General features: G+C 48.5%; 10 protein-coding genes across 10 annotated transcripts in view; 6 read left to right on the forward strand and 4 right to left on the reverse strand.

Moving 5' to 3' along the window:
• Positions 1-7,411: 7,411 nt before the first annotated feature.
• PtA15_18A416 (uncharacterized protein) lies at positions 7,412-8,125 on the forward strand (the record flags this gene model as incomplete). Its single annotated transcript, XM_053164952.1, has 5 exons — positions 7,412-7,563; positions 7,636-7,717; positions 7,788-7,840; positions 7,909-7,966; positions 8,051-8,125. 5 exons carry the CDS (start codon positions 7,412-7,414, stop codon positions 8,123-8,125), a joined length of 420 nt encoding a protein of 139 aa, XP_053028911.1.
• Positions 8,126-9,131: 1,006 nt separating this feature from the next.
• On the reverse strand, positions 9,132-9,848 carry PtA15_18A417 (uncharacterized protein; the record flags this gene model as incomplete). Its single annotated transcript, XM_053164953.1, has 4 exons — positions 9,132-9,167; positions 9,259-9,355; positions 9,445-9,534; positions 9,628-9,848. The coding sequence occupies 4 exons, from the start codon at positions 9,846-9,848 to the stop codon at positions 9,132-9,134; spliced, it is 444 nt and encodes a 147-aa protein (XP_053028912.1).
• A 1,150-nt stretch (positions 9,849-10,998) lies between these two features.
• PtA15_18A418 (uncharacterized protein) lies at positions 10,999-13,605 on the reverse strand (the record flags this gene model as incomplete). Its single annotated transcript, XM_053164954.1, has 18 exons — positions 10,999-11,246; positions 11,323-11,363; positions 11,427-11,462; positions 11,546-11,614; positions 11,694-11,719; positions 11,783-11,885; positions 11,964-12,035; positions 12,099-12,114; positions 12,206-12,292; positions 12,358-12,365; positions 12,440-12,487; positions 12,560-12,574; positions 12,653-12,696; positions 12,791-12,833; positions 12,909-12,928; positions 12,999-13,081; positions 13,149-13,183; positions 13,250-13,605. 18 exons carry the CDS (start codon positions 13,603-13,605, stop codon positions 10,999-11,001), a joined length of 1,350 nt encoding a protein of 449 aa, XP_053028913.1.
• Positions 13,606-20,859: 7,254 nt separating this feature from the next.
• On the forward strand, positions 20,860-21,434 carry PtA15_18A419 (uncharacterized protein; the record flags this gene model as incomplete). The annotated part of the gene is made up of 2 exons (XM_053164955.1): positions 20,860-21,231; positions 21,300-21,434. 2 exons carry the CDS (start codon positions 20,860-20,862, stop codon positions 21,432-21,434), a joined length of 507 nt encoding a protein of 168 aa, XP_053028914.1.
• Positions 21,435-29,420: 7,986 nt separating this feature from the next.
• On the reverse strand, positions 29,421-30,883 carry PtA15_18A420 (uncharacterized protein; the record flags this gene model as incomplete). Its single annotated transcript, XM_053164957.1, has 4 exons — positions 29,421-29,615; positions 29,691-29,861; positions 30,237-30,775; positions 30,847-30,883. The coding sequence occupies 4 exons, from the start codon at positions 30,881-30,883 to the stop codon at positions 29,421-29,423; spliced, it is 942 nt and encodes a 313-aa protein (XP_053028915.1).
• Positions 30,884-31,138: 255 nt separating this feature from the next.
• PtA15_18A421 (uncharacterized protein) lies at positions 31,139-32,284 on the forward strand (the record flags this gene model as incomplete). The annotated part of the gene is made up of 6 exons (XM_053164958.1): positions 31,139-31,426; positions 31,481-31,597; positions 31,666-31,782; positions 31,847-31,957; positions 32,054-32,131; positions 32,207-32,284. 6 exons carry the CDS (start codon positions 31,139-31,141, stop codon positions 32,282-32,284), a joined length of 789 nt encoding a protein of 262 aa, XP_053028916.1.
• Positions 32,285-42,309: 10,025 nt separating this feature from the next.
• On the reverse strand, positions 42,310-43,661 carry PtA15_18A422 (uncharacterized protein; the record flags this gene model as incomplete). The annotated part of the gene is made up of 5 exons (XM_053164959.1): positions 42,310-42,461; positions 42,569-42,723; positions 42,784-42,913; positions 43,188-43,256; positions 43,352-43,661. 5 exons carry the CDS (start codon positions 43,659-43,661, stop codon positions 42,310-42,312), a joined length of 816 nt encoding a protein of 271 aa, XP_053028917.1.
• A 6,697-nt stretch (positions 43,662-50,358) lies between these two features.
• Positions 50,359-52,137, forward strand: PtA15_18A423 (uncharacterized protein; the record flags this gene model as incomplete). The annotated part of the gene is made up of 9 exons (XM_053164960.1): positions 50,359-50,587; positions 50,639-50,856; positions 50,925-51,089; positions 51,160-51,179; positions 51,246-51,264; positions 51,326-51,469; positions 51,534-51,614; positions 51,685-51,905; positions 51,966-52,137. 9 exons carry the CDS (start codon positions 50,359-50,361, stop codon positions 52,135-52,137), a joined length of 1,269 nt encoding a protein of 422 aa, XP_053028918.1.
• A 1,236-nt stretch (positions 52,138-53,373) lies between these two features.
• PtA15_18A424 (uncharacterized protein) lies at positions 53,374-55,946 on the forward strand (the record flags this gene model as incomplete). Its single annotated transcript, XM_053164961.1, has 15 exons — positions 53,374-53,558; positions 53,614-54,018; positions 54,086-54,162; positions 54,242-54,356; positions 54,416-54,647; positions 54,715-54,773; positions 54,834-54,879; positions 54,956-54,975; positions 55,035-55,057; positions 55,127-55,207; positions 55,284-55,345; positions 55,405-55,495; positions 55,563-55,717; positions 55,779-55,789; positions 55,850-55,946. 15 exons carry the CDS (start codon positions 53,374-53,376, stop codon positions 55,944-55,946), a joined length of 1,659 nt encoding a protein of 552 aa, XP_053028919.1.
• Positions 55,947-68,514: 12,568 nt separating this feature from the next.
• The window catches only part of PtA15_18A425 (uncharacterized protein), a gene marked incomplete at both ends in the record, with an annotated part of 3,594 nt that continues 2,667 nt past the window's right edge, over positions 68,515-69,441 (forward strand). Inside the window, 5 exons of the mRNA XM_053164962.1 lie at positions 68,515-68,618; positions 68,697-68,731; positions 68,801-68,907; positions 69,001-69,144; positions 69,241-69,355. Coding sequence (XP_053028920.1) covers positions 68,515-68,618; positions 68,697-68,731; positions 68,801-68,907; positions 69,001-69,144; positions 69,241-69,355 — 505 coding nt within the window. The remainder of the gene's footprint in view (positions 68,619-68,696; positions 68,732-68,800; positions 68,908-69,000; positions 69,145-69,240; positions 69,356-69,441) is intronic.

Below are 69,441 nucleotides of genomic sequence, written 5' to 3' on the forward strand. Positions count from 1 at the left end.
ACAGGTTATGAGCCCAGCCCTATAGACAGCTGCGTACCTGGGATGAGCCTCTGGGAGGATTAGTGGGCTCTGTCACTGGTGTAGGTGTACAGGGGGTGTGTATAGGTAGTATATGTTGGTACACCTCACACCTGTGGATATAGCTCAACGGTAGAGCAACCCAGCATGCATCAGGGAGATGCGGGTTTGATTCCCCCTGTCTGCACTATTCCTTTTACTCGCTCTACACATTGGAGGTAGGGATGGAATTTGGAACCCAGGTACCCGCAGGGAATAGCACGGTGGTATTTGACTTGTTTTCTTAATGGGCCCCTCAAATACTGATTCATCAAATATTTGAGTATTTGGAGATGTTCAACAGAAAAACTTGGGTCAGCCTAAAGGCACCCCAAAAATTTACTTCAAAGGGGTGCTGCTGAAATGTACCCCAAACCACTTGGGGTGTACTTTTGCGCACCCCTGTGAAGATGGGGTACGGCACCTCATACCCCAGGTAATTTGGGGTGAGCCACGGGGTAACCCAAAACCAGTGAAATCTGTGGTGTACACAGCCACAACACCCCATCATACTGGGGTTCAAACCCCCAGTACTCCAATATGTCACCCTGTGAAAGGGGTGAGCCACTCAACACCCCAGATGTATCTGGGGTGCCGCACCCACCCGCCCGACTACACATCGACAGTCATCGAGGGGAGTGGCACCCCTCGATGACCATCACAGACCGGTCATAAAGGGTGCTACTCCCCTCGATGACCAGCACAATTGTTCATCGAGGGGAGCTACTCCCCTCGATGCCAGCACAATTGTTCATTGAGGGTAGTAGCACCTCCCCTCGATGACCAACACAGACCAGTCATTGAGGGGGGTGCTACTCTGCTTGATGACCGGCACAGATTGGTCCTCGAGAAGAATAGCACCTCCCATCGATGACCGGCACAGATCGGTCATCGAGGGGATTAGCACCCCTCGATGACCAACACAGACCGGTCATTGATGGTGCTGCTCCCCTCGATGACCGGCACAATCATTCATTGAGGGGAGTAGCACCTCCCCTCGATAACCAACACAGACCGGTCATGAAGGGGGGTACTACTCTCCCCTCGAAGACCAATCTGTGCCGGCCATCGTGGGGAGGTGCTACTCCCCTCGATGAATGATTGTGCCGGACATCGAGGGGAGCAGCACCCCCCTCGATGACCGGTCTGTGTTGGTCATCGAGGGGAGTAGCTCCCCTCAATGAACGATTGTGCTGGTTATTGAGGGGAGTAGCACCCTCGATGACCGGTCTGTGTTGGTCATCGAGGGGTGCTACTCCCCTCGATGACTGATTGTGCCGGTCATCAGGGGAGTAGCACCCTTGATGACCGGTCTCTGTTGGTCATCAAGGGGAGTAGCACCCTTGATGACCGGTCTGTAATGGTCATCGAGGGGTGCTACTCCCCTCGATGACTGATTGTGCCGGTCATCAGGGGAGTAGCACCCTTGATGACCGGTCTCTGTTGGTCATCAAGGGGAGTAGCACCCTTGATGACCGGTCTGTAATGGTCATCGAGGGGTGCTACTCCCCTCAATGACCGATGTGTGCAGGTCTAACAAGTCGGGCGGGTGGGTGGGGGAGTAACTCCCCTCGATGGGGTGCGCGACTGATGTACACCATTTCACTTGGTGTACATTAAATTTCACCCCAAAAATTGAAGCAGTCTGGGGGTTTCAACACCCTCACCCCAATGTTTTTGGGGTAAGCAGGTCTGCACACCAATAAATTGGGGTACTCCAGAAGTGCACCCCAGTAATATTGGGGTGCACATGTGGGTACACCAAAATTTTGGTGTACATGAAGTAAATTTTTGGGGTGCCTTTAGGCTGACCCAAAAACTTCCAAAATACTTGAAAAACACCAAAAAATTGCATTTTTGTGTGTTTTTGACTTATTTTGGCCCATTTCTTGGCCATATAATTTTGAGGGGGTCATCCGTCAACAATATCATGGTCATGTTGCCAAAAGCGCTTATAATATTGCCATAGGCATATCTCATAATGGCAGACGCACTATTCAGAGTGCCGGATGCACTTTTGATAGTGGCGGACACACTTTTGATAGTGGTGGACACACTTTTCATAGTGGCAGAAGCACTTTTTAGAGTGGCAGACACACTTTTCAGAGTGGAAGACGCACTTTTCAGAGTAGCAGACGCACTTTCCAAAGTGGCGGACGCACGTTTCATAGTGGCAGACGCACTTTTTGTAGTGGCGGAGGCACTTTTCAAAGTGCCAGAGGCAGATATTTTTTTGTGTTGCACCAAAGGGACTGGTAGAGGGCCTGTTCAAACTCATCTGGGGCATTTGGGCCCCAGAGAAGCTTGAATTGGCACTCTTCCCTCCCCTTTGAGCCATCATTCAAAAAAATTCAAATATTCAAGCTTAAATTTGCCCAGGCATTATTTGACTCAAATAGAATTTGAATACAAATACTCGATTTGATTTGATTTGATTTGATGTGCTATGCCCTACCGTACCCGCCATGGCTACGTGTAACAGGTGAATCTGTGACCATAAGGGTGGTAACATGTGAGCCTGAGTCTCAATAGTGACAGCAGGACACAAGAAATGGGGGGGCAATAGTTGGATTTCTTGGGATAAAGAAAATACAACTATAAGAAAAAAAAAGAGAGAGAGAGAGAGAAACAGAACAGGATCAAGATAAGGAGATATACTAGGTTATTCTAGTGGGAATGCACGTCCACTGGCAATGCTAACTCTTCCAAAGAGTGCTGCTAATCTGTGCTAGAAAGTGCTACAGCTTCCTCTCAGGAGGGTATCTGGATTAGATAAGTTTAATCCAGCCACAATTTTTTAGCTTCCTTCTGGATAGTCAAGTTTCTTAAAGGGAAACCTGAGGGATAGCCCTGTAACCTAGATTTGAGGCAAAGGCCAAATGATAAGAAGGGACAGCCCTGTGATCAAGATTGAGGCAAAGGCCAGTAGATTTGGAGGGACAGCCCTGTGATCAAGAAGAAGACAAAACCAGCAGAAAGAGCAGATCAAGCAAGACACAGAGTTGTACCTCTGAGATAAACAAGTTTCAGTGAAAGAGGTTACTTACTGTCAATATCCTAGGCGCCTGTGACGGTAGGTATACTGGGAGTGTTGTAAACTCTTTGGTGGTGATCCTGGGGTTATCTGGGTGGTGGTTCTGGTGTGCTGGAGTCTGTAGATCCGCCTCAGGCAAGGTGGATCCTGACTACAAAAATTTTCACAGTTTGCTTATGTAATTTACATATGTACATGTGGTTTGGCGCGCCTGGTAGCGCTGACACGTCACAACTGCGCAAGCGCGCCACAACTCAATAACTCAGGGAAGGAGTATAGTTAAAAGGAATTGATAAGTTGTAACTAGGGTTCAAATTGCATGAGGAAACAGAATATGAAGTCAAACCAAGGTTATCTCTTAAGATGAAAAAGATATAAAGTAATTTATATGTAACAAAGGTAGAACAGGCAGCTTTTAGGTCAGCTGTGATGACTCTAAGGCTGACATAACACCTGGGTGGGTGCCAGGGGTACCAAGATATTGATGGTACTTGTTCTCAAAAGGGGTGCCCACTAATTGTAGTCCTCCTGTTTGTGCTACCTTTTTCAGGTCTTCCAAGGAGAAGTTCTCAAACAGTCATCCACAAAGGAGGTGGCATTCAACCCAGTTACATATGTCCCAATTTATTCTGCCTCACATGCTAATCTGTGTTTGTCTGAAGCAACTCTCTTTGGGGAACCACAAAGCCTCTTATCTCCATGCACAAGCCATTGCTTAGTGTGTGCCCATCCACAAGGGCCAAGTACATGATAGTTGAAGGATAACAGCCAGCTGAGATTTGGTTTAAACCCAACCAATTCCCCTGAACGCAGTGACAAATAGGGGGCTCAGGGCAGGTGTGGGCAGGCTGTACCTGGGTAACCAGATCTTTTCTTGCAAACACCAGGCACCTGACTTCACCTGTTACTGCCTTGTGGGTACCAGGAGCCTGTTGCACCTGCCAGGCAGTACCAGGTACCCTAAAGCAGGTAAACCAACACCATCCCTAGTTAAAATTCTGTAACAACTGGTTTAAAATCTTGTAAAATCTGGGTTGAACTTCTGTAACCACAGGTTTAAGCTTCTGTAAAAATTGGTTTAAACTTGTGTAAAACCAGGGTTTGCAATGTGTAATAACTATTTAACAAGAATTTTTTGATCAGAGCAATGTGGGCATATTGCCTTGCTTTAATTTGGGGTGGTGTTTGGAACGAAATTCTCCAAAAATCAAACGCACCACAGGATAATATTTGAATCAAATTGTTTGATTCTATTAATCTAGCTATTCATAATGAATAGATTTTCATATTTTTCAATCTCTGCTAGTGCATCTGAAATTTCCAATTTGGTAGGTCCAAATTTTTTCTCACCCATCATTTTTTCTGAAGATCCCTCCCACAGGATGAAATTTTTGTGAAAAAAGAATTTTGAAAGACTTGGGTCATTCCCGGACCTCCTTTTTATAGATTTGGTATCTACTTGAAGGCTGGGATGATTTCTTATAAAATCAAACATAGCCTGGTATTTGAAATTGCCTCTCTTGTGTTTTAGATGAATCTTTCCATTTTTAACCCGATTTCTCTTGATCCATTGTCTGACAACAGATCTTGAGGTAAGATACCAAAGAGAAGAACCTTTCTCCAAGCCTCTAGATATTTCAATATCTGGTGAAGTGAAATGCTTCATCCTTCTTATGTAAGCATTTTTTATTCCCTTTGATGGTAGAGAATCTTCAGTTTTTTGCCAAAGATCTTTCAGGAAATTTAAGACCCTAATCACATCTTCCTTGTTCAATATTTCATCAGTACGCTCTCCAAATAAGTAAATGTAATTGATTATGAGGAAAGATGAGATTCTGGTCACATTTGCAACAAATTCTAGTATTTGATTACATTTATTTTTAAGTTTAGTTGCATCAGAATCTTTGTATTCTTCACTTGATATTCTTGAGATCAGCCACATTTCAAGTCTATTTCTGAATGCCATCATGATTGCATTTGTATAGATAGAATATTCATTCAAATCAAGATTTTGGATTGACAAATGCAACATGATTTTCCCATTTGTTCGCCTTTCAACTCGTGAACTAGCATGATCTCCACTGAAATGACCAATGTGAGAATTTTTTATCAGGAAATCTTTCACATCTTTTATTGGTATCCAGAACATTTTTTTTGGCTGCAAGTCTGAATCAACACTGGATTCACCCAAAACATTAATTGATTTATCTTGATAGTATTCAGACAATTGTTTGGAATAATTCAAATGTTCCAAGTTGGAAAATCTGGCCATTGAAAGATTGCTGGGTTCTTTGTCTTTATTGTAATAATTCTCAGCTTGGAATGAGTTTATTCTTTCTACTCCCTCCTGTGTCCCAAACACCTGATCATGGCACATATTATCCCTCATGATCTCAAATCTATCCTCTCTGAAACATTTCTTGGGGGCGGACTCAGTTTGCTGTGGTGAATATTCAATCTCTTTCTGTGTTGATATAAGCTCATTCAATGTGTGCTTTGATTGTAGAGTTAATTGATGGCATTTAAAGATTTGGAGCTCATGAGAGAAATATTGAGTAGGAAGTTGGGGTTCCTGGCCAAGAGCTAGTGCAGGCAATTTTTGTGTATTAAAATCATTTTGATTACAAAATATCTGATTGGGAGGAGCCTCATATGTTTCTTCTTGATGAAGATTTTCAAACCTGAATGATTCTAGAGGTGAATTTGAAAGTTGATTCAGAGACAGATCTGGCTTAGACAAATCTAAAGGCTTGCTCGCAGTATAATCTAAATATAAGGGCTCATTGAAATAACCATTTATTGCTATCATTTGTGTTTGATTGAGAATGATGAAATAATATGGTGCCAAAATTGAAGTCTTCAAGTTTCCCATGATCAATCATAAATCACACAAGTGAAAGAAGAGATCGGATGTTCGCCAAATGGGCCTCACACTGCTTTATTGTCCATCCAGTGCCTGGTCTCAATGGCACTGGGGTTTATGTGCTGATGCAATAAATGCAGCAGTTGGAGCTCAGTCGCTGCGGTCAGGAGCGATTGTGGAGGCAAGGCAACTTTCTGTGTTGTGCTGCTCAGCGAGCTTAACAAGCCCTCTGAGGGCCCCGCAGAGTCTCTGTCTCAAAGAGATCGCAGGCTCGCGCAAGGGCACCTGCCCGCCCCTCAAAGGAGGGAGTGATTAAGTTCGGCTACTCAGGGGCTACAGAGCCAGGTGATGCTCGGTAGTCCCGACTCCCAGTCATCGAGGGTTTCAAGTTTTCAACGACTGATGCTGAACCGGTTCATCGCGCAATCTATCGCTGTCTCTTAAATGACCGGTGCTGTAGCGGCCATCGAAGAGATGGCGACTTGTACCCTTGACGGCTAGTTTCAACAGTGCCAGTCATCGAGGAAGAAGCCTTGATGACTGGTTGTCAGGACTTCTCTCCTCGCTAGGACAAACTGTATCGCACTCGATCGATCAACATGTATGTATGTACCAGCCATTAGAGAGGAAAGCGCTGGAAAGCGCCAACAAGGGGTGATCCTCAATGGCTGGTACATACATACTGTACATGCCGTCATCGCGATTTTCTCCTCGATGGCCGGGACTGTACCAGCCATCGAAGTGAAACTCTCAAAGTCCGTTGAACTGGTACTGGTACATGTTATATTTGCTTCAAGCCCTTTCAAGCCATCTTGACAGGTTTAATAAATTACATAACATTTATTCAACCTGCCAGGAAACTTCAGATGTTTGAGAATGATTGGGTTTTGTTGGGGGCTACACCGAAACATGTGTAAGGAGATGAGTCACGAATGACATCCGGATTTCCTGTCTGCATGTACACAAGGTGTTAAAAATGCAAAGGCGCAATCCCCACCAATGCATTTCAGATGCTCAAGCCAGATCGTCTTGATAACTTCGGCTCGCTGTACGAGGGACGCTTGGTGCCAGCGAAGCAATACGTCATAAATAAGCACATTACCAGGCACGACAAATTGAGGCGCTTGCTTGACGAGTCGCTGGCCGGCCGGCCGGCCGGGTGCCTGCCAGCCGGAATTGAGATGCGAGAGGAAGGGGTCCGAACGATTGGAAGGAAACATATTTATCTTGTATTTCTGGTGGCTGAATTTGGCAGTGCTGCGGTGCAGCAGTGCAGCAGTTTGCAGTGGTTGAAGTCGAGGGAGTCGGGAAAAGATGGATTCCGGAAGGGCAAGCTTTCTCGGAATGACTGCATATAAAGAGTCAAGGTCTCCCCATCTGGATAACTCATCCATCTCGCCGACTCTCATCCCAATCCCATCCTATCTCATTCGTCAGACACTTGAAATAACGCCAACATGAACTTCTCCCTCTATGCTCTACTCTGCCTGGCCGCTGCAATGGCCATTGTCCAAGCGTACCATCCACGAGACCCTAAGCCACTACCCCCCACCGACGTCGCCTGTGGGCTGTTACCAGAAAAGCTAATCACCAGAGAAGACTGCCAAAAGTCAGTACCTCCTCTTGAGAATCATGGATCAAAATTTAATCACAACCTCACCAATCTATCTATTTTTTGCAGGGCCTTGCGCCAGTTCACACAGGAACAGGGCGCCATTACCTGGGAACGGGACGACCATTACCGATCTTGCGGAACCTGCACGGTACGCGGCCCAAGGATTATACTCCATGTTTTCATTCACACTGACCATTAGTTCTGGCTTCCCCCAATAGCTTTCCATCAGTCAACCCAGTATAAACAAACCCACCGAGACCCATCACGTCGCGTGAGTTATTCTTAGGCTCGGCCCGGGGTCAGTTAGGACTTTCACTTATTGGATGTGTTGTTTGACAGCAACTACGAATATGCGTTTGTTGCGATGGACCAAAGCATCGAGCGGTGCCACGGCGCAGTAAGTCGAAGTCGCTCGTCCGCATATAAGCTGGATGCCATCAAACTTCTTACCTGCTACCTTATTTTTTTGCGTAAAACCCAGTCGAGCAACGCGACCACCGGGCGCGTTACGGTGTCATTGTCCGCTGGTAACGGGCAAGTATGCAAGGACAACTAGCGGGAAAGCCGGTATAACTCGTCTTTTCAGGAAGGGCCGAGGCTTTTGTCGCGCGGTCGACCCAAACTCAATCGTCCGACAACTTGATCCACAGACATTGTCACGTTTCCTTTGAATGTTTTGAATGTTCCCTTAAGAAAATACCTTCCAGTCATATTGTTGAAAACCCCTCGTATTGAGGATGAAATCAGTTATATCCGGAAAGGTGCACATTAAGTGTAGGGGATCTTGTCCAGGTTGAGGAAGACGGGTTGTAGGATGCTTCAGACCATCTACTTAAAAGTGTCTACCGTGTCTACATGGTGCTGGCAAGTTCAAAACTGAGAATATGTAGCACAGCTACATACATCTCAGGGGAAGGTTTCTGTCGCGGTTCGAAAGACTTGTATTGCTTAAAAGGTAAGGGTCCATTATGTGAGCCAATAGGATTAAGACGAAGGGCCCCGTAAGACCTTTGCGCACCCGCCAGGTGAGCCTCTTCACAGCACCACATGCGGTGGAAACCGCCTGGTAGCACTGAATCCGGCTCTGGTAGTCTCTTCCTCAGCTAGAGTGCCCCGATCTGAGACACAATCGCGTAACCGTTCGACTGAGAAAAGTTTGGGCATTACGTGAATACGAAATTATGATGTACAAAAATTGTAAATTGTTTCTTCCTCTTGAAGAGCTTGGTTCCATGCAATCAGCCGATGGTCTATGGGGGCAACGACGGTGCAAAACCCTATACAGGTTCATGCGATGTGAGAATGAAGAGGAATTCCCAACCAAGAACAACGCAACTGGAATGTAGATAACCGTCGCTCGAGATCAGCTGAGAAGAGTTTGAAAGCACATGAGACCAAGATGTTAAGAGCCAAGTATGAACGCGCTCAATTTGATATAGCAGATATATATGTAGATATCTATATGAATACAACATTCTTGAAAATCTGGACACAGGAAGAAAAAGATATCGGAGACACGCGTGATTCAGCTTTAGCTGGCAATCGCTCGACGATGTCGAGTTTTAGTGGGTGTTTGTCGCGGCATCTTTGCCCGATTCCTAATGAAAAAGAAGGTTTTGTATTGATAGAAAGCGTCAGCGGAGACCTGTCGGGGGTCGATGAGAAAAGGAGTAAGAAATATAAACTTACGGGAGCATCAGTTGCAGTCGATGTGGGTTCGTGATCATCAAGAAACGAGTTGGATGTGGTGTTTAGATTGGATTTTCCGAAAACGATCGGCTTGACCCTAAGATGCAGACCAGATATGCATCGGTATGTTATTATGAAGTTGTGCTGGTGATGCTGGATAACCAGATGGAGAAAAGACAAGCTTACTTGGAGTTTGCCCAACGTTTGCCCTTCTGAGAGCTCAATTTTTGAGTGCAAGGGGAGACAAGAGCATCGGAGGGAGAATAGAAGGACGTGCTGAATGAAGCGACCAGTCAAAAACCCGGGCCGTCAGTACGGGAGCCCAGCAGTAGACCATTGAGGATTCTCAAGTATTACAGGACAACTGACCCAGTGGCAGCCATTTTCTTGGCCAGGAGAGCCTTGCCGTTCATCACCGTGGTTCCGTGAGGGATGTTTTCGACATTGTGAGGCACTTCGACGTGGGCCATTTCCTCGGGATGATGAAGCGGCTCGACGTTCAACGTGGGGATCGAGCCGGCACTGGCTGGTGGGGCTGGGGCCTGACCGTCATCTTGCGATTTGGCGATCTGCGGGGATTGGTCTGACATCGCAGGAGGTGAAAGGGCGGTAGCTGAGGATGGACGGTGAGGGTGATGAGGTGAAGTTGTTCGTTGGTCAGAGCAAGTCTTGGTATCGGTGGATAAAGTAGCTGCGTCTAGAACTGATCCGAGACGTGTGGAGAGAGTTCTGGGAAGGTCTTTGAATATGTAAAGACCGCGTCGGGCGCGAACACAACGGTGACGTGATACGCGACTGTGGTGTCAACTGGCAGGAGGGTCCACCGTTCGACCTCCACACTGCGCAGGGTAGGACACCCCCACGGCCTGCCTGGTCCTCTCTAGCTTCAACCCTCTTCAACCTCGATGTCTGAAGTCAGACGGAGTACGACCCTCGCTTTCCCCCGATGCAATTATTTTGTTTCCTCAAGTTATACGCTGGACGCTAAAGCAGGCTTGGCGAGTCAAGAACTCAAACTGGGCCCCCATCAATTTACGCCTGAGAGCTTCTCAGGAGCTCCTCTGAAGGCCTCTCGTATCAAACAGCATAAAAGAAATCAAGCCAGACTCTCAAGACGTCTCAGCATACAACGGAATACCACAAAGCTGGTTCTCATCAGATTCCTCAGATCTATTGTGATTCCAGGAATGCTTTGACAGATTTTTGAGCTGTGAACTCAAAATCATGGAATCCTGACATTTGAGTTCAGGTTTTCACCCTTCCTGCTGGGCAACCATAAGGGGCTGACATGCCAAGTTTGCAGCTGTGTTGGTCAGAAAACCAAAATTTTACCGGTGCTGTGGCTCAAAGGCCATAACTTTAGCCCACTGAAAATATACATAATGTCCGGATAGCTAGCATGTGGGGCCATGGGGTTACGAAGCCAAGCTTCATTTTTCATGACGAGCAGCTGTCTCAAGCGCGGGCAAGGCCCAGAGGCCGCCAGACAGATTCTCAGACACAAGTCATGCTGTGACGGTTAGTTCAAGGATGCAGATAATCGAGGATCAGAGACACTAGACATTCAACCAATGATTACATGAACGATTAGAGGTAGATGAAAAGACAGATCAATCGTAGTTGATTAGGTAGAGTAGAAAACAAAGTCCGACAAAAGGGAGGACCGCTAGATAAGACAACGGGTTACATGGGAGCTCGAAAGCATCTGTACACTATTGATCACACAGGAGAGTCGTGCTTTTAGCCGCGGGTCAAGTTTGTGTACCGGTGAGAAGTGGTTCTTGCGCTGCCAGTGATGCTGACTTCGTCCACGTGAGTGGGGTGGCGGCGTCCGGTAGGGAACTCCACTCGGGCGGGTCTCTGCCGCTCGAACTTGGTCAAGTTAGTTTGCTCAGGATCCTTGATGGGCGTGACGTCTCTGAACTTCTTCACGAGACCGCGGATGTCTTTGGGCTGGTGGAGAGCACAGTCCGGGACTTTCTCGGTGGCTGTGGTTCGGGACATGCACAGTCAGATCCGGTGGCTTGAGAAGTATCGTCGGAGGGGGTCTGACGGCGGACTTACCGATGAAGAAGTCGTAGATGAAGCAGCCCAAAATGGCACCACTAGAAGAAATATGGTGTTAAGTAAGCAGCTGATTAGTTTGAAGGAGATTGATTCGTTCTCACAATACTGGTCCAAGGATGGCCACAGAAAACCAATAACTGGAAAGAGGTCTACCGATTAGTCGTCTGATCTGTGTCTAAATGGATGTAGGGGATGAAAACGGAAGAAAAGTGGACCGCACCTCGAACGAACGGACCATACTCCACCGCCATAGCCAGCAAGCCAAGTGACGATTCTGGGGCCCAAGTCTCTAGAGCACGTGGAACCTGATCAGCAACCCAAGTCTTTCAATCCGCATGTGGACCCTGAGATCTGAAATGTCCACAAACCGTGCTGGGTTCAAGGAGAATGAAGTCTGGGACCAAGTTCAATGATCAGTGAGAGTTCCTGACACTACGGAGCAAGATGGAAAACTTGCCTGCATTCCTAAGGTGGAAGCCAAACCAAACACCACCCAGAAAACGACGAAAGGTGCCATGTTTTTAGGGGGGCTGGTGTTGCCTTCGTCGCCTGTGGCTACGCTGGATCGCCACAATCACATGTTGGGTGCCGAAGCAGTCAGTGTAGTTCTGCGGCGGATTGGAGTGCCCGTAACTTACACGAAAATCATCAAGATCGCAGTCATCAACACTTCGTTGTAGAAGCAGAGATAGTTGGAGGCGTAAGGTAATCTGTGTGGTTGGGAGAAAGGTAAGCACAGCGGGACAGTTCCCGGGCCGCCGAGCTAGTGAGACGCATCACTCAACGGATCTGTGAGCCAACCAGACGAGCAGAAATTGAGCTTGTGAAGCTTGAACTGCAGGTGATCCGAGAAGTGGGATAGAAAAAGTGTGACACGCACTTGTGAAGAACAAGCCCCCCGTCTTCTCGATCGTCCTGATCCCGGCGCCGCCTTCATAAAGACTGATGGCGCTCGAGTAGTTCCAGTCTAGAGTCGAAACACGCCCACACTTAATGCACGCAAGAAAGCCTTTGTGCCAAACTGATGCTTACACGTGAATCTGTGGAGACAAGGCAGCTGTGTCAGCACTGCTACGCGTGATGGATGGGATAAGTGGAGAGCGAAATCGCGTACGCTGCGCCAGTTACCGCTCCGCTGAATTGGGCGAGCCAATAAACGGGCCTGCGAAGGAGAAGCAGCCAGGTTATGTGACGGTTTTCGCGCGCTCAGGCGTGCTATTTGAGGGTCACGCACACTTTGTACCAAGGGCTGGAAAGAGGAATGCGCGTTGGCATTAATATGTTGCGGTGGATGTGTGGAGCGGCCGATGAGAGTGTGTCGACTTACAAGCGTCTGAAGATAGCCAGGGAGAGGGTGATGGCCGGGTTGATCTGTGTTTCCGAACGACGCGGGTTGGATGGTGGGAGAAGCTCATCCGGGGGTCAGGACGCTGGGCTTGTCTTGGCACGAAGACGGCAAACTCACGTGGCCGCCGCTGATTCCAGCAGACACGAACACGCCCAACATTCTGCAGAGAGAGAGAGACGCATGGTGGTGAGCGGGACGACTGCAGGGGCTCGCGCGGGCTGAACGCTGGGCTCACACAGCGAGGGCCCATCCGAGCTGCGTGTGTGGGGAGGGAGGGCGATGAGCAACTGGAGCGGAGATTTGCGTCGGGGGGAGGGGCACTCACCGCCACACAAATGTACGAGCCGGCGGGCGCGCTGGAGACAAGCGGCGAGTTGCTCAGCGCCACCTGGTTGTTCGCCGCCGTGCCTGCGTTCCGGGCACCCACAGTCAGTCGGGGCGAGCGGTCGCAAATGAGCCGCAGGCGCGTACTCACCGAAGAGGGCCAGGATGGCGGTGCCGAAGAATTCGCTGCAGGAGGAGGGCGCGGTGGATCAGCACTTTGATTGTGAGAGGAGACGAAGCGGGCCGACTGACGCCCAGAACACGCGCGTGGCTCTTTTGAACCTGACGACGACGGAGGGGGCGGGCTCCTTAGGAGCGGGGGGGTCGGCTTGGACGCTGAAGGTGGGGGGGAGGTTGCGGTGGGGCGGGAGCTGACGCTGGAGGTCGATGTCGGGGAGGGCGGAGTCGTAGGGCAGCTGGTAGTCGATGTCGGGCAGCCGGGGCGGCTTGCGGGGGGAGTCCTGGGACAGCAGCTCGTCGTGCTCGTGCGGCCCGAGCTTGTCCTCGGGCGTGGGGTCGTGCGGGGTGTTGAGGACGACGGACTGGCCGGACGAGCTGCCCTGCGAGGAGGCCCGGCTGCGCGGGCGGCTGTAGGTCGGCGCCATCATGCTGGCGTCCACTGGCGTTGGAGGCTTGTAAACTATTCGCGAAGCGCGCTCGGAACACGCGCGCGTCGAGGCTCAGGGAAGCGAGGCGGGGGGGAGTGGATGGGGGTGGGGGATGCTGGGTGTTCTGCGGTACGGAGCCGGGAGGGCAGTGCGGTGGAGATGGGTGCAGGCGTGGTGGCCGGCCGAACTGGCTTTTATAGGCTGATCTGGCTCCTGTAGACACTAAACTCCACACGAAAACCGACGAAAAGCATGCGTTCATGAGATTGTTGGAGGCAGGCTGACGCTGCAGCATCATCCGAGCGTGACAGCTGCCCACTGCCGCCCGACTTGACCCGAAAGGATTGCTGATTTTCGCCCGCTTTCTACTGCCCAACGTCTGCATCATCTGCCGGGAAGTGGAGGCTGTGCCAGCATCCCCGGCCACGGAATATCAAATCTTCTGTACACTGACTTTCAGCGGCCTGGTGTTGCAAGCTGCGCATGTGTATTGGTAACCAATGCAGATCCCTGCTGACAGCTCGAGGATTCAGTCGCAGCCATGGGCTCGCTCTGTGGGCCATAACATCCCCGTGGACGAGTGGGATGGAGGCCGGATGGGGCTCTCTTGCATATTGCCCCGCTGGAGAAGGGCGTCTGCCAAGCCCGCCCGAACGCAGCCCCCGCGACACCGCGCCAACTGTCTGCCGTGCTGTCAAATACGTGATGGTGCAGCAGCGGTTGAAAGGGCCGGACTCTGCAGTCGTCAAGGCCAGAACCAGCCAAAACCGACGCGTGTCGGCGGCACTCAACAACCGCCAAGCCCACGCTGCATGAGGGCAGTTATCAAATGGACCCCGATAGCGAAGGGCTAGGGCCGGCCCTGCAGGCTCCACTGCGCTGTAAAGAACACGCCACACTTTTATGGCTTTTTGGACGTAACTAAATAATATTTTTGAGAAGATAACCTAAAATAACAAAGTAGGTCTCTTGAGGAAAAAGAAAAACAAGGCTGATTCATTGCTGTATTTAAAAGGAAGGTGAAATATTTAATGAAAGAATTTCTACTAATCATAACTCTGTATTGGTAAGACAACCATTTATGGTGTTCAAAGTTGGTTTGCGTAATTTTATGCATGCATAAATCAAAAAATCATAAAATTGTTTTTGCAGGGGACATGACTGTCTGATTATGTAATACAAAACTAGAGGCCAAGGTGGCTGCACCACTGCAGGGCACCAGCACATCTGTCAGCCATTGGCTAGTCCAGACAGTGCCAACGCTGACACGACAGAAGACGGGTGCGCGCCAAATGCCATTCCGGGCACAACACGCACCACAGATGATGCGTGCGCGCATAAGCACAAATAAGCTGGGGATTCAACCAGATTGGCTAGGTGATTCTCACCAGTTGTTGTGCTCAAGTGAGCACAAACACACAAATGTTCTATGTGTGGATTGTGATCAAACAAGAAGACCGTGAGGACATGAAGTTTACACGTGTCCAGTTTCCTAGGCTATAAAGACCTGGGACCTCCAAGCAAAAGGAGGTTCCTCAGATTATTATAGAGATTACCAAGCCCACCATCCTTGTCCAACAAACAACTGGGGCTTTTATCTTATAGATCTCATTTCATTTATTTTCCCCTTTCATCTTTATCACTCCTCAAGACATCCCAACTCAACCTTTTGCTCTGCCTCTTCTTCTCCTTTCCTTGCCAATACGGCCTACTTGCTACCTTTGCCTTTTGCTCCGCCTCTTCCTCTCCTTTCCTTGCCAATACGGCCTACTTGCTAACTTTAAGGTACGCTTGAGTCCCTTTTAAAAATATCCTCAGTAGATTCAGGTACGACTCTAAGCTTTACCAGCCCCTCTCACAAGAGGCGCAGCTTTCCTCCTCCCGCACCCCAGTCAAGTCAAGTGTGTTTTCCTCTTCAGGAACTCACCCTTGTTCTGTTTGCATTCAGGGCGTCACCACTTCAGAGACACGCCCTGACAACATCTGTCAGCCTTAGAGTCAATTCAGCTGACCTAAAGTCTGCCTTTTTCTACTTTTTACATATGAATTACTTCATATCTTTTTCATCTTAAGAGATAACCTTGTTTTGACTTCATATTCTGTTTCCTCATGCAATTTTAACCCTAGTTATAACTTACCAATTCTTTGTAACTCTACTCCTTCCCTGAGTTATTGAGTTGTAGCGCGCCTGCGCAGTTGTGATGTGTCAGCGCTACCAGGCGCGCCAAACCACATGTACATATGTAAATTACATAAGAAAACTGTGAAAATTTTCGTAGTCAGGATCCCCCTTGCCTGAGGCAGATCTACAGACTTGAGCACACCAGAACCACACCCCAGATAACCCCAGGATCACCACCAAAGAGATTACCATGCTCCCAGTATACCTACCATCACAGGCGCCTAGGATATTGAAAGTAAGTAACCTCTTTCACTGAACCTTGTTTATCTCAGAGGTACAACTCTGTGTCTGCTTGATCTGCTCTTCTTTGCTGGCCTTTGCCTTATCCTTGATCACAGGGCTGTCCCTGCTTAACAGTATTCTTTTTCTGTGGTTTTTGCAAGAAACAAACCACATAGGTTTCCCTTTAAAGAACCTTGACTATCCAGAAGGAAGCTAAAAAATTGTGGCTGGATTAAACTTGTCTAATCTAGAAGCCCTCCACGTTTCTTTGGTGAGAGGAGGCTGTAGCACTCTCTAGCACATCTTGGCAGCACTCTTCTGAAGAGGTAGCATTGCAAGTGGACGTGCATTCCCACCAGAATAACTTTGAATATCTGCTTATCTTGAATCTGCTCAGTTTCTCTCTCTATTTCTCTCTCTCTCTTTATATATTTGTATATATTGTTTATCCAAAGAAATCCAAATATTCCCCCCTTTTCTCTTGTGTCCTGCTGTCACTATAGACACTCAGGCTCACAACATCACCCTCTTGTAAGCCCCACCCCTCCTGATCTCAAACCCCAAGGTAGCCCCCTCCCCACCCACTATCTTTCTCAAGCACTAATTCCCTTACCACAAATCTCATTGGCAACATCTGAGTACCCAATTTCTGAAGGATAGTACTTTTGCAACTTGGGTGAGAGCAAACCATTGCAGTTTTTCTGATAGCACCTGTCAATTGCAGAGTTTTCATTTAAGTCAAGAGTGACCATAACTATGACAATACATAAACAGAACAGGTTCATTTGCATTTTCCCCATAGGTATAGTAATGCCAACACCAACTTAACGAATGTCAAAGTAGACATGGGTACCGGTTGAACCGCTGGCAACAGTGAAACAGATACTATACAATACAGTATCTTCAGATACTTGTGTATTGTATCTGTTGAAAAATACAAAATTGTGAATACAAATGTATTGTATCTGCCTGAAGATACAATTAGGGTGTTCAAAGTTGACTTGCATAAAATCATAACACCATAAAATCATAAAATTCTAAGTTGAAAAAAATATGTTGCACCCAAGCACTCAAATTAAAGCAACATTTCTAGAATGGTATATATGAAATCATCACTTGAAAGTTTTATAATTTTATGATTTTATGCATTGAAAATTTTATGATTTCAACTTTGAACACCCTTAATACCATAGTATTGAATCAATAAATTATTAAAACTTGATTTTCTTGTTTTTTGCCACTGTGGACTGTATACAGAAAAACTCTCAAAAAACATAAAAATACAGTATCTTGTATTGGGTTGTATTTGCAACAAGATACCAAAGTTTGAATACATTTGTATAGTATTGGTCTTTGAATACAATACAAATAAATAGTATTGGGTGCAAAACAGATATCAATACAGGCAGATACAGATACATGTATTGTATTTGTTTCACCGTTGCCGCCGGTACCCGGGTGTTTTTTCCACAAAACTGGCACCCGGCACCGCCTGGCGGGTACCAGCAGGACATAAGCCGGGTACCACGGGTAACACCAGGGCTTTTTTTCCATACTGCTCCACACACTTACAATTTTTTATACTTTGCTAACTATTTATATACTATTCTCATATAATTTGAACTTATCTACTTTCATATTATGGCAGGCATACATATCAAAAAAATAAATCAAGCAATTTTTTTTTGTGTTAGGCATAGATCAATCCTAACTTAACTAAGGAGATATAGATTTTTACAAAGTGCCTTTTACAGGGTACAAGGCCCTGTAGAATTTCTACATTGTAAAAGTAAAGAATAGACCGGTTTATGTGTAGTCTTAGAAAGCGGCCTCCAGATTTGTCACCTTGCAAAGGGGGGCCTTGCAAAAAGTAAATTGTAATAAACTACCGTCATTGTTCCATGCACAGTATTATGCGGCAGAGTTTACAAGGTAAACTCCCGGACACCCTAAATATCTCAATTGGGAGTGTGACATTGAAATTTACTATGATACAGGCAAATATTTGTTCAGAGGGCTTGCAATAATACAGATTCTGCCTCTCTTCATTAAAAATACAAGCATGCTGCAATTTGCACTGTACATCTCTGCTTCACAGTTCTAGATGTGTATCAACAAGATGACCATGTGTCTTGGTCGGAGCCATCAATCTCCACCTGTCTTGATCCATTTGATCCATCCTCCAAAAACATAAGGACTGTGTCCTTGCCCCCAGCCCACTTCCCCTCATCCGGACCCCATTCTGTCCGGCTATTCCAATGACCTCTTCCAAGTTAGACCCCAACCCCCCAGGGTCAAACCCATCAGACATAGCACTTTCAAAACCGTCAAGCATAGTTACAAACCCTCCGAGCACAGTCATCAAATGGGAGCTGCCATTAGATTTTGAATCTTTCCATACCTTCATAGATCATGGATGCACTCTTGACCGTGAAAACTACCCAATATACCCCAACGGTGCCACAATCTTTGTCAAATCAGCCGATCAGACTGTTGTTAATTTTGGATCCGTCAGATTTACTAAGACCACCGGAGTGGAGAAGCAAGCAAAAGGCACCTGGAAAATCCAGCGGGTCTATTGCCTTGGTGCCCTGGTCTGCAATATGGACACCTGTCAGTGGGTAGGCTCCCCCCCAACTGCAAGAGGAGGCATCCAAGATTACCTTGAAACATAAGTTTTTCCATGCTGTCTTTTATTTAAATATACTCTTCATTTTCCATTTCTGACGCCATTCATTGTTTTGGATTAATCCAGTACCCCGAAGTGCCCTGGAGCTGCTGGCAGATGACCTGGGACAGTCACGTGGGTTGCTTGCGAAGGGACAGCCACTCGCTTCAACTTCCATATGGAACATCTGGCTGGGCGCAGCTCCAAAATTGAGGTCTGCACGATCATCCATGGCCTGAATCCAAAAAACCCAAACCTTGCACGTGCAGATCTCAAAGCTGAGATTGTCAAGAACCCAACCAAAGGTGCTTTCAAGTTAAAGGTTGGGACCCTTGTTTTTTGATCAATAAGCGTTTTTCAAACATTAATTTGTGCCTTTTTTGGTTTAAGATGGGACAACCCGATTGTCTTGATGATCCTCTCACCAGTGTGACCGATATTCATGGGTCTCTGGTGAACGCTGACCGATTGTGATACTACCGGTGTCTTATGCTGCGAGAGCTCAACTTTGTTCCGGACAAGTTGGGCGCGGGTGTTGGTGACAAGTTTTTGATGGACATGTTCCAGTGGAACAAGTCAGTCTCTTCTAATCTGGCTTCAGGTTATATTTCATGTTTTATTGTGACCTTCACTTACTTGTCACATTGTTTTATTTGATTAGGCATGGGCTGCTTATAATTTTGTGTGGATTTCAAAGCGACTGCGAGAATTTCTCCTTTCAAACCAAGTGGATGGCCAATCAATTGTTGGCCCAAGATGAAAATAACAATGTCTATCAGGGTGGCCTAATATCTGATGTGATGTACAGATTTTTCAAGAATGGATATCTACTCACACTTCAAGAATAATTAAATTTCCCAAAAAAAATACTCAAATTTTGAGGTTGGGAAAATCATTGAAAAAAAAAACACTCTGTACTGAAACAAATGCAAACTGAGCGTGCTCAGCCAAAAAAATAAAAATGTGTCAGACTGAGTAAATAACAATGGGGCACATTTTTGGGGTGATTTGTTGGATGGGCCTGCACAAGGCCCGCATGGGCCCCTAACAGGCCCGTTGGGCCCATTGAAAAAGTAGTATTTGTTTGGAATTCCGATGCTCTGCTAAAATGTGAAATGGGTCAAACTGAATAAAAAAAATGGGGGTACATTTTTGGGGAGATTTTTTGGACGGGCCTGAATGAGGCCCACATGGCCCCCACAAAGCCCACTGGGCCCATTGAAAGAGTAGCCTTGGTTAAGAAAGCATATGCTCAAGTATTTCATCACAGAGTATTTCACATATGATTTCACACACAGCTCAGCTCTAGGATACTTTGCATAGGATATTGAATACCTCATATTGAATTCCTTTGTTTCTTTTATTTCCTTCCTTTTATTCCACCCAACCACAAGTTGGCCACTGTTTTGATATTGCATACATATGAAACTCGTGTAACCCCCTAGAAGTTAGACCCCTTCTCAGTTTACTATATAAGTAGGCCTCTGCCTGAAAGTTGTTTTCTCCCGCATGCCATCTGGCTCCCATCATCCATCTACACCACGGCTCCACTTGTAAAAGGTGGCCGACGTCAAATTGCCCCCGACATCAGATTCAGGTCGGCCCGGCTGAGCTGACGTCTAACTTTTCAGCAGGTCGGCCCGACCTGTCCGACGAAGCCAAATAGACGCCGGACTGCCCTTCCCGACAGGAAAGGCAGCCTGAACGTGCCGATGCCCCGGTCAGCATGGTCGGCTCGCCGCATGGATCAAGCCGACAGTCCCGACGGCTAGGGCAGGAGAGTTGGCTCGTCCGAGAGGTCGTCAGACGGTCGGACTTTTAAGTAAAAATGCCAACCTGTCTGACAAGGTCAGACCGACCTGTCCGACAAAGCCAAATAGACGCCAGACTGCCCTTCCCGGCAGGAAGGGCAGCCCGACCGTGCCGATGCCCCGGTCAGAATGGTCGGCTCGCCGCATGGATCAAGCCGACAGTCCCGACGGCTAGGGCAGGAGCGCCTGGTTAATGACTCCGCCGACTCATCCGACCTGGTATTTAGCGGCAGCCAGGCTGAGGCCCCTCACCACCCGTGACAGCCCGATGCACACTCCCAGATGTCCAAACCAGTTCATCCCATGAATCAATTCTCACCAAGTCGAAATTTGACTCAAGGCCAACCAACTGGGCATCCAGTACGCCCACAATGCACACTCAAACCACAAGCACACCCAATCGACAATCACCGCTGGGCTTTCCCGGCAACACATTCGAACGACCCTTTGTCGTCAATGGCCCGCCGGGCTTTCCCGCCAACACATTTGAACGACCCTTTGTCATCGACGGGCCGCCAGGCTTCCCCGGCAACACATTAAAGCGACCCTTCGTTATCGACGGGCCGCCAGGCTTCCCCGGCAACACATTAGAGCAACCGTATGTTATCGACCAAATCCATATCTACTGTACGGACGCTGCCTTTCCCAGCAGCCCGGCCGAAGTCAAAGTCGGGGAGGTCAATGCTCCGCAGAACGACTTGGGGCACCAAAATGTTTCCCAGCCGCAAATCCAACACAGCCGAGTAAGTCTGAATCACAAATCACCTTCATATTAATATTAACATACATTTTTTGTATTTTACACCATCAGAACGACTTTGTGGTCTATCATCGAATGACTAGCTTGCCCGCAAATTCCATACACGTTCAAGTTTATCATGAGCCATCTGAGTCTAACAACACCAAAAAAGAAGAAAGTACCGCTCCATCTGCGCAAAATTTGTAATTAAATCAGGAAGGTTGGATTTAATGAACGAAGAGCTGTGGGATCTAAGAGACCAGCAGCGAATCTGTGAGCTGCACACGAACAACTACGACACGGTATCGTGGTGGAGGCACACCTAAGAGACCAGCAGCGAATCTGTGAGCTGCACACGAACAACTACGACACGGTATCGTGGTGGAGGCACACCTGCGGAGACCGGAAGTGGAAGTGAGTTGCGAGTGATGAGAAACAGAGATGAATCTTGAGAAATGAACAACGACAAGCATACAAACCTAAGAGACCAGCAGCGAATCTGTGAGCTGCACACGAACAACTACGACACGGTATCGTGGTGGAGGCACACCTGATAGTGAGAGACAGTGAGGTGAGAAGAAATGAACACTGGAATGAGAGGAGATGACTATGGGGCATACCTGCGGAGACCGGAAGTGGAAGTGAGTTGCGAGTGATGAGAAACAGAGATGAATAAGGTACAACGTGGGAATAACGATGAAACTATATACATCTAGACTAGGTTTCTACTATCACTAACTCCGCAGCACAATACTCCGGCGGCCGCAATGCCATGCGCCTCAATACCCCCCCTCTCTCATTGCCGGTGGATCTTGAGGTCGGCGATGATCTTCAGATGCTTCTGTCGTCCCAGTGCCTTCGTGCACATGTCAGCCTTCATTTTTTGAGTTGATATGTAGTTGATGTGAATGAGGCCCGTGTCGTGAACTTCGCGAAGCCAATGGTACACTATGTCGATATGCTTTGAGCGTTGTTGGAAAATCGGATTGGTTGCTAGTGCGATAGCGCTTTGATTGTCAACAAATATTCCAAACTGTTTGCCGGGTTTGATTGATAAACTTGTGAATAGATACTTTAGCCAAACAGATTCTTGAACTCCCTCGAAGAGAGCACGGTACTCCGCTTCCGTGGTTGATGTTGAGACAGTTTGTTGTTTCTTCGAACGCCAGGACAGAAGATTTCCGCCCAACAGAGTGACATAACCCGAATAGGATCGCCTGTCATCCGTGCAATTTGCAAAGTCGGCGTCCGTGTAAACCGAGATGTCGTTGAGATCGCTGGTGCCTTCGAGTAGAATTCCATGCGATTTTGTACCTGCGAGGTACCTGAGCAGGTGCTGCACTGCCTTCCAGTGCGTTATCCCAGGCTTCTCGAGGTGTTGTGAAAGTTGCGAGACTGTGAAAGAAATATCAGGTCGTGTTGAGACCGAGAGGTAGTTGAGGAGGCCGAGTGCTTCCCGATAGTTGATCTTCAGTTGGAGGAAGGATTGATGCTCTTCCTCTGAGCATTTCACGAGTCTCGTGTTCTGCACCATGGGCGTCGACGTTGTCCGACAGTCTGTGAAGCCATAATTTTCGAGAATTGACTGCGTGTAACTTTCTTGACTTAGTAGCATGCTTGAGCTTGACGGTCTTGACAATTTGATTCCAAGAATGTGCTTTGCCTCGCCAAGATCTTCCATCCGGAACTTTGCTGAGATGAGTGTTTTGAATCTATCAACGTCATGACTAATGATTATCATGTCGTCAACATACACATGCACAAAGCACTCCCATCCTTCCACCGACGAAGTGAAAAGACATGGATCGGCTGGACACGCTTTGAAGTCGATGGAGTCGAAAAACTTCTTAAGTTCCGCGTACCATACCCGCGGCGCTTGCTTTAGCCCGTAAATGGCTTTATGTAACTTCAGACAGTAACCTTTCGGCACGTCCAAGCCTGGAGGAGGACGAAGATACACCGATTCTTTCAATTTGCCGTTTAAGAAGGCGTTTTTCGCGTCCATTTGATGGATGGCGTAGCCTCGAGATAGACCAACAATCAGAGCTGCCCTGAGACTAGTCGAACGTCCCGTCGGTGCATAGGTAAAACCGTAACCGTCCTTCTGTTGTGATCCTTGGGCGCAAAGCCTAGCTTTGAATTTCACGACGATTCCTTCTGAATTTCTCTTTTTTCTGAAGACCCATACTGTTCCCAACAGTTGCTCGTCGCCGGGCATAATCTCTATCGACCAGACTTTGAGGTCTTTCATGGCCGCTAACTCGGATTCAACTGCCTGCGTCCACGAGGAGGCGTCCGAGGATAGCATCGCTTCTCGGTGAGTTTTCGGGATATCCGAAGCAGATAACGCCATGGCCAGATTAGCCCTTCTCTTTGTATGAAGGATGTGGGAGGGGTCTATGTTCGAGCTTATGTTCTTTGGGGCTATGTTGGAAGTGAGTAGAATGTCATAACCAGGCCGAGGTGGAGCAGTCGAAGATGCAGTTGGTGGCTCTGTTGGAACCGGTGGTGGCGGAGGGATTGCTGGAGCGGGAGGTTCGGTTTGAACTTGAGAGTCCGAGGTCTCTGAGTTGTTGAAGAATGTGTTCACGTCGATGGTTGATGAATCCGGATCGAGTTCATCTTCAACAGATCGCCAGTTCAAGACTTCCTGCCCTAGTTCTTCACGCGTCGAGGAATCTGCCGGTTCTGATGTGAAAATTTCGTCGAATTGGCTAGGTGTGAGTGGGTCGAAATGGCTTGACGGGTCAGCTGGGGAGAATGTGGAGACTCCTGGAAACTCTGTCACGTCAAAGGTTACGTCGTGACAGCGCTCCACTTTCCCCCCTGGAAGGAGGACGCGCCAGTTATGCGTCCCCAGCTGGTACCCTACGAGCAGCCCTTTCTTTGCCGTGTCTCCGAACTTTCCATCGCGCAGCTGCTTTGGAATGTTCACATAGGCTTGACATCCGAACGGCTTCAGGCGAGTGACGTTGAATGGTGACCCGAACCACAAGTTGTGGGGGGTGTCCCATTTGAGCTTCCGCATTGGAGTGATATTCTCCAGAAGTACTGCCGTAGAAACCGCCTCGCCCCAGTATTCGGAAGGCAGATTAGCTTGCTTTAACATACAGCGAGCCTTTTCAGAAGTTGAGCGATTGCCGCGTTCAGCAACCGAGTTTTGTTGAGGCGTGTATGGAGCGGTGACTTGAACTGTGACGCCTTTATTCCTCAAGAATTCCAAGAACTCATTGGAATTAAATTCCCCTCCCCCATCGAAGATGACTGTCTTGATGTTTGCAGAGTGATGGTTGGTTACTTCATTGTAATATTGCTTAAAGAAAGAGAATGTTTCTGATTTCTTGGATAACAAATATACATGACGATATCTAGTGAAGTAATCGGTAATCTTGAAGTAATATTCTTTGCCACCAAACGATCTAGGATTGATTCGACCGCTGAGGTCCATGAAGACGTACTCTAGCGGTCGAGTAGCTTCAGGAAGTGAACCGGGAAAAGGAAGACGATGAGACTTAGATAAGGAACAAGCTTCGCAGTGAAATTTTTCGGCGCGTATTCCTGGAAACAGCTTCTTCAGAGCCTTGAGGTTTGGGTGTCCTGCTGCCCTGTGTAGCGATTGAATGTCAGAACAGCGATCTTGGTTGGCGAATTTAGCGACAGACTGACCTTGAGAGCCAGAGCCGAGCTTGATGTTGCACACGCCACCAATAATCGCCGCTGACAAGATCACTGAATTGTTTCGGACTAGATCAAACGTCTTAGGGCTTGTCCTCTTCACGTCACAGCCTCGCTCGAAGAGCCTGCCGAAGCTGATGAGAGTGCCGGCTAGATCGGGAACGTGAAGTGCCTTGAGTTTTAGCTCAGTGCCGTCGTTGGCAATGATGGTAACAAATCCTTCACCAATTGAATTGAGGGTGTTCCCGTCGGCTAGAGAGATCGAGGTAGATCTTGAGTGGTAATCTTTGAAGCGAGATCGGTCGGCGAACATGTGATGGCTGGCGCCACTGTCGAGAAAACAGACATCGGAGGATTTGACAGCGGAAAGAGCTTGCCTGATGCAAAGCAAGCCACTGCTGGTGGTGCTAATCGATGATGTGTCGTCGACTTCTTCGGTTGGGGTAGAAGTTGCGGCCTTGGCTGTCGGCTTCTTCTTCTTGAGTTGTCTGCACTTAGATGCCGGGTGCTTGGTATCCAGATTGTGGACCCCAGGTGAACACGTCGGCCAGTTGTTTGACTGTGCCGCCGCTAGAGCCGACTCCTGTTTGATCACGGGAGTAGAGATATTAGAGACTTGGTCCCTGCGTTTGCCTTCGAGCAAGTCTCTTAGAATGTCGATAGTAAGAGGTCGCTTGGTGAGGAGTATATCGCGAACATTGAGAGACGAAGGTACCCGTGAGAGAAGAAATTCAGCCATCCAGGTCTCGTGGAGGGTGAACTTCTCTGGAGCTTTGATTATCTCGACGCCGACTGCTGCGATGTTGCTGAGGTGTGTGTTAAGATCGAAGAGAAAAGCCGCGACGTCTTCACCCTTGAATTTGATCGAAAAGAACTCTTGAACCACTTTTGCTTGGTTTTCACCAGTCTTGGCTTCGAAGTGGTTCTCGATCAGAATCCAAATCGCACGAGGGTTGTTTTCGTTCTCGGGTTTGACGAACTGGGTGCGGTATTTTTGTCCTAGATAGAGTGAAATGATACCGGCAGCTTTTCCCATCTCCTTGTTGTGGGTTGACAGTTCGGTAGCGTCGGTGGGAGGTGTGACAGTGGCGTCGATGTACATTTTAAGTCCTTGGACTTGAAGGTAGCCTTTCATCTGACCTTTCCATGTCGAAAAGGGGATGTTGTCCAACGATTGGAGAACGCTTTTGTGTTCGGCCATGGTAGTTGACTTGTTCGGTATTTTCGTCTTTAGATCCAGTTACGCTCCTGGGCTCATAACCTAATGAACGAAGAGCTGTGGGATCTAAGAGACCAGCAGCGAATCTGTGAGCTGCACACGAACAACTACGACACGGTATCGTGGTGGAGGCACACCTAAGAGACCAGCAGCGAATCTGTGAGCTGCACACGAACAACTACGACACGGTATCGTGGTGGAGGCACACCTGCGGAGACCGGAAGTGGAAGTGAGTTGCGAGTGATGAGAAACAGAGATGAATCTTGAGAAATGAACAACGACAAGCATACAAACCTAAGAGACCAGCAGCGAATCTGTGAGCTGCACACGAACAACTACGACACGGTATCGTGGTGGAGGCACACCTGATAGTGAGAGACAGTGAGGTGAGAAGAAATGAACACTGGAATGAGAGGAGATGACTATGGGGCATACCTGCGGAGACCGGAAGTGGAAGTGAGTTGCGAGTGATGAGAAACAGAGATGAATAAGGTACAACGTGGGAATAACGATGAAACTATATACATCTAGACTAGGTTTCTACTATCACTAACTCCGCAGCACAATACTCCGGCGGCCGCAATGCCATGCGCCTCAATAGGATTGACTTGGGAGTCCGAAGTCCTGGAGGGGATAATAGTTTTTCCTTTCTTCTTGTTGGCTTTCCATCTATTTAAGCCTTCATGCAACACATCTATCCACTCGAGTGGTTCAGGACGTTTAAACGAGAGGCCGGCCGTTCTTTGATGTGAATCAATAGCATGTAAAGAGCAGGAGTTTAAGATGAAATTTATATCGTCTTTGTGTGTCACTTCAAGTGCCTTGACCAGGCTATCCTGCCTCTCCACCCTCATGACTCGTGTCTTTGTAAGCTTGCAATTGCCATCATGGCAATTATGTTGCAGGTTTAAAGAACTTACCACTTCCTATGGATGGTGGGGAAGATTGGTAGGTGTGATTAGTAACAAATAAAACCAAGAAAAGTAATGAATCGTATACATACCTCAGCATTCAGAAACAGACATTGTGGAGTAACTGTGAACTCTGTCATTCGATACCACTCATTCAACGTCTTTGACTTCTTGAGTATACTAGCGTGAAGAATGTAGCGGGGTCGATGCAAAGGCTTGGAAACACTCCAGATAGAGCGTATGCGACCAACGGTTTCATTGTTTGAGTCTGATTCTGGACTTGAAGGGAGATGAAACTGTTCTTCACATCAAATATTTCAGCAACGTAAATTTAAAGGTTTCTTATGTAAGTAGACGAAAAACGTACCAAGATGAAAGAATTCTTCTTGAGTGTTTCTTTATCATTGAGATTTAACTCGGAGAATTGACAGATATTATGGTTACAATAATGAATCTTCAGGTCACTCGGAACCGGCAGTAAATCGATTTTCAAGACAGCTTCTTTCTTTATTGAGGGATAAGATTGATTTGGATACGAGATGGAATGGTTATAGCCAAAGGCGCTTTGAATATCAGCATTTTTGGTGAAAAGATCTGTTATCTTGGACAACGCTTTTGTGAATTTTTTTAGCATCCGATCATAAAATATACTACCAGAGAACATGCAACGAAATGAGTGATAGCTGCTAAAGGTAATAGCGATATCTCGACCGGGACTTTGGCGATTTGAGTGGATTGAAGCGTTATGCAAAATACCATTATAACTTTCAAACTTTTCGGTAGCAACAAGAGGAGGAGGTCCATAGTATATAATAGACTTGGGAAGATGGAGTAACATGTGGAACTTTGGTTTATTGATCCACTGAGCCGAGGATTTGATAATATGATATACGAAAATGTTGATTCAGATCTTCAACTCGATTAGGTATTCATCCATATTTGCAATGTGGGTTTGGTATATGAGTGGAGCTAGATGGCAAAGAGCGTGCCAGATATTTTGCTTTGGGGTGTCCATAAATTGAAAGAATAAGAAGGGAGCCGCTTGGACAATGACTTTGAAATCTTTACCAATCAAACTTGAGGAGTATCTGACAAGACCGGTGGGTTTGATCAAAGGAACGTTTAACAAATCGGTGTTGAACGATCGCCACAAGCCAACAAGTTCGTCTTTTTCTGGAGGTTTGAGGCTATTCATAAAATCGCGGAAAACATATTTGACCATACCAAGCGAGAAGACATGAAGGATTTCCACGGGAGTATGTTTTGTTCCATCAAATCCTGGCAGAATAATTCAGAATCAGTTTTATTTCAAAAAACAAAAAAGAAAAAAGAAAACAACCAAAATGATTTGAAACAAGATGATTTATTAAGACCTTCAAGTTCCCAGTATGGGTTGAATAAATCCTTTGGATCATTCTTCTCCAGATCGGCTATGTGTTGTGGAATGTTTAGCTTCAGGTGAGGTGGAATTGGCTCCTTCTTCTTCTTGAGTTTGTTCCTGAGTTTTTTAGATTGATAAATTTTGGAGGCGAAGTGGCGATTAAGTTGATCTCGAACGCCTAATTGAACCAAAAGTGCATCTGATTTCTTTTCGCTCCTTTTCTCCTTGGCCAATGTCCAGATTTTTTTAGAATCTTCAATCATTTGAGGCCAATACCGATGCTTATTCACGCACTTGTTGAATAAATTCAAGAACATAATCAGCCGAGGTTTTATAAATCAAATGCAGGGAGAAATGTTACAAACTTGTGTTCCATGTGAACTCATTTGCAAGAACTCGGTTAAGTATTTCATAGTGACTTTCTCAGATAGACTCGGGGCCGATAGCACACAGAATCGACAAGGATTGAGAGCTGCTGAAGGCACTGGAGTACTTGTAATCTCTGCATGCATTGGAGAGTCTGCAAGGAAGGAGAAAACCGGGGTCATGACCAAGACCTCCTCCTCAAGACTAACATCATAGGCATCGTATCCGTTTCTGCACATATTACTACAAAAAAATATATCAGCAGAAGTTAAAACCAATCAAAAATTCTAGAATAGCATACTTCATCTCCGGGACAATCAACTGCCCCATTTCCAGAGCACCGGCAGTGTTTGATGTGCACAGGAAGTGACAGTTGAATTCTTGGTTTGAGATTGCAGGGGGGAGACCGGACAAGGTGAAATAATAGGAAACATGTTTGTTCCATTGCTTTGACACATTCCCCGATGTATCATCGCAGTACAAGCTAATTGGGGTGTGTCGGATGATCCTCTTGTGCGCTTCGGTCCGCCATGGATTTGGAAGTTTTATCGAGGTGACTTGACCGCAGTTGAATTCTAGGGTTGGTTGTGAAAAAAAATAAAATCAACATTGAAAGAAGCTGTATAATTCAAATTCAAACATTACAAACCTTCAATATGATTTCCGCAAACTTCATCCAACTTTTTTCCATTCTTAGTCCTTATTTCCGAGTACGTCAGAGTAAAGTCGTCCACCGCCAAAGTTAATAAGTTTGGGTCTTCAAACAAAATGTCCGATGGGATCTCGAGGACTAGGCTGTCATTTGTGCTATTCGAAGAAATTGTCGGCTTGAAGCACTTCGAAAAAAACCTATCATCTAGCTTAAAAATAAATATGGGGATAAGAATACCCAGCAGTCCTTTGACTTTTACCGGTTCAAAAATGTAGTAGTGCTTGTCATTTGAGGGACACATTTGAACCCGCTGAGTGCGCGATAAGCCTTCTAGCCACCTCCTAGATTGTGATAACTTGAAAATATTCTTCCCTTTTGCATTGATGGGGAAGAAGTCTAAATGGGGAATAACTAAAGGATTGGATAGTTCCTGCAAGGGTTCAAAAATGCACGAGTCACAAATCAATAGAAACATTTTACATGAATAAAATCCACTTACATTTGCAACTATGTTCTTGGCAGAGAGAGAAAAACAGGTCTTGCCTGTGCTTGCATCCTTTTGAGCTATAGGATAATTACCAGCATTGCGGATTGTCTTCCGCTGTCTTCGCAAGGCCTCGTATCCAGGAAGCTTGACATCACATAGGATGAGGAGGACCTTCTGTATGTGGTTGTAGATCGAGCGCGAGATTATTTTGTGTAGGAAACCTACAATCAAGGATCCAGCAAGGTACTTTTGAAATTCCAGAAACAAACAAACAATCTATCAAACTTGCACCGGATGCAACACAAGTATTGGGCTTACAAGATTATCCCAAAAAGGATACCAAGGTGAGTGCTCTCCTTTTTTTTCTTGTTCCTTTTCAGCCGTCTTCTCCTTCTGCTCTGCATCTTTGGAGCGCTGATTATCGGCTTTTTCTGGTAGCAAATCGGTCCAATCCAACTTGCGTTCATCCTCAGAGTCCCAATAGTCCTCGTCGGGGGATGGCTTGTCAAACGTGTCCAATGGAGGCCGGGTGTTCTCGACTGGATTTGTGTCAGTTTCCATCGGCCTGTTGTTCTCATTATCTATGACATAGGTTTGATCCAAAAAGATGTTGTCAAACTCCTGATTAAGGTCTTCTCCATCCAGATCTGTGTATGTATTTGCATTGTTTGGCGTCAAACCCGTTTGGCCAGCCATTGGTAAACGAGGATGTTGTTCCTGCTCGCGTAATTCAGCGGCCACAACACGTTCTTGGTGGGTATTCAGCCTGGAATGTTTCAACTTATTTTTTAGGAGCCTACTTCCACAGGGCATGCAATGGTAACGCTTTCCTTCCGGGGTTTCGAATTCCTTGAAACCTTTTTGGATTGGAATATAAGGAATGAGTCAAATATATTTTTACGCATTTATTTTCCTAGAAAAATCTCACACTTCTCATCCAAAGCAAAAGCAACATGTCTCGGCATGATTCTGATTTGCGGTCTTGCGCTGAAGTGGCTGATCAATCGGGAGGAATCAATGATCAGCTGTGCTGAGAATTTCAACCGCGCATGACACACACTTTATTTAAATCTACCCTTTTCACCTGTTTCTGACAGAATAAAGGATTCAAATTCGTTGCAACACTGGTTCTGAGCAATCGTCCCCATCACATTCTCGGTATCTCTCCTCTCCTCCCAATTCTTACTTGGACTATTTTTCCAAGCCTTCCTCATCTCATAATGTCCTCCTCTGCTGAAGTCGAGGATGATATTTCCAGCATGTTCAAAGATCGCGAAAATCCTTCCGGTAACAACGATCAAAACCCACCAAGTCCTTCTAGAGATACAGTCCACCATGAAAACAATCACACTAATATTTTTGATGAGAACGAGAACCAGTCTGATCATGAAGAGCCAGATCAACGTATGGCAGACTTGGATGATCCAATGGATACACTGATTGAGGAGCTCCAAAATTCTTATCATCTCAATGAGAAGTATTCTTCGATTTCTATCAAGTCTCTCAAAGTAAGCCGATCGTTCTCCTCCCTTTGTGCTCTATACTCACCATCAGCTCAACAGTGCCCTGAAGAAGAACGATATGCAAGAACTCTATTTGCACTCACCTCGATCTGTCAGAGTCTTGAGGCTGGCCCAAGCAAGGGAAGCTCAAATCATCAATGTCCGGATTACTTCAAAGTCAGTATCTCCAAATCAACTCATCATTATTCGCAAAAGCATATTTTTCAACATTTTTTCTTCTACAGGATTTTGTTCGTGAAACAGCAAAATCGTTCATTGGCAGGACGGATGTCAAGGCCTACACTGCCACCTTGGACAAACATTCTGACCCGCTGACCCTGGCACTTCTAAAATTGACCACAGTATGCACTGGTCTCTTTTTTTACCGATGAAGTTTGTGTTGATCTTACTAATTTATGCACCTAGGACGTGGCCAACAAGCAAACCCAAGAATTCAAGGACAAGTATTACCCAGAAGGCCACGATGGCACCAACCTCGAAGCAAAGTCGGAGTATGGTAAAGTCATGGTTGCTCTGGTCAAACATATTTGAGGACAGTTGAGAGACCTTGTAAGTCTTTTTCCACCATCATGCTTGTTGACCAAGTCTTTTGATCTTTTGCATTGTTTGAAGCTTCTTACCCAGATCTTAACGAATAAGAAGGTCAAACCAACTGGCCCTGTTCCCCCAATTGATGAGTTGATCCAGAGTGTCAGATGCCCTTCGTTCATTCTCTGCATGATCAGCTTGGAATAAGCCTGACCATGCTTGTTGTTTTGTTCATAGATTGTTAAGGATCTCCTCCCAAAACAGGAGCGAACCAATTATTCACCCATTGCAATCACCTGGAGGATGCGCATTTGATCCAGTCATCTTCGATTGGAGACGGTTTCCCACTATGCCGGCCATTATCCCAAAGCTATCACCCAATGGATGTTGATTGACAAGCGACTGGACAACCTTCGATGGAAATCACGTGCCTTCCAACAAAAGTCTGCATATTTTCAACCTCTTTGAACAATCAGAACTAATCATCTGCTCCTCTTTCATTCCCAATAAGGCATGCGGAGCTAGTCCTTGCAAAGGATGCTGAGATGTTCTCTCATGACCAGTGGTACAAAAAGCTTGATCGCGCTAAGATTGTGATGCCAACCATGCAAGACGTTGAGGACGCCATGGCAAATTCACCTACCTCTTAGCCATCTCAATCAAATTTTCCTTGGTTCATGTGATCCACCGCTCAACCAGCCAACAAAACGATTGTTGTTCCTCATCCTCAATCCCCATCCCCCACAAAAGTAGTGCATTAAACTACGCAAATCGATTGCTTTTTCCGCGGGTGATTCACCCTGACCTCCATTTTTAAACCCGCTTTTAATTTCCTGTGATGGATCTGCTGCTAAATTTAGAGCAGATCCGGACCGCAAATATTTTGTAAAAAAACCCTGGATAAAATCAATCTTAAACGGTAAATTAATCTGACGTCGGGGTCGATCCGACCCAAAAATGCTGTCAGATGGAACTGTCGGATAAATAACCAATCTGACGTCGGGGTTGATCCGACCCAAAAATGCCGTCAGATGGAACTGTTGGATAAATAACCAATCTGACGTCAGGGTCAATCCGACCCAAAAATGCTGTCGGATAAATAACCAATCTGACGTCGGGGTCAATCCGACCCAAAAATGCCGTCAGATGGAACTGTCGGATAAATAACCAATCTGACGTCAGGGTCAATCCGACCCAAAAATGCTGTCGGATAAATAACCAATCTGACGTCGGGGTCGATCCGACCCAAAAATGCCGTCAGATGGAACTGTTGGATAAATAACCAATCTGACGTCAGGGTCAATCCGACCCAAAAATGCTGTCGGATAAATAACCAATCTGACGTCGGGGTCAATCCGACCCAAAAATGCCGTCAGATGGAACTGTTGGATAAATAACCAATCTGACGTCAGGGTCAATCCGACCCAAAAATGCTGTTGGATAAATAACCAATCTGACGTCGGGGTCGATCCGACCCAAAAATGCCGTCAGATGGAACTGTCGGATAAATAACCAATCTGACGTCAGGGTCAATCCGACCCAAAAATGCCGTCAGATGGAACTGTTGGAAAAATAACCAATCTAGTGACGTCAGGGTTGATCCGACCCTGGGGAAGACGTCGGGGTCGATCCGACCCTCAATGCTGACGTCAGGGTCAGGCTGACCTTTCCGTCACTTTTCCTCCCGACGTCAGATCGCCGCTTGATCCCCGGTAGGTCGGACATGTTTTATCCAACGTCAGATCCGACGTCGGATCGCCATCTGGGTGCACCCGTAGTGTACTCACCTGTCACAGTTATTTATTACACATACATATCGCAGTTACTTGCAATTCACACTCATAGTTGGTTTCACAAACCTTTCACAAGCCTCTGAAGGTACTGAGTTCCAATCCCGGTGGAAACATAGCTTTCAAACATTGAACTTCTTTTTCTCACCTTATATACCCTCTGCTCACAGACCTGGGTTCAAGCCCCGTCCAAGTCATCAGTCCTTTCTGCCCATTTCAGACATCTCATCTGTTTCTTAGACACTTAGAACTTTCCACCATACAATCCAACTATACTCTTCATCTCTGAACATGTCCTTATCACTGAATGAAACTGCCAAGCTTAGCTTGGTGGTCTTGTTTTCTGATATCCAGAAAGGCAGAGTTTTGCACCTCATCCATACCTGTTGCCATTCAGCAAAAGGGTCTCACAACACCTTTTGAGTCTTACACCGTCCCGTAAGGGCCCTCCAAAGGAGGGACTTATACACTAAGTGGACCCGGCGACCTGAGAGAATCAGGAACTTAGCCTCTTTCAATCCTGTCTAGCTTCATCACATCACATTATGTGATTGAGTTGTAGGGGAACAAAAGATGCAGAACATCAAGGAGAATCTTTCCACCTATTGTCCTATTTTTAGGGATATGTAATGACATTCACATTTCTTTTTTTGCAACTTGATCTAGTTGGCTTTATCCCGTATCACACATGTTGCACTGTACAGAATCTGGAATCCATGATGTTACAACTCTGATTACAGCTCAACAATAGGTGTTGAGGATGGGAAAAAATAGTAGCAAGATAGGGACAGCTTGGGCCATCCCAGAGATGTAAACAATTTCAAAAATGGTGCAGAGGCTCATGAGGGAGAGTGATTCTAAAAAAGTCCCCACCAAAAGTCATAATTCTCTCAGGCCGCGGGGTCCACATAGCGCGTAAGTCCCTCCTTTGGAGGTTGCTTTGCTCCCCCAAGGAGGGAATTAGATTGTTGTCCAACTCAATCACTAGAGGTGATGTTTTCTGGTTGGGCCGGAGTGTCATCTTTGTCCGTCTTATCTTGGGATGGAGACGTGCCGGATAATTGCAGTTTTTGCCTTTTGCGGTTGGGAGCCATCATTATTGCTGGTGGGTTGAAGGGTGATCCCCGCTGGGTTGAGGAGCAAGAGGCAAAAACTGTGGAACTCCCAATGGGGTGAATTACGATTGGGTCCCGTGACTCAATGAGAGTTATGGCGCCCATGCGCAGTTGTGACGTGGCAGCGCTGTTGTAACCTGACATGTCAGGTTACAGTCTGTGACACTCGCCAGCCCTCGAGACCATATTTGAGTCGGGAACAAGCTGTAGAGCTTGTTCCTCATCTAATATATCTGTTTTATCCGGGTTCATCCACATCAGGTTATGAGCCTGTAAATCTTGCCCTACCTTTTTTTTTTTCTCTTCTTCATCAAAAGGTAGTTTTTGACTAAAACGTAATCGACCTGAATCATATCTCTTCATCATCCTTCATCACTATCGGTATCCCAGCGAAGGGTATAATTGTCCGACACATATATATATATTTTTTTTCTCTTCATCCGTCCTGCTCTGCCGTTTTTGGGTTCCTTGACCTTGTTTGTCTGTTAGTCTGAGTTCATCCATCCGATCCCCATACTTCATCTGATTAGGCTATACAAGCACATAACGATAAAGCTAGCAGCACGCCAAAACTGTGATAGGCTGCCCCCTGGCACGGAGCAGCGGCTTAGACGTTATCTTGTTGATCCGACATCTTCTCATCTTCAAACTTTCCGGAGAACTCAGGCAATCAGATAAGCAATCTCAGGTTACTTGTCTATTTCAGTTCTAGGCTCCGGTTTTTTTTTTTTTTTCCTTTTATAACTTTGCCGTTTTTTTTTTTTTTTCTCTTTTCTCTTCTTTACTTGTTTATGTCCGACCCCCAACCTCCGCCTCAACCTTCAGCATCTCAACAACAAACATCTTCTTCACCTGCGTGGTCCGGAAGATCGATCACCGAACTCGAGGGACAAGACCTCATCGACGCGGTCACAGCATCTATTGAGAACACTCCCAACCGACTAGCTCAAATTTTTGGGGCACACGACGACATCCCTGAATCTGTTGCCCAGCAAAACCCCCTCGCTACATCGTCTCTTCACCCATCCTCTCCTGGTGACGTTACTGTCATCAACCAACGCATCCCAGGCGCCTGGCAACAAGCGCGACCGGCAACACCTGGATATCGTTACTACCCAGCACTTCCTAATCTCCCAATCACCAACAACGATCCGGAGAATATTCCCCTCAGCGATCAACACTACGCTCCTCTCCCCAGATCCACTTTTCGGAATCCGCTTTTTCCTCCTCCGGCTCCCCCCCCTCCTCCCCCTCCCCCTTCTTTTGCTTCACCTATCAAATCCTCCGACTCCGATCTCTCCTCTTGCAACATTACTGTTCCTCCTTCACCACCCTCCCCCCATCATCCGCCTCCTACTTTGTTCGTCATGGATCAACCACCACACCTCTCCGCGGCCCACAGAGCAGCTGATCTTGCAGAAGCAAAAGCGCAACTCAAAGAATCAAAAATTGTTGGGCAGGCTATCCAGGCGGCGACCAGCAAGATACCCGATGAAGTCGTTCTGGCTGCAGACGGTGCCAATTTCGAAGCTTGGAGCCGCGAACTTGGCGAAAAAGGAGGCATTCATCTGAACGACAAAGAGTTTTTTGTCAAAGCTAACGCGAACTCTGTTCTCAAGAAGATCGGTCGAGCAATCTTTTTGGCCATGATCCACAATTCTCTTCAGTCCGATGTACATGACTCTCCCACCTGTCATGGCATGTACGAAATGGTTTTCAAGAAGTTCAAGTCTGTCAGTCGAGCGGCACAACTGGACGTTTTCTATTGATTCATTGAATTCAAGAGCTCTACAAATCCGACTTCCGCCGGGATCGCCTCAAAACTTAAAGATCTAGCAAAGGAATGGAAGAATCTCAAAATAGAATTGACGACCGACGTCTTCATGGGCTTTATTCTACAAAGCAGCATTGGGCGGGACTCGGCTCTTGGACAAGATTTCAACAGACATGTGGAGCTTGAACTCCAATCCACGGCCGACAATGCAACACTGACGTTTGATAAACTGGTTCAACTGCTGGCGGCCTGCAAGCTCCAGGACGATCACACGAGACCATCATCAAAGCTGGTTCCGTCCGACAGGCACTTCTGCAGGCATCTTCTGACTTGCCTCCTTTTGATCAAGCGGCTTTCTTGGCGGATATTCCGGAGGCTGAATGGACGGAAGCACTCGAGTTCTACCACGTGACAGCAAACCGCTGCTGGAGCTGTGGGGACAGTTCGCACTACTTAAGAGACTGTCCGACCAGAGCAAGGTCTACACCGGTTTTTCGACGTCAAAGAGGACCCGGTGCTTTGTCATATCGCCCTGTGGTTGCGCCTCAACAGCAATTCCAGCAGGCGCCGTTCTTGCCGATGATCGGCGCAGTGTACCCACCACCGGGGATTCCCTTTGGCCAGCAATTTTTTCCCGCAGCTCCCCAGCAATTCCAGTCTTGTCCTGTCTTCAACCCAAATCAGTACTTCCATCAAGGTCAACAATCCTACCCCCCCGTTCCCCCACAGTACCAACCGCTGGCTCAACTGCAACCTCAAAGACAGACCTATCAACCAGCTGACAGCTATCGACCCCAACCACAACAAACTAACCGTCAATCCCAGTTCCAACCGAGATCAAGATCGGAACAACAACGGGGGGGTGGGGCTTTGGCGAAGGAGGCGGAAGTGGCAGGTTTTCCTGATGGCCTCGCTGAGGGAGACTTTGCGGCATTGACCGCGGAGATTGACGTAAGTACTCCTGCCATTCTTGACTCTGGGGCGACCCACAATCTCACAGGAGATTTAAGCCTCCTGCACAACTTTCGCAAACTCAAAGTTCCAATTGCGCTGAATGTAGCAACTGCAGGAGCTGGAGCCACTATATCAGGCGCAGGAGACCTCTTTTTCAGAGGACCCGGTGACGCGACAATAGTCGTGAAAAGGGTGTTGTATTGTGAGCGAGCGTCGTCCACTCTCATATCACTGGCTGCACTCAGAAAGGCTGACTGGTCTTTCGCGTATGACCGGGCGACGGACTGTTTCAATATATTTGATGTTACAGATCAACACGTCTTCTGCTGCACGTTCGATCGTGAACGAAACCGGTGGCGTATCCCGTTTCCCATGGTTTGGTTGACTCCCTCGACCAAATCGGACTTCATTGTTTCGGCGGCTGTTCCAATTCCACCTTCTTCTGTCCAAATGTTTTCTTCTTCTTCTATGAATCATGTCCCCAATTCTTTTCCTCAATTGCTGTCCTCAGTTTCTCATCTTCCTGATGCGAGTGGCAATAAATCTCAGTTATGCTTGAACTCAACTGCCGATATCACTTCCCTAGTGACTGCTCCTAACAATCCGTTCATCACTCCTTTTGAGAGGATCTATCCCTCGTCATGGAGACCAGAATCTCTTACGGAGTCTGAGAAGGTGTTATTATTCTGGCACCGCATATTTGGGCACGTGAGCCTCAGGAAAATACGCTCTCTAATAAAACAACGTTTAGGTTTTGGCCTTCCTTCCAACCTGCCGCCTGGCAAGATTCATTGTCCTATCTGCGCGATCACAAAGAGCACCAGCCTGAATCCGCTGACAAGCACAATGCGCAGTCCAGCTCGACTGGAGATACTCGGCACTGACTTAATGGGCCCATTTCCCGAGGAAGCTATTGATGGGTCAAAATATCTGCTCACTTTGAGGGATGTTGCATCGGGCTACTCGTATGTAAAGGGCCTAAAGGCCAAATCAGATGCCAATGGGGTCCTCATGGAGATTATCAGGAAACTCAAAAAGCAAACCGGCGACGTTGTTAAGATACTTCGTAGTGACAATGGTGGTGAATTCGCGAACAAAGCATTCAACACTTTTTTGAAAGAAAAAGGCATCATTGCTGAGCAATCCCTACCCTACCATCACTATCAGAACGGGGTAGTGGAAAGATTTAACCGGACCGTTGCGGATATGGGGCGCACTGTCCTCAGTGATAGCCAATTGCCACGCAATTTCTGGGTATACGCCTTTTTGTGGGCAAACCACGTATTGAATCGTATACCAAACAAGTCTAGCAAAGGAAAGACGCCGTACGAGGCGCTGTTTAATCGACCACCGAGCTTTGACACCTTCAGGATTTTCGGTTCAAAAGCTTTTGTCCATATACCTGTCGAGAAGCGCAACAAGCTTGATGATCGGGCGGTGGAAGCCTACGTTGTTGCGCATTTGGAAGCCAGTAAAGGATGGCTGTTCTATCTACCGTCGACAAACACATTTGTCTCTTCGGCAATGGTGCGGTTCGTAGGCAGCATTCCACGCGTCACAATTCAGAAGAAGACAGTTCCAGCTCCGACTAATCCGGACACTTCGGCTAGCTCGATAGCTAAAGAGTTTATTGCGCGCCAAATTAGTCTTGGAAACTTTGTCAATGAGATTGAATTTGACAACCAGGAGTTTTTGGTCAACGCTGTCCTTCATACATGCTCCTTTTATGGTGTAGATATTCCAAAGACCTTCAAACAGGCGATGAAGTCGTCAGAGAAAGCAGATTGGTCTAACGCTATCTCGGAGGAACTATCCAATCTGTTGCAGATGGATGTCTGGGTGTCGCAACTCATGCCGGAAGGGAAGAAGGCACTAGATGGGAGATGGGTATTTGCAAAAAAGTCTGGGGCAGATGGAGGTACAACGCGATATAAAGCAAGATATGTTGCGAAAGGTTTCCGCCAGGTTGCTGGGCGGGACTTCAATGAAACCTTTGCTCCGACAGCTACTTTTGTGGCGCTACGGCTCCTCCTGACCATTGCGGCGCGTTTCAATTGGCGTGTGCACAGTTTCGACTTTGTTGCGGCCTATTTGAACTCCCCTATAGATGAAGAGGTCTGGGTCAAGCCTCCAGAGGGAGTTGATCTACCAGCAGGGCATGCTTTTAAACTTAAGAAAGCATTGTATGGGACGCGACAGGCAGCCCGGTGCTGGTGGCTTCACTTACGCGGTATTCTGGACAAACTAGGGTACTCTCCGTCTCAGTATGATAACAGCCTCTATATCTTGCGTCATAAAACAGAGACTGGAGTAATATGGGTGCATGTAGATGATGGGGTCGTGACGGCTTCCAATGAGGACCTCCTGCGAAAATTGGAATTAGATCTTAAGGACGTCCTGAAGATTAAATGGTCCAATCAACTGGACTCAATTATAGGTGTCAATATTCAGCGTACGCCGGAAGGTTTTGTCCTCTCACAGCCGAAGCTTATCAATGCCTTGTTAGAAGAGGAATGGGATGGTGTTCAAACAGCGAAAACACCTCTGCCTCCGAATTTCAACGCAGTAACAGAGGATGGTGATGCCTCTGGTTCGTCGAAATACCTACACATCCTTGGGATGATGAGCTACCTAGCTGTAGGGACTAGACCAGACATTGCTTTTTCAGTCAATTACCTGGCGCGTTTTTCGGCTAAGCCGGGTGTACAACACTGGAAAGGTGTTCGACATCTGGTCAATTATATAGCGGGTAGTACTGAACAACGTTTATGCCTTTTTCCAGACAGAGACCCGAAGGCGCTGAAAACTTACTGCGACGCGTCTTGGGGCGGAGAGTTCTCGCGATCATCCTACGGCGTCTTGATTCTGTTTCTAGGTTGTCCGGTCTTATGGGTAGCATGTTGACAAACTTCTGTCGCAGCTTCTACGTGCCATGCAGAATACATGGCACTTGGAGCTGCAACACGACACATGCTTTGGATCTGACACCTACTTCGAGATGTCCTGAAAACTGATTTTGTAGGGCATCTTTACTGCGACAACCAGTCGGCGGTGCGGGTAGGTACAGATGATTCATCGAACAAGAGAACACGACACACAGACAGGGATTTCTATATTACTAATGAGGCGCTTTACAAGAAACTGACGACTTTGACTTGGGTCCCCACCGAGGATCAGAAAGCAGATGTGTTCACTAAAAGTCTGCCGCCTGAATTGTTTCAAAAAATGAGAGGACATCTTTTGCGGCCTGGTTAATTTTTTTTTCTTCTTCTCTTACTTCTCTTCCTTTTTTATTTCTTATTTTTTCTTTTTCTTTCTCTCTCCTTGTCTCTTAATTTTTTTTCTTTTCTTTCCTCCTTTTTTTCTTTCTCGCCCATATGAGTAGACCAGTTTGTATGTAGGGTCTCGAGTCTGGGCGAGGGGGTGGGTGTTGTAACCTGACATGTCAGGTTACAGTCTGTGACACTCGCCAGCCCTCGAGACCATATTTGAGTCGGGAACAAGCTGTAGAGCTTGTTCCTCATCTAATATGGTGTTGCAAGTGCGTCTGGGCACTCACCAAAGTTTGGCCGAAAAAAGGCCAAGCGCGCGTGGCCGACCCTAAAGCCAGCTTGGCCGATCCCAAAGCGTGGGTGGCACACGTCCAACCCCCGCTTGGCACAGTCCAAAGCTGGGGTGGTTTGGGACAAAGCCCCGCTGGGCCGAGTTCAAGCGAGGGTGCCACGCACGCCAAACGCTGTGCCGGCCATCAAGGAGAGAAGTTTCCCTCCTCGATGGTCGGTCTACAAACTGGTCATCGAGAAGGGAAGACTCCCTTCTTGATGATCAATACAAGACTTAGTATCGCCCACCGCAAAGGGAGTCTTTCCTCCCCAATGACCAGCCTACAGACCGGCCATCAAGAAGGAAAAGCTCCCTTGTCGATGTCCGATGTGCGATGTCAAGAAGGGAGAACGTTTCCCCTCCTCGAGGGCACATCGTTCTTGCCTTTCGAGGCAGAGACAAGGGCCGGCGTCTGATGACCGGCGTGTTGCATGCCAAGTCACAGATCCCATCGGCCCAGAGCTTGATCTTGGCCAAGCGGGACTTGGCTGTGTGCCAAGCTCTGCCCCCCGCGCAACCTGCCCGATCAAGCCCGCTGGGCACATACCCAACCCCCGGAGGCACTCGGCCAAGCGGGAGTTGGGTAAGTGCCCAGACGCGCTTGCAACACCATATATCTGTTTTATCCGGGTTCATCCACATCAAGCGCTACCAGGTGCACCAACCACATGTACAGCGCCATAACTCTCATTGAGCCGCGGGACCCAACCGTAATTCATTGAGTTGCAGGACCCACTAGTTTACACACTTGGCAGATTAAACCTAATTCATTGAGTCGCGGGCCGGAAACGGGTGAACACTCCGCATCCTCGCCGGCCGGCCCAGGGACTCACCGCCGCAGGGCAACAGAGCCCTTTGGGTCCGGTCTGCGTAAGAGGCGGCGATGAACGGCCCCAGAGACTGTGCACGTGTGAGAGCCCGCGCGCCGAGAGCCCCCGGTAGGCTCTCCGCAGCCAAGGCCCCAGCCGCCATCCCGCGGTGTCGAGCAGCAGGGTGCACTCGTTCCCCCATGTGGGACGAGCCGGGGGCAGGAGAGGCGGCCAGACAGGGGCGATCGTGGGGACGGGCAAGGCCGCTCTGGTCCCCCCGCCTGCCCAGCCGGATCTAGGGGATTGTTTGTGGACAGACGAGGGGCGTTGGATGGGTCCCTTGACACACATGTCCGGTGGCCTCTGTGCCAGCAGCGCCGGGAACGAGCCGCCAGCGCGGGCCGCGTCCGGCTGCGGGCTCTCGGGGGGGCGCAGAGTTCGGAGATGCTTACGTGGGCCCCAGGGGCATCGAACAAGGGATGACAAGGGGGGGGGGGGGGGGGGGGCGGATCAGGGGAGGGGGGAGGGGGGGTTCTTGTGGATGATGGCGAGACAGGCGTCGAGGATGGCGGGCAGCTGGGCGTCGGGCTGGGGCGGGGCGACGAAGCTGAGGGCGTGGATGTTGCGGGCGGGGTCGAGGACGAGGGAGAGGGAGCCGTGGGCGAGGTCTTCCTCGGCCAGGGAGGGATCGGGCAGGATCGTTGTCCCGCTGTGCACGCGCACTGTCAGTGGCTGGACACACACAGAGAGAGAGAGGGAGCACGGGCACCTGTCGAAGAGCGCAAAGGTGTGCGCCGTCAGTGGGGGCCCGGTCGGCAGGGGCACGGTCTGGGGCGCGGTGGGGTGGGCAAGCACGACTTTCTGGCGGTCGGGGTCGAAGGCGACGACGGGGATCCGGGCTGTGCACACACGCACAGAGAGAGAGAGGGTCAGAGAAGCGGCGATGTGTGTGGGGGGGGAGGAGAACACGGACCGGAGCGGAGGGTGGCGACGGCGGCGGCGACGACGGCGTCGAAGAGGTTGCCGTCGTTGGCCAGACAGACGATGTCGAGGTAGAGGACCCAGACGGCCTTTCTGGGCTCGATGGCGAGGGCGTCGAGGGGCACGAAGCGGGAGCTGGAGGGAGAGCGAGTGAGCGGGGGGATGGCAGGGGCAGCGTGGGGGCGGGCGTACCCGAGGAGGAGGTCGTTGAGGCGTGCGGCGAGGATCTGGGCCTGGTCGTTGGGCGGGCCGGCGCGGAACCTAGGACAGCACATCGGGCCGAGGTCGATGTTGGGCACTGCGGGGGGGGGGGGGGTCAGCTGGTGGGTGGTGCTGGTGGGGGGGGAGGGACGGACCGAGGAAGCCGGCGGTGGGGGCGGCCGGGTCGGGGACGGCGGTCTCGAGGGTGAGGGCGCATAGGACGGCGGTGTCTCCGCGGGAGACGAGGGCGGAGGCGTGGGCGGCGGCGATGGGCTCTGGAGATGGGACTGTGAGTGTGTGTTTCTGTTTCTGTGGGGGTGGGGTGGACTGACCAGGGAGGGTGTGGATGGGGCGGGTGTGGTGGAGGGCGGGGCGGCCTGGACGGGTGGCGGCGGCTCGGCAGGCGGCAAGCAGTGCGGCTGGCTGGAGGCGGGCCAGCTGGGCAGGGGCGAGGGGCTGGGCCATCGTGGTGGGCAGCGAGCTCAACTCCGAGGAGGCGCGAAGGAGATCCCCCGAGGAGGGTAGCTTGTGGTGAAGCTAACTTATCAAAGTCCCTCCCCATGCGGGAGGTCGGAGTTCGGAGTTCGGGTGGTGGTCCGGGGGGTGACTCATTTGGGTGGAGCTTAAGTTTGGCGGACTTGGAGCATCCACCACTGTCGAGGTAAATCTTTAGGTACACCCGGGGACGAACTTAGCTAAGTCCCTCGATCGGAGGCGCGCGAGCGTTGTCGCGAAGCGACCCTCCGAAGGAGGGACTTATGCCCTACCTCGCAAAAGAGTAGGCAGCAGATGTCTGTTTTCAGCTTTTTTTGCTTGTCCCTCCGTTGAGGCTACGCAAGGACAGCTGGGGCCAAGTCAGCTGCTTCAAGAGATAGCCAAGAAGCATGGCTCTCTGCTGGTATCTTTCTTTTATCTGTAACACATGAGCTTGATTTTTTTAAAAAAAAAAATAAGAGCTGCTAGGTTTTGACAGGTGTCAAAAGTATGGCTTTGACCCAGGCCTGTTTGAACAATGCCCTCCCAAAACCCATGAACTCCTTTTTGTTTCATTTGGGATTCAAGAGTGTTTTTGGAGGGATCCGACCTCAGGAAGGTGGAAAGTGAAAGGGCAGATGTAGGCGGACAAATCTGTCTGCTCAGATTCTCGATGGCTTTTACTTGAGTCGAGATATCAAGAGTTGAAGATTCTGAAAATTTTCCCCAGCCAAATGGGATTTCTGCTGCCTACTGTTTTGCGAGGTAGGGCGTAAGTCCCTCCTTTGGAGGGTCGCTTCGCAACAGCGCTCGCGCGCCTCCGATTGAGGGACTTAGCTAAGTTCGACCCGGGGAGTCCATCCACGGGGAAATCACGCGGAATCCACGAGGACTCCACGTGGTAGCCGCGCGCAAGGTCGGACCAGCGGCTGCTGGTCCACACGTTCACGTGACCTCCACCAAGTGGATCACGGGGGCACCTCGTGATGGCCCCAAGGATTCCACGGATACTTACAGATGTGTACCTGTGGAATCCACGTGGCCACGTAGGCGTGGCTGAAAAATTTAGCGGGAGGAGCCTGACAAAAATTGTCATCATTGGGACTCAAACCCACACCAAACACAGGGAGCCTGGGTGAGAGGGAGTGCTACACTGCAACGCAGCCATTTCACACTGCGGGCATCTCGCTGTTGCTGCGGGCCGCAGCGACATCATGACGCTGCATATCAGAATGCAGCGTCAGCTGCAGCGTCATCTGGCCGGCTGATCGATTTGCCTTTGGACAGCCGGCCACCAATACATAACAACCTCTCGATGACCGGTCCTTGTGCCGGCCATCAAGAGGATTATAACACACTCCTCTCACTCCTCTCGGTGACCAGCTCATGGACCGGTCATCGGGAGGAGTCCACACTCCTCTTGATGCCAGCACACACCGGCGTCAAGAGGAGTACAGACACCTCTTGATGGCCGGCACAACAACCGGTCACCAAGAGGAGTACGCACTCCTCTCGATGGCTGGCCCAAGGCCCGGTCATCGGGAGGAGTACATACACACTTCCCTTGATGAACGGCACAGACCAGGCATCGAGGTGCATGTACTCCTCTCGACACCAGCCTGTGTTGGCATTGAGAGGAGTATGGATTCCTCCTCCCAATGACCGGTCCTTGTGCTGGTCATCAAGAGGAGTGTGGACTCCTCCTCCCAATGACCAGTCATTATGCTGGTCATTGAGAGGAGTGTGGACAACTCTCAATGGCCGGCACAATGACTCCTCCTGATGGCCGGTCCTTGGGCCAGCCATCAAGAGGAGTGCGTACTCCTCTCGGTGACCGGTCGTTGTCCCGGCCATCGAGAGGTGCGTTGTGTGTACATACCCCGGTGGCCGGCTGTCCATCAGACAGCCAAGTGTTGCTGCATTACTTGTCGCGCGGGGTTCGAATCCCCACTGAATCGTCAGATGTTGCTGCGGTCCGCAGCGACATTGAGATGCCTGCAGTGTCACATTTCTATATCATGCTTTTATACACTGTATCAACCCCCCAAACAATGGTTTGCAATTGGGTTTGCAATAGGTTTTTTTCTTAAGTTTTTTTTTTCAAGTTTTTTTTCCCTCTCTTCAAAATCAAGTTTTTTCAGACTTTCAAAACCTCAAGACCAGCCTGAGGTGGTCTTGGCTGGAAGTAAAAAAAAAAAAAATGCTGTGGAACTGACGTGAGCAACGAGCTGACGTGGTCTCCACGCGTTGTGAGAACTCCTTTGGGACGGGTGGCAGTTCTGCGAGGGGGAAATACCAGTTATAGTATTTCAAAGATGTAAGAAGCTATTACAACTGTTACGGGTGGTTTGAAAGACCTGCCCCTCTATGATACTACACAAGAGCTATCACAACAAATTTATTTATTGTTGTGGCAAAACTAATGATAGAGAAAACTATGTGCAGCAGTCTCTTATCAGACCTAGATCAAACTTGAATTCAGCGGAAAGTGGATTTTGTATGGGAAATGGAGTTAGAGTGGTTTTACAGCAGCCTTGAGTCAGATAATGGAAATGAGTCTTTAACGTAAGATATGTTTTATATGTTTGTGATATGAAAGGTGGAGATAAACTGATACAAAACTTCTGAGAGAACTGATTTTATATGTGAACTATTCAAGGTGTCTTTGCCCTCTTCCTTAACCTTCAGTTAAGAGCACAATGGGTTAAGATCACTCTGACTTGTTAAGAGCACAAGTGGTGATACTAGCTACCTGACTACTTAGAACTACTCTGAGGCATGAAAGATGTTGATGGGCAACTTGATTGAGATCACACTGCTGGATTTATGTGGATGAGGCTTGTAACTCTGAGTGAGATGTGTGTTCTGGTTAGGATTGCCTCAGTGGCATGCTGAAACTGAGGAGGGGAAAGGTCCTCCTTTTGTAGTAAAATGTGAGGGATTTTTGCTGGTGGGGATCCTTGTGAGGGATTTTTTCTGGTGTGACCACCATACAGGTGTCCATGTGGTGATGGTATCCACGTGGTTGTGGTGGTGGTGCCCATATGGTGTCCACGTGGTTGTGGTGGTGGTGTCCATGTGGTGTCCACGTGGTGGTGTCCATGGCGCCTACACAATTATGGAGGTGTCCACAGGTGGAGCCATGCTGTGGTACGTGGGTGGAGCCAAACAACAACCCTGGAGGTGTCCACAGGTGGAACCATGCTGTGGTGCGTGGGTGGAGCCAAACAACAATCATGGAGTTGTCCACAGGTGGAACCATGCCATGGGCAGAGCCAAACCACGCCACTACATACACTGTAAATATGTCCTTGAGTCTAATTCTATACTATGTACTATCAAAATATCTCTACAGTATGTAATTATGCTTATGAACACAGTATAATACTAGTAACTTTTGACTGAGTGCAGCTAGCCCAGTGGTTCCAGTGAGTGACTAGGGGTTAAATGACCTGTAGAATCCAATTATACAATAGTACATCTAGAAATATGTCTCCTTCTCAATAGTAAACTGTGACTTTATGTGATTTGATACTTGAAACACATTTGGCACACCACAGCGTGCCAGGAAGGCACATCGTGGAACCGACGGGGAAAAGTGTGAAGCCCATCGGTTCCACGTGGAAAAATAGCGTTTCGTGGAACCAACAAGCTTACCGAGCCAATCCTTGTTGGCTCCACGGATTACCCTCCTCTCGTCGGTTCCACAAACGGGCAGGGCAGGAAGTACCCCTGTCGTCTAGCCAGCGAGTCCCGCGAGGCTCAGTTGCTTAGCTAAAGAAAAAAGCCTCCCTCGTTGCTAGGTATTGGCTCGGTAGGCAGCGCACGTTTAGATAAAGACACCATCACCACCCTCGTGTCCATCGGGGCCGCTCTGTAGTAAACATAAAACACAGCACTCTACTTCATGTATGTATGTACAACACACATATCTCATACCTATTCCGGGTCATCGAGTACTGGTCATTGAAAGACCAATGCACAGGTCTTTCATGAAAGACTCATCATCAAAACACAGACCATCAATAGAACGGTCATCGATAGGTGGTCTTTTGATTCTATGACCGTTCCATTGATGATCAATGGGTCTTTTGATGTGACTGTTCTATGGATGACCAACCCGTCAAAAGGCCGGTCATTGATAGGGCGGTCTTTGGATCCTACGATTGTTCTATTGATGACCAACCAGTCAAAAGACTGGTAATTGATAGAGCGGTCTTTTGATTCTCTGACCGTCCGGTCTTTCAATGTGACCGTTCTATCCATGATCAACTGGTCTTTTGATGTGATCATTCTATCAATGACCAACCGGTCATTGATAGAGCGGTCATTTGATTCTACGTCCAATTCTATGACCGTTCAATTGATGACCGACCGGCCATTGATAGAGCAGTCTTTTGATTCAATGAACTTTCTATCAAGGACCGGTCTTCACAAGTCATCAAATGGGGCACAACCTCAAGGAGGTGTAGCTGGGGTGATGATGAGATTGGTGCTGGAGGGATGTATGTACTCGAATGTATGGGGCACATATGAAAAAGACATATGGCCCATGGGGGTGCGGGGGGCAGTCGGTAGACTTGTTAAAATTTCCCTTACAGAGGCTCTGTCGCAATGGGTAAATCTAGCGAGCCCTAAAGATTTACCGAGCAACTATTTAGCTAACAAGCCCTAAAGAGGGCACGGGGGTGGAAAATGGCTAACATGCTTGGTAAATATGCCTTACCAAGCGGGTTTACAGAGACGGTGGTGGATGCTCTTACGGCTAAAGCGACTGTTTGGGTGGGAGACCCACCAAAAAGTGATGGAAAATCACTCTTTGAATTTTTTACATAGCCTGCAGCTTCAACGCTGCCCCCCCCCCATTATCGGAACTTAGAGCATTTCCACCGCGGGCGGTATTTTTGGGGCGCTAAAATATGATCTCTGGCAGTGCGCAGCCAGTTTTAGCGCCCCAAACTGCTGCGGCATACACCGCAAGAGTCTGTAAAAAGTCATGAAAGGCATGCGTCGCCCTGGTCCACTCCCCCGTCAAATCCACCCGGTTATCGAAGGGAGTTCTCTTGTTGATGATTGGAACAAAGCGGGTCGTTCCGGTCATCGTGGGGAGTATATACCCCTCTTGATAACTGGAACGAACCAGCCATCGAGGGGAGTAAATATGTACCTCCCTTGATGAGGTCGGAACAATCCGGGTTGTTTCGGTCATTGTGGGGAGTATATACTCCCCTCAATAATTGGAACAAAACGGCCAACTCCCCTTGATGATCAGAACAGACCAGTTTGTTCCGGTCATCATGGGGAGTATCCTCTTGATGACCGAAAGGAACCGGACATCAAGGGGAGTATGTACTCCTCTCAATGACCGGAGGAACCGGCCATCAAAGGGAGTATGTACTCCTCTCGATGACCGGAAGGAACCTGCCATTGAGGGGAGTACCTCTTGATGGCCGGCCTGACTTGGCCATCATGTGAAGGGATTGTACATTTGGGGGTGTGAGCTGTAGTTTCACAAGGAGTTTGGTGTGTGAAAGGGAGTTGAGGTGGGGGTGAATGAGTCCCTAGTGAGTCCCTACATGTAGGGACTCGAGGTCAATATTTAGGGACGGCCGTAAATTTTCAACACAAATAGCGCCTGCGGTGGGTTGGGTTGAGGCGGTAAACTCCTGAAATTTCCAACTACACAGGCGGGGCACTTGGTAACAATTGCAACGTCCTTTGGATGCCACTGCCCCCCCGCCGTCCTGGAGAAGCCTTGGGCGTCACCTAGGTGCCCCGTCCCACAGGTGCCATCGGATGAGCACCGGGCCGCTGCCCAAAACCCCAAAGCAACATGTGATCATCCCTACATATCGCAGCCAGCAGGAGAGCAGCACTCTGCTGGCCATGCGATAGTATACAAGCAACACTATGCTGCTCCCTCCAGGGTGTTCCAAAAGCAGCGCTCCGACAGTCCCACAACGCTCCTCCCCACCCAGGACACCCCCCCGCCATTGGAGCCTCTCAGGAATGCCCTGGCGCCGTCCACCTGTTACCCAGACGCCTGACAGGCATGGAAGGGTCCGCCTCAAACCCCACAGCGTGAGAAAGTGCCCCAGAAGCCCAGAGCTTCTCCAATGTCACCTCCGAACAATACAAAACCAAAAAAAAATGCACAAAAATAAACTGTATTCGACCATGGAAAAGCAAAACAGGGCAATCAATCTGAGCCCGACCCCTCACCCATTCCCCCTGCGGAGGCGCCCTGGAGTGCTTATTTCAAGCGCACCGCCTGGATGGTGGAACCTCTTGGCATTGCCGAGTTAGCTCTCAATGTTTAATTTCCGAGTTCGCTCGCAAGCAACAATTTGAAGCGACTCCACGGTTTCACACCATTTCACCTGCCCAAAAAGAGGGAAAATGCATCTGATTTGGGAGGTTTACCAGCTCATTGGAGGTAATGTGATGGCCAAAGCAACTGGATGCACCATTGCCCGGTGTTTTTGGTATGCACACTCTGGGCCTGATTTCCGCGCACTTGTGTGCCAGAGATGATCTCAATTCGTTGCACGCAGTAAATTTTATATAAGCCATGCTTCATCGGAACCAACTCTCCCCAGACCACTCCGTTTCTTCATTCCAAAATCAAACTCGACTTTGCCTCCCATCCTCTCCCATCTCATCTTTCACTGTATTCAGATTCAGCGCGATGTCTCATCTTTATTCATCCGACTCCGACAACTCCGACGACAGCCGCACTGCTACTCCGGGGGCCAACCGCGCATCCAATGCAGGCCCAGTTCGCCCCGCGAGCCATCGCCGACGAGTCGCGGCAGCTACCTATACGCCACCACTGAGAGGATCGGTTGCGGCGGCAGCAGCTGCTGCTGCTAATGTTGCGAGGGCACCAGCCACTTTGGGTGGACCCACTAGGCCGGGTGAGTGAATACAAGGTACAAGTGCTGATTGAAACTAACACTGCTTTACAGCCATTTTACCTGCAGTGCAGGCTGCTGCTGGCGTGGACCTCAACTTTCGGCGTCCAACTGTCTCACCGGCTGTGCCGGGTGGGCAGCAATCATGGCCACAATCTGTTCGAAGGATGACACACTTTGACGAACCTGTCAATGACGAGTATCTCGGCGAGATTGAACAATTTTTTCAGTTATCGGGCGGATATGCAGAGGTTGGGGAGCAGCTCGCCTATGTAAGTAGCCTTAAGTGCTGTTTCCTCGAATCATTGTGTTGAATGCGACCTCTCTCTTCTTTCTACAGGTACCTCAACCCAGGCAATATGTTGTGACGATTTATATCATACTTGCAATGCGTGAGGAGATCGATCGCTTGCGGCAGCAGGTAGCTGTACCACGAGGTGTAGCGGCAGCAGAGGCACCAGCAGCAGATCAAGCGCGTAACTGGCAATACGTTCCTGTATTCACCGTAAGCCCTCTTGATGAATGCAGAGCTTTTGCAACATCTTCTGAGGAGCCATTTGTAGTTGTTTGTGCAGCGCAGGGCCCACGAGCTATTGTTGAGCAGGAATCTCAGGGTTTACGGGTCTGACACCCCTCGTGGCGCGCCTCAGCAAGTCTGAAGCTTGCTGACTCTGGTTCTAGTAAGGATCTCCTGTGGCACATGTTGTCTCATGATGTGCACTGAGTTTCTGCACCACACAGGATCACATCAATGCTCAAAACAATCAGTTCAAGAGAGATTACCTGCCCCGCGGTTACCTGGATGGCGATCCGGCGGCAGTTTCGAGTCTTGAGAGCTTTGTGCGAAGAAAGCTGAGGCATTGTCGGTGCAGGTTGAGAGACTTGGTATGTTCCGAAAACCATCATCTTCATTAACGGTGACTGACACACCTTTCGTGGTCTGGCTCAGCTTTTGTGCGCTATTCAGCCAGGTCCAGGGAGGGGGGATGTAACACACCCGGTGCCCAGTGTGTCATCATTGATTGCTGATGTGAGTGATCATTGCTTCGGTGTTTGTATTGGGTGTTGTTTTTTGGGTTGCTTACTTATTTCGATATCAGATGAGGACAAGCTTGATTCCCCCCAATGCGAATCACCCAGAGGCGGCTGGCGGCGACGATAGGGCCAATCAATCTCACCTCAAAGCGCGCATTGCATATCTCCGGATCCATACCATAACACAGTACGTTGGCAGGGGACCGGGGGACGCGGGGAGGCAGTGGAAGAACATCAACATGCATCTGCTTGAATTGCAGGGCAAAGGCCGCCTTTACCGTACAGCGTGAGTAATTTTGGTCGTATTTTCAAACCTGGGTGCTGATGAAACCAAAAACATTCCCAGGTTTTATCAGCTAGTCCTCTCGTATGATCATGCTACCTTTGGGCAGCAATTTTTCACAGAAATGGACCCCGACTCAATCAGGTTACCAACGGAGCAGGAGGTGGAGGAGCGGATGCTGGCCAACGCCGCTGATGACGCGCCTGTCGAGCAGGAAGCCGGCCTCGATGGCTGATTGCCTGGAATGCCCCTCCAATCTTTCCCTTTTGTGAAGCATGTCCGTGCCCATGAGAACTTTGTTTTTGTAAATAGTTTTATTTTTTGGACCCTGCTCCCGAGCAATTACATTCTTTCCTATTTCTTTTTGACCCTTCTCGCTGCCAAGAGGCTTTCACGGTCTCCCCGCATGCCCAAATTTGATACCGCGGTGGGGATGGGTAGGGTGTATCATGCGTACACCCAAATAAATGCGTTTGGCATCCAGGGGATGTTGCAATGTTACCCATGAGGCAACCACCTGTATCCAGATCCCGCGAGTGGACGTCCGGGGCGGCTATCTCTGGGATGGGGCAGCGGCATCCTTCCTGGGATTTGGCATTTGGGTGGCAGCGGTGGCACATCCCTGGGTTGTTGGGTGTGGTCATCGCGAAGGCATTGCGCAGCGCCGTCCCAACGGCGCAATATTATAAATGGATTTGGACGCCCAGGTGGTGCTGTATTCCTCTTGGGGTTGCATCCTGCGGGTGACCCGACTCCGGGCGTCCTGGCGATGCCGAACTGCACCCGTGGTGTAGGGCCCCGATTTAGGGCCCGCGGTGGAAATGCTCGCTGCTTTATACTTTTATGGTGCTCAAAGTTGGTTTGCATAATTTTATGCATGCATAAATCATAAAATCATAAGAATATTTTGGTGAGGAAATTTTGTATTACATAATCAGACAGTCATATCCCCTGCAAAAAAGATTTTATGATTTTATGATTTATGCATGCATAAAATTATGCAAACCAACTTTGAACACCATATTTGTTGATTTTTTGAGCTCATCACATCAACATCACATTTTTCAAGTTTTTTTCGACAAATTTTTGTAAAGCCCACCCAGACTCAAGACGGCGGTCTTCACAGGCGGTGCCTGGCCCCGCAGGCCTGTGCGGGTCAAGTTTTTGTTTCTCTTATTTCGGCTTTGCTTGTCTGCTATACTTTTTCCTTTGAAAATCTGAGCTGACAGATGAGGTGCAGGTGCATCTGTCGATGCTCGGGACCTCATATTTATGTAGCTTGCACAACAAGCGAGCTACAGGGTCTCGAAGTTGAACCAGGCTTTTGGCCGATGCTCTCAGGCGAGCACCCCGACATAGGTCGTGAGTCCCTCCCTGCGGTCGGCGTCACTCTGCTGCCCACTCAGCCCCGCAGAGGAGGGACTTCGTTAAGTTAGGTGGTGAAGCAGCTGCCGCGAACCAGCTACCAGCCATGGCACTCCTCATCCGCCGGGCAGCCCACCAACACCCCCTCCGCCTCCCTCCACCCCCCGCGCCCCCCAGACTCCCCCACCGCACCCTTTTTCTCGGCACCGCCCTCCTCGGCCTCGGCTGGGCCGCCGACCGCTATCTCTACGCCGAGGCCGTCGCCCGCACCCTGCGCCTGGCCTACAATGCGTCAGTCCTCTCCCCACGCTGCACTGGGTAGCACGCTGACTGCTCCTCCCGCCAGCGGCCTGACGATCGTCGACTACAAGCTCAACTTCAGCCCCGACCGGCCGGCCGACGAGCTGCATGCCCGGGTGGCCAACCGGCTCGCCGCCTGCTGCGAGCGCAACGGCGGGCTGTACATCAAGCTCGGCCAGGCCATCGCCATCCAGGCCGCCCTCCTGCCCCCCGTCTACACCCACGCCCTTGCAAGCATCTTCGACGCCGCCAGCCCCATGCCCTTCCAGCTCGTCCGCCAGGTCTGCAGCCGCGAGCTCCCCGGCGGCATCGACCGCCACTTCGAGACCTTCGACCCCACACCCATCGCCTGCGGATCCATCGCCCAGGTACATCGCGCGACCCTCAAGGGCTCCGCCACCCCTGTCGCCGTCAAGGTCCAGCGCCCCGACATCCCCATCCAGATCGAGCTGTCAGCCCCTCCCCCCTCCCCTCCCCTACACACACACACACACTCACTCACACATCCACTTCTGCAGAGACCTGTTCGCCTACCGCAGCCTGCTGTATGTCTACGAGAAGGTCTTCGACCTGCCCGTGTACTTCGTCGCCCAGTGTAAGCCTCCCCCCCCCCCCCCCCCCCCCCCCCCCCCCCGCGCGCGCACCGCGAGCAGTGCTGACAGCTGCCGCTCCAGACGTCTCCGACCAGATCCGCAAGGAGACCGACTTCCTGTGCGAGGCGCGCAACGCCGAGCGGACGGCGGCGCTGGTGGCCAGCGACGCGCGGCTGCGGGAACACATCTACGTCCCGTGAGTCTCCGGGCGCATCCTCCTGTGCGGCCAGAAGACTGACTCGTCGCGGGGCCCAGGCCGGTGCATTGGCCGCTGACGACGCGCCGGGTGCTGACGACGGAGCTCGTCGACGACGGCTGTCGGCTGACGGACACGGCCCGGCTAGCCGAGAAGCGCCTGCACCCCAAGGCCGTCATGGACCTCGCCATGCAGCTGTTCGCGACGATGGTGTTCAGCTTCGGCTGGCTCCACTGCGACCTCCACCCCGGCAACCTGCTCGTCCTCGCCCACGCCGGCAAGCCCAAACTGGTCCGCCCCCCCCCCCCCTCCCCCCCTGCTCCCGCCCGAAAGACCCCCTGCTGATGCGTGCACACAGGCGCTCATCGACCACGGCTTGTACATCCACTTGCCCGAGACCTTCCGCCGCGACTACTGGTCAGTCCCCTCTCTCTCTTCCCCCCTGCCGCACAGCGAGGCTGACCCCGGCCTGCACAGCGAGCTGTGGCGCAGCCTGTTCGTCCTCGACTCCGCCTCCATAGACGTAAGTCTCTCTCTCTCTCTCGCTCTCTCTCATGGGCTGCTCGGCGCACTGACGCGGGAAGAAACGGGGGCGGCAGCGGATCGCCCAGGGATGGGGGTGCGTGCCCCTCTCCTCGTCTCTCCGCGCCCGCTGACCCTGTTCTGTGCCCCGCCCAGGATCGCCAACAGCGACCTGTTCGGTGAGTCCTCCTGTCCCCGACCAGCAGATACCGTCCCGACTGACCAGGCCCTGACGCGTGTTTCGGCAGCCTCGGCGACCCTGATGCGGCCGTTCGCGGCGCGCAAGCCCCGGGCGGGCGGCGCCGGGCCGCCGGCGTCGGCGTACGAGAGCAAGCGGCGTCTCTCTCTCTCTCTTCTCTGCCCTTGTCGAGTGCGGGCCAGGCTGAGCGTTTGCGGGGTGCACAGGTAGTCTGAAGATCAAGGCGACGCTGAAGACTATGCTGGCGAACGAGGCGCTGATCCCCCGGGTACGCCGCTCCAGCTCTCGGCGTGTGAGCAAGACTGATGTGTGTGTGTGGGGATACAGGAGCTGGTGTTCGTGGTGCGGTGCATGCGGATGATGCAGGGAAACAACCAGGTGCTGGGCAGCCCGACCAACCGGCTCGCCATCCTTGCCCGTCCGTCCCACGCCCCCCCCCCCCCATCGCTGCCTGCCCATCGCTGACTGAGTGTGTGTGTGTGCAGACGGCGCGGCCGCGGGGATGGCCATCAACCCGCCGCTGGGGCCGCGCGACGCAGGCCTGACGACGACGGCGCGACGGTGGATGGACGGGACGCTGAAGCTGTGGACGTTCCGGGCAATGCTCGTGCTCGTCGACGTCGGCTTCTTCTTCACCCGGGTCCGTCCCCCTCGCCCGTCCCTACAAAAGGGAAAAAAAGACTGACGAGGATGCGGAGCAGGTCCGCCAATGGTGGCTCGCCCGCCGCCTCCCCGCGCCCTTCGCCCCCGGCCCCGCCATGCGCCCCCCCAGCCGCGAAGGCTTCGAGGACATCCTCCAGCGCCAGGTGCAGACCCTCGCCAGGGAGGAGTTCGGCCTCACGCTCGACGACAGCGCCTTCGTCGGCTGACCGTCCCGGGCTTCCCGCGCAGGGACTGTCCCCCAGCTTCGACCTCTCTATAGAACTTCCGCCTTCCCCGCTGCTTATTCTTCTGAACCCTTTGTTGGTGTGTATCATACACGTCCTGACCGCGCTTCTATCCAAAAAGAAACACACCGCGACGTGTTTTCGTGGGGACGTTCTGACGGGGGTCGTGGCCAGCGAGCTCCACTCGTGTACAGTCGGGGTCGCGTGGCCTGAGACCAACGGGGTATTTGGGATGTTTTGTTGGTGTTTGGCTCCTTGTTGGTTTCTGGCTCCGACGTCCTGCAGCACCTGCACCTGAACATCGAATCGGGCACCTGGAAGCCTACCTCCTTGCCTATCATTCCCAAACAACCTATGTCGAAAGTGGCATTATTGAGGCTTGTACGGGTGTTTCAGGACCCCCATGTTTTGGTCTCTGCCGGGGCTTTGAGGGGTGTGGGGGGGTGTGATGAGGGTCTGCGGCGGCAAGCAACCTGCAATTCCTGCGATGCATTGGCCAGATTTACAAGCGATTTCAAGCTGATAATCCCCGAAGAGGGTTCTTGAGGTGCTGTTGGCTTCTCCAGTTGTGGAGAGGTTGGGGGTGCTCTGGGGGGCCTCATGCTTTCCAGCCGGCGGGCACTCGTCATGTGAGAGCCCCAGCAGTGGGTGCAAGTCCGAGCACGGGAGGGAGGTGTGTGTTCAGTTTGCTTGGCCAGATAAAATCTCTCTGTGGGTTGGCGGCCGTTGGGTGGGGCCCACTCTAGCTTAACTAAGGGCCTGCACCACAGGGCATGAAAATTGGAATTTTCCAACTTTATTTGCCTCAAAATTTCTTGGGACAAACACTGAGCCTGGCCAAGATGTAGGCTTGAGCCCAAATGTGAAGAATTTCAACATTTGCACCCTCCCCTAGTTTTCAATTTTTGTGTACAGGGCAAAAAAAGTTGGAATTTCTCAAAATTGAGGCCCATGGTGCTAAGCCTCTCAAACGGAGGGTCCGGGGGACCCCGCCCGGGGGGCTCTCCGCAGGAGAGGCTTACACCTAATGTCTGGAGTCTGGCAGGGAAAGGAAGGATATTCAACCCCAAAACCACCAAATATTTATTTAAAAATCAGCAAAATATGTACAAACAAAACTGCATAGACAGTTTCATTGGCAGTGTTGATGCACACCCTCACCCAAACTTTTGAGCAAAAATTTCCAAAACTGATTGAAGGAATCCGTTTTGAAGGTCGAAGGAATCCTGAAGGATATTACATTGCTCTGGAGATCCATTTTTGGATTTTCTGATAATATGCACAATTGATTTTTCTATCCTCAACGAAATGCAACACTACAAGTGTAGGATCTGCGGGTTTGCGGATCCAGGATCCACTAGGCATGATGGTTGTGCATCCTTAGTTTACATTTCTTCATGTTTTTTTATTTATTTTTAAAGCAGTAGTACAGTGCAAATGGTTTGGATTGAGGAGATGAGACCTGTGCCAAATGAAAGCTGAGGTCCAGAAGTATCTTTTGGCTCTGGGGAAGGTCCACAGGACCTGAGGGGAAGGCTGGCTGAGGGTTGATGTTTTCCCTCCAGCCATTTGTGATTTCTTTCCCAGCCAAAATTTCGACATTGCGCGCAAGTCCCTCCCTGCGGGAGGGGCCGCTTTGCGGCCAGCCACAGCAAGCCTCCCACCAGGGGGGACTTGTGTTAAGTTAGGGGCCTACTGGGTACAGCACAGCCATCCTTCCCGCTCCGGCTCCCCACCCTGCTCACCCTGCAAGCATCTACGGCATTCACGATTGCATATGTCACTGTTCACATAAAACCATAAGGCCAATTTTGGCTGGGAGATGTCAGCATGCAGAAAACACTTAAAGTGACACCTCCCAGCCAAAATTGCAGTTTATGATTTTATGCAAAAAAAGCTTATGCAATTTTGATCACCGTGATCAAGCATTGGGCAATCTGCCAGATTTTACACTAGGATGGTGGTCTTCAAAATTGAAAATCATGAATGCATAAACATAAAATCATAAAGGAAATTGGCAGGGAGACGCTTACATAATGCCAGCCAAAGTCACTTGTGATTTTATTTTCATGCATGTATGCTTTCAATTTGGGGCATGCTAAATGCACCCCAAGAAATTACTTCATGCACACCAAAAGGGGGTGCAGTCCATCCATACCCCAAATAAATTGGGGTGTACATCCACACACCCCAGTAAAAATTGGGTATTGTCCCCTGTACCCCATGCCTCCTGGGGTGAGCCCTAGGGTACACCAAGCACAATGAAATCAATGGGGTGAACAGCCCCGGAACCCCATCATAGCTGGGGTGCATATACCCCACACCCAATTCATGATAGAGTGACCCCCCACGAAAGGGGTGAGCTGCTTGGAACCCCAGATATATCTGGGGTGTCACACCCGCGTACACCAACCCATCAATATCTGGAGTGCATAACTCAGTCTCATCTCACCGGTCTCCGATGTACTAGATCCCTCCGCAAATACTTCAGCCCAGAGAACTCAACACCACCAAGCAAGCCAAAACCTCAGACCTCACCTGCAAAAATGACAAACCTACCAAACAAATCACAAACCATTGCAAGCACCCCATTAGCCACCGGCATAACCGTACCTCCAGAGGTATGGGCACAGATGCAACAACTTCTTGCACATTTTGGTCCAGGGCCTCCCTCGGCTCGTCCAATCAATCCCTCAGCTCCTCCGTTGGCTACCTTGGCTCCTCCGTTGACTACCTTGGCTCCTCCGTTGGCTACTTTGGCTCCTCCATTGGCTCCCTCGGCTCCCCCGTTGGCTCCCTTGGCTCTCCCGTTGGCTCCCTCACCGTCTGCTCCCCCCTTGGCTCCTCCCTCGGACCTTCCCTTGGCTCCGTCACCTCCTCCATCAAATTCATTGTCTTTGATCATCCCTCCCTTGTCTCAATCAGATGATACACCGGCTGCAACTGCTTGATTGGCAAAAATAGATTCTCAAACAGCTGCATCCACGACTCCGGCCCAATCGATTTCACCTTTGGAAGAATCCGCGGATCAAGCAACCAAATATGATACTCTTGTCACCAATCCGACCTCTCAAAATGGTGTGGTAACCAATCTCAAAGACTACAATTACACGACTGGTGGTAAGATTTTCTCAATTGGATTATTTTCCCAGAGCAACCAAAGCTGAAATTCAATTTATCGTTCATATTAATTTTTTAGAACCATTAGAACCTCCCCCTTCTGCTCAGTTCGTTTCCATGGACAACTTGGTGATATTCTGTCAAAACTGGGCCAGACATCATGGATATGTGATCTTCAAGGCCCTCTCAAATGCAAACAAAAACATATACATCCGGTGCGATCGTTCTGGGGAATTTTGTGGCTCGTTAATGAATAAGTCTGGACGCAAAACTGCGACATCAAAGATCATGTGCCCGTTCAAACTGAAAGGCTCGATTCCCACCAGCAAAAAGATTACCAATAAGACGTGGACCTTAGAGATCTGACATGGCGAGCACAACCACGAAGCATCAGCTGGAGCCTCTTCCCATTCCGCGCACAAACAGCTTCTTCCAGATCAAGTTGAGGAAATTCGAAAGCTGTCACAATCAAATCTGAAGCCGGCTCAGATTTTACTCCAACTCCAAACCTCCGATAACAAAACCTTTGCAACAAACAAGACAGTTAGCAATGCACTCCAAAAAATTTGTCAGGAGGATTTAGACGGAAGATTGCCAACCAAAGCTCTTTTGTGTGTTTTGAAGGAATCCAACTGGTCCTTTGATGTAAAAGTAAAAGATACTGGTGCAATTGAAAACATTTTCTTTGCTCACCCCGGCTCAATCCACCTTGCTTGGATAAATCACCACGTGGCACTGTTAGATTCAACTTAAAAGACCATCAAATGTGATCTGCCATTGCTCCACATCATTGGACAGGCTGCTTCAAACCAATTGTTCTCCATTGGTTTTTGTGTTATGGCTCACGAAGACATACCGAGCTATGTATGGGCAGTCAACAGCCTTAGGAAGCATGTCTGGCGACCCCAACGGATCCCAAAAGTTTTCATCACCGATCGCAACAGCGCCTGACGCACCCCTTTGGCCGAAGTTTTTCCTGATTCTCGAGCGAATCTCTGTACTTGGCACCTTAACAAGAACATCACCACAAATTGCAAACGATATTTCCCTGCGCCACCTCCAGAAAAAGCAAAACCTTGATCGTTAAACAACAAATCTCAAGAAAAACCAAAACCCAATCCGTCGAAGGAATTCATGAAGGTTTGGGGCCAAGTCACCCAAGCAAAAACCCCTGCGATATATTTGGAACGGCTTGAAGCTCTGAGGAAACATCTTGCAAAACGTCCAGCTGTAATGGAATACATCGAAACGTTGATCCTCCCGGTAAAGGAGCTCTTCATTGTGGCATGGGCTTGTCAGTATCCCCACCTCCGAAACCTCAACACCTCTTGTGTTGAATCTGGCCATGCCTACCTCAAAACCTTCATCCAAAACTCGACCGAGGACTTACTAACAGTGTTCAAGTCATTAGCCCTTGCAGTTGACTCACAAATCAACCAGGTACACGAGTCAATTGTTTGGGATACTGTCAAGACTCTTGTGAACGTGCCAAAGTGTTTCATCCCACTTCTTGGTAACATCTCGACATTTGCACTCAAGGAATCGCTCCAGCAATTCGACCGTCTCAAGGACTTCGATCAAACAGAACCATGCTCGCATAAAGTAGAGATCGGACTTGGAATACCATGCACGCATAAGATTGCAGAGATCCTGGAAAGCGGTGATTCTTTGGCTCCAGATGATTTCCACCTTCAGTGGCATCTGAAGTATAATCCCAAGAAAACGGTAGGTCCCTACTTTCTCCACAAGAATCCCATCCAATCACTGATGTGAGTTTAAAAACGTGTGCCATTTCAGAAGTCTGACACACCCAAAATCGACTTGGATGAAGAACTCAAGATGCTTGCCGTGGCGCTCTCGCACGAAACACCAACAAAAATTGTGGATTTGTTTTATCAAATCAAAAATATCATTGCAGGAACTCACATTGCAGTTGCAGTGCAAGCTCCCGAAGTCAAAACCAAAAAGAAAGGTTGGCCTTTGGGCAAGAAACAATCTTCCACATCCACGAAGAGAGATCCTTCCAGTTTTCAGATTATTGAAGCAAAGCTAAAGTGTGAGAATGCGGCCAAGAAACATGCCTTGAAGGCGCCCAGACAAAAGCAATCCAAACGAGTCAAGATAGACGGCAAAGATATTCACCCTTCCGAAGACAAGTCGCTTGAAAACAGTGAAAATTCGGACACGGGAAACACAGAATCTTCCAGCAAGAGCAACAATGATGGCAGCAACAGCGACGATGATGGAGAAACTAGAGACACAACTGAAAAATACCAAGAAACTAGTTTCAAAAACGACGGTACCCGGGCCAGATGGGCTGATGGCAGGTCTCATTAAGGTATTCCTTTCTTTTAAACTTGTGTATTTTGTTGGTATTGTGCTTATTTGAGCTTTGATTGGTTAGCCCGAATACATATCCCAGATTCCCAAACATCTCCAACAGTTCATTCCCAATGTTTACGATCCCGCCGCCAATGGTAATTGTGGTTTTCATTGTGTTTCTCAAGCGCTTGGTTACGAAGAAGACGGGTGGTTCCAAGTCAGGACAGAGATCATCAAAGAAGCAACCGATTACAAGAATGTTTACACAAAATTACAGGGCGGCAAAGGACCCATGAAAACCGCTCTTGAAGGCCTACAGGTGGAATGCAAGGAATCAGCCATTGGGCCCAACAAATGGCTTTCCAAGTTAGGTCACGGTCAGATAATCGCAAACGCTTATGGGCGACCAATTGTTTTCCTCTCTAATGAAGAATCCTGCACCTTCCTTCCGCTACGTGTTGGCCCCTCGGGCCAATCTGACCCGGTTTATCTGCTCTATGTCAACGGCAATCATTGGGTTTTAGCCAATGTGGTGGGAAAGGATGGTGTCAAACCCATCCCGCCTCCTATATTGGCAAACGGAGTGACTTCTAAAAATGCAAAAAGTTGGTTGAATCATATCCAGGCAGGCCGTGCTCTCTACTGCGATGGGATTACGCAGTCTTTGTCCTCTTGATGACGGCCTTTGGTTGTAGTTTTTTTTCTTACCTCAATCTCATAGTGTTTTAGTTTTTATTTCTTTCTTCACTATCAATCTGAAGTTGAAATAATGTTGAAATAATGCTCAAAAACAAAAAAACTGTTTGTGGTACATGCTCTTGAATACACACCGATCTTGGGGTTTGTATGCACCCCAAAAGCTGTGCTGCATACTTGAAATTGGGGTGCGAGTTTGTTGACCAGTTGTGAATATGGGGTGCACCCACAATGTACACCATTTTATCTGGGGTACAGGAACCTATACCCCAAAATGTAGCCTCTCCATGAGATTTCTGTCCCCCACCCCAACATATTTGGGGTGCCCAGGTGGGAACCCCATTGCACTTGGGGTGCACAATGGTGAACCCCAACTTTCTTGGGGTACCCCTCATGGTACCCCATTTTATTGGTGTACATGAAGTAATTTCTTGGGGTGCATTTAGCATGACCCTTCAATTTTAGTGGTCTTCAAAATTAAAATCATAAAATCATCAGTGAATTTGGCAGAGACATGCTTACATAACCCCAGCCAAAGTCGCTTATGATTTTATGTTTATGAATTTATGATTTCAATTTTGGAGACCATTGATCACCAGGGGAGACTTTGACGCACTCTCCAGGGAGTGCCAGAGTCTAATTTTATGTTGTTATGGGTCTGATGTGGATTAGTAAATGATTGATAAATTCTTCAGAAGTCAATGGGAAGTGTGTCAAAAGTGATGCGGAATTATCACAGGACCTTGTGCAATGTTGTATAGAACCACTTAATTTTCTAAGTATAATTTAATTACAATCTTTCATGAAATCATAGTTAATCAATGCCCAACTATTACTCATTTATGGTGAATTTCTGTTGATCAATTTCTCTATGTCAAAGGGGTTCCAAACAACGTAAAGGTGACCTGCCGGGGCTTTCATGGCTTTCTGACCAGTTTTTACTTGTAATGGAGCTGTGAAAGGCGCCTCCAGTGATCTGTCACCCTAATGTACGCGCGTGCACAAAGGTGACATTGGCAAAGTGGGAAAAAACTCACATGCATGTGCATGGAGACATTGGAAAACAAACAAACACAAAAACAACTCACAAGCTTATATATGTTAAGAAGCCAGGATTTCTACCTTAAATCTGGGACCACACACCTCCAAGCTTGACTTGACTCATATTTTCACCCTCCTTTCATTCTTTTTTGGCTCAATTCTAGATGATACTGGCCTCATTTAGGGAAATATGCCAATTCAGATGGGCCTTTCACATCATTCTAACAGGGATGTACATGTTGTTGAACCGCGGGAGGCCCAACCTGTAATTTCTAGCAAACTTACACACGCGCACATGACAGTTACATTAGAAAAGTGAAAACAATTACCACCTTCATGCGCATATCAATAGTGTGAATTGAAACCCAATCATTCATCTTAATTACCAAACACTTCAAATGGAATTATGCTTTGATTGTGGCCATTGTGTCTTAGTGGTTTCAACCACATTCCAGTTGTTTTCCAGTTGACTTCTGCATGACTTCTGGATGGTTTGTGACTGAATCCAGGATCAGTTTCAAATCATTTGTGGATTAGTTCCAGAATTTTTCATTAATTCTTGCACTACTTTCATCAAAGGCATCCAGCACAGTTGCGGAAAAAGGGTACAGTATGGCACTCTCTGGAGAGTGCGTCAGAATCTCCCCTGGTGGATATAGACATGTGCTGGCATGAATGGGAGTCATAGATAATGCTGTGGTGGAGGGGAAATTGGGGCCATGCTGTCCAATCAGCCAACCACATCCTGCACCCTAGTATGAACAAAGTCTCAAGGGACTTGAGAATAAGTTTTGCCAGCCCCAAAACATGACTTTGCTGCTGGTCTCATTCATTTAGAATCCTCCAATGTGCTTGCACTTTATTCCATGGATTATCTGGGTTGTGAAGGCTTACTGCCAGCTAAGGATGATCATTGGCACCTGGGTACCGCCAGCGGTACCGGGTGTTTTTTGGGCCAAAATGGGCACCCGGCACCGCCCAGCTGGTGCCGGCGGTACTTACTGCCGGTACCAGCGGTACCAGAAGTGCAAATTTCATTGATTTTGATTCTGAATTGCATAAAGTTTCACTAACACCTTGGTCATCACTAATCATCTAATTCTATCACTTTTCTTTTACCCTTATTCTTGGATTTTGCCTTCTTGGCAGTCTGAATTCTATATTTCCACTTTGCAAGAGCACCCTCCTTGATCATCCCATTTTTTGAATAGAAGGAAACAGCCATCCCCCTAGTTAGTGACTGCGCCAAGAGCCGGTGCCTCTTGGATGAAAAATAATCACCTCCAAAGCTAAACGCCCTCTCAATGTCAACACGTAGCTCCTGTGCGTCACTTGCTTCATGATTTGTTTCTGAAGGGGGCTGAGTGCTGCTTGGAGTGATGAGTGGATTGATTTCTTGTGGTTGGATTATAGTGGGTTGGCTGTCATCCCGATTGCAAGGTTGAGGGGAGGAGCTTGATGATGCACAAGGTCGCTTGTTTCTCTTGCGGTTGGATGCCATGATGGGTTGATCTGAGGTGGTGAGTGCAATCGGATATGTATGCGAACAACGGACCTGTGACAAGTCTGAAACAGTGTCACAGGACCTCTGTCCGTTTGCACACAAACGGACAGGTTGCCCCTCCCTTGTTATAAGGTAGGAACACATTATAATGTAGTAAAAGGCAAAACTAATGTTAAAAATAAAAAAAATGTACTATTTTTTTTTTTGGCTGGGGCCCGCCGGCAGCCTGTGGCCCGAGTCATAAACAGTTTTTGGTTGGGTTGGCATTTGAGAGGAACTGGCCCAGCCCAACCCTTCCACTAACTTCCCGGGCTGAGCCGGGCCGGCCCAAGCCTGCCCAATTATCATCCCTATCACAGGTCCATTGTACAGTCTTGTTGCCGCACATGGGAATATTACAGGGGTGAGGCGGTACATGCAGAGGGTACCAGGGTACCTCCTGGATTTCTGTCCCAAAACAGACACCCGGCACCGCCCAGCTGGTGTCTGGCTGGTGCAAGAGGTGCCGGGTACCCCCCGGGTACCAATGATCATCCTTACTACCAGCTGGAAAGGCTCACAGGGGCACAAGATGGAGGAGAAGAACCGATGGAGTTAGTGATTGTGTCCAGACATATTGTGCAGGCTGGGTATGTACCAGAATGTGGGCAACTGAAAGTGAATAAATTAGAATGAACAATCAAGCAGGAGAATTGAAACAGGAAGAGCTTTGATTTCAATATTGAGTTATGAAAAAATTGCTTTGACAACAGGGAATTAAGTGTGTGTAAAGTTGGCAGAAAGCAGGCTTATTATCTAGACATAAACCTGTACAATTATTCTTGGTTTTCAAAAGGAAGAGAACAAGAGATACTTGGGCACCAACATCCTTGAGGACTATTCATTACAATTTCAAATCATCATTTGAGTTTCTTTTCCAGTGCACTTGGGTTTTTCTTTTTGATGTGGGATGACTATTAACAGGTGCCAGGTACTGCCAAATGGGTACCGGTCAACATTCCTTAGGTTTGGGTTGGAAAGCAGTGCCCAAACCCAACCCAACATTTAGGGCGGGTTGGGTTGGGTTGGGAAGATTTGAAAATATGATGCCCAAACCCAACCTGATGTCATACTATTTTGGGTCATGGGATAACCTGATGGTTCTTGGTTTGAACCAACCTATTAGGCGCCAAAAGCCCCCAACTTGACTGTTGGAGGCACCATAGTCAGGTTTCAGGTTGGCCTGATTATAAAATAGGCTGCCCAAACCCAACCTGAAAACCTAGCGGATCTGTGGCGGGTCAGGTTAAAAACCAGTTTTTGAGACAAAAGTCAACCCAAAAAGGGTCAGGTACACACCCCCTGGAGCCCCAAAATTGGAGGCTATGCCCTTGTTATGTATATATATATTTTGTCATTATTTTGAATCAAACAGTGGGTTCCAAAACTTAATGGAGGGGGGAGAAAATTACTTCTGCAGTGCAAAACAATTTTCTTGCAGTGCACAAAGGACATCTGTAAAATTAAGATACTGGGAGAAAAAAATCACTAGGGTTATGTATAACAGATATTTTCAATTTTTCCCAACTTTTTTGCTGTTAGATTACCTGTTTTCTTCCACAATCTAAGATAGTATCTATTGCTTTTCTTATTGTATGTTGATTATACCTTCCATCAGCTTTGAAAACAACATTTTGTTTGAACTTGTGCATATTTCTTCTTGACCAATGTTTGAATATGTCTTCAGAAGTGGAAAACCAAAGGGGTAAACCTGTATAAGTTTTTTTTCTACTTTTTTTATCATTTGGATCCATCAAATTTGAAATCTTCAATAGCCAAAGATCTTCTTCATGTTGATTTGCACCCTTTTGGGTTCTTTGCTCCCAAAAATCTTTCATAAAATTCAAAATATTTTCCACCTCTGTCTTTCTTATGAGTTCATCTGTTCTACCATTCAGAACTGAGACAAGTCTGATAATGAGGAAAGTTGATATCTTTGTGATGTTTTCAACATAATTCCTGATGCGTGCAACTGTGGAGTCAGGTTTATGTTCTGTTGTGTCTGCTGTCCATTTATCAAGTTTCTTTTGTAACTTATGCATTTCATCTGAAAAGAGTGGATATTGTTTAAAATCTATTTGCTGCTCTGCTAGGTGCAAAATTTCTTCTCCAATCTTGAGCCTTCTGTCCCTAGCTTTGATTCTTACGTTGTATTTAGGGGATGCTTCCATCCTTGGGCTTATTAATTTCATGGGATTCAATGATATGGGAAGCTGTTCAATATGACTTGAGTGCATGAATTCTTGGTCTTCTGCCATATTTCTATCTTCAGGGGCTTTTCTAGCAATATCAACTTCATCAAAAAGATTAACCAATCCATTTCCTGAAACTCTGGTTTTCTGGCCAAACCACCCATAATCTTTAGCCTGGATTGTGTCTCCCAATCTCTCTGCTAGTTGGCTACTTTTTTCTTTTAGACTATTGGGATTGAAATCAGATTCTGCCAAGATTCTTGAAATGTCTCCTTGAGGTTGAGACAATCTCTTCTGGCTTTGCTTGAAAACCTTCTTTCTATTTTGAAATAAATCTTGATTTTCTTCCCATTCAGAGACTGTTTGATGGGACTTCCGTTTGGAATTAATAAGAAAATCATGTTTGTTGGACATAAATTGACCACTAGAAAGAGGGCTATCATCAAAAATATGACCGTCACTGGAAGGGCTGCTGGCGGAAGTAGGGCTAGCATTATAAAAAAGGTTGTCAGCAGGAGTGGGGTTGCCTTCAGGAACGGCATCACCACCATAATGCTGGTTGCTGGTAGAATCAAATTCCTGGGTAGCGGTTGAAGTAGGGTGCTCATTAGCAGTAGGGTCTCCTGTAGGAATGAGTTGACCCCCAGAGGTGAGCATAGTGAGATGGGGCTGCAGTTCCTGTTCATTGCCAGAGGGATTGAAAACATCATTGGTCAAAACTGGGGGCATTGAGAGATAGTTACATATCTCATGCCAATCTCCTGATAGGATATGATCAAAGTTAAGAATTCCTGCTTTACCACCAGTTGGATCTGGTGGTATCATCAATGAGCCTTTTTTGATTTGGATAAGTATGAGCCCTGTTAAATTAATGAATGACTTCATTTTGGCTTTGTGCTGTTGAAGTGACTAGAGTAGCGTAAGCAGAGAATGTTCGAGGAAAATGTTAGTGGAAGCAAGATAAAAGTATCCCAAGTTTCAAAGCAGGTCAAGAATCCTGTATATACCTGGCAATTTCATGAGTCTGGCTAACACAAGAGAGCACAAGTATGTACAAGGTGATGAGGACCCATTCTCCGATGAGGAATGTGTTTTGTGCAATGATAGACTCTGTACGAGTTCGGAGCATGAGCTGAAAAGGATGTGCCACCCAAACATCGAAGCGAACAATCAAACGTCATCACCAAATATTTGATGAGTTTGTGATTTTGTTTTTAAATTTTCTGATTCCAACTTGTAGCAGGTATACGTAGTCGCGGTTCACTCGGTCGGGTCGGTCCTACAAGCATCACTTGCCACAAAGTTACAGAGAAGTGAAACTTGCTGGGCGAATCTCAACAATCAGCAATTTACGTGGCGGCAAAAGACGAAGGTGAGTTGTATCCCTCCTTCCTACCAACCATTTCCACCTAGCCTTTGCATGTAACTGACAGATCAATAACTTCGTCCGCCTGTCTGGCTCTTTGGTAGGTAGCCCGGATCTTCATAGTACAATCTCGATTTTTGATCCGGCGGAGTTAGCGATTAAACGCATTCTATCGCATCTGAAGAACTTCTTGGGAACTGAAGCCGATTCGACAAATCAATTTCACCTAAAAGAGAAGATTCCGGTTGTATTGGCCGAAACGGTTTCTTGATGAGTAAACCTAGCGGCGAGGTAGCGGCCAGGCCGGCTGCTCAACCTGCTCAACAACAAGCCGGATTCTTATCCACCATTCTCAAAAATGCACCCCTCATGCTGTTTGTTATTTTCATTCGTTTAAAGAGACTTGCTGTATTCGGTCTAGACCTTACTAACCTACCGTGACTCAAATCTAGGCTCGCTTATTTTGCTTCGTCATGGTTAAGCTCAAGTGAGGTTGGATTGCGCCAATCAGGAATTGGAATACCAGCTACTAAGTTCGTTTTGATCTTTTTGCCAGGCTTTTTAAAACCATCTTCCACCGTCGGTCCAACGACTGCTCAGGATCCGGCCAAAGTAGAAGCAGAGTATACCACCGTACCAATCTGGCCGATCGGTACACCACTCGTACGTCAATTCATATAACTTCTCTTCTAAATATCTTCTTGTTATCTTCCTGGTGACCTTGTATCCCCCGCTCAATCTTCCCATACGTATCAGGATATACTTGTCCGATTAAGTACATCTTCGGACATGTATTCTGACGAGAATCCCGACGATCTACCTCGACACAAATTTTCTGATATCCGATTCGGTGATTGGAATTGGACTCAAATTTGGGAATCTGATTTTAATGTCCCCCAGGTAAACGAACTATGCTCTGAAAAAGCTGCTCAAATCACTTTCAGGCGTGCAACCGACAATCAAACTAATCTCGTCTCTCATTGGTTTTCTTCCCAGTCAGTCCAGAATAATGGCACTTTGTGGGCTGTGTTCACCATCTCAAAAAAGGATGCCCAGACCGATCCTAGGAAACCTGGCTACAACCCGTTGGATGTGTACAGGAAACAAAAATGTGAGTATTTGTAAACTCTATCTTGCTTCACATCGATCGCTGGGGAAGTTAGATCGCTGGAGAAGTTATGCTGAGAATGAGCACGT

This window comes from Puccinia triticina, chromosome 18A (genome assembly GCF_026914185.1).
Source record: "Puccinia triticina chromosome 18A, complete sequence".
Classification (NCBI taxonomy): Eukaryota; Fungi; Basidiomycota; class Pucciniomycetes; order Pucciniales; family Pucciniaceae; genus Puccinia; species Puccinia triticina.